Genomic DNA, 61,450 nt, shown 5'->3' on the forward strand with positions numbered 1-61,450 from the left:
CAAATAAAGATGCAGGGAAAAAAAAAAAAGCTACCAAACCAAGTCTTCAGTCCTTAGAAGTGCAAATCGAGGAAAAAAGTTTTCCTCCTGATTTCTAAGGGCAATGAAATGCATAAAATGCTCTGTGGTTCGGGAAGCAGTGGCATAACATTAAAGAAGTACTGACAAGAAATTTCAAAGTTAAGATAACTATGTAAAAAGATTTTTTTGTATACGGAGATATGTAAAAAGATCTTTTTGTATACGGAGGTATCTCCCAGGAAGTTTTAACTGTAACTGTTCAGTATAACACATTTTAAATCAATTTTAGTCTATGCACGGATGAGAAGCCTTAGTCTATGCACGGATGAGAAGCCTCAGAATGGATAACCTTTCAACATCGGCGCCAGCATGCTGTGCTGAGTGCCTCACCAAGCACCTCGCCCCACAGTTCCGATGTCAGGGCTCCTGTGATGTATCGAAGGCATTGGCTGCTGCACCTTGCGTACCACGTCACAGTTTTTGGACTCGCGTCATGTTGCCTGTGTGCAACCACGGTCAATCTTGACTCGCTCACTTGCTCTAGCGTGCACGTCCAGACCGGTTGTGGTGATGAAACAAGAACAGCGACGTCAAGAGTGCCATCCTGTCGTGGCAGCCGCCTTGGTGTTTGTTTAATCAAAACCGTAACTGATACAAATAAACAAGGCAATTATTTACACTGCGGTCGACCATTTAATGTGCCATTTTATGATTACGGGGCTGGTAGGCACCAGGTACATAGGGGCGAAGGGGGGTGGTTCAAACCCCCCCCCCACCCCCTTTTCCACTACCCAAAATTTCTTGCAGGCAACGCGTGTAAGCGAGTGCTAGTGTTCCTTTCGGCAAAAATTTTTCCTTCCCATAATACATAACACCTCCCCCCCTTCCCCCCCCCCCCCCCCCCAAAAAAAAAAAAACATTTCTGGCTATGGCCCTTGTAGGCACCCATAGCACTGGAGGAAAAAAACTTGACACTAAAATGTTGTGTCCCTACTTCCACACCACTTAAGTGCAGTCGCAGTGACCGTCCACACTAGTTTGTCAGCGTTCCCTTATAAGCTTATGGAGGTACAAGTGTCGGAGGCACTACAGTGACTCACATCCGGCACGAGTCCACCAGATCGCTTGACGGACATCAAAGGAGCACTAACAGCTCAATAATTTTCTGTCCCAACTACAAAGAACGTGCCCTTCATAGCTCCTATGGCTTTTGTACAGGGGCAAGCAACAACTTATCTGTTTAAAAGTTAATAATTAAAGCTGGAATTTCTTTCCCCCACTTTACTTCCCTTTTTCAATGACATTGAAAGGGACAAGTGCCCAGACTGAGCCAAACAGATGCGCATCAAGCTCCGCCCCAGCCAACTGCTCTCGTGCAGTGCTGCCACCTAGGGAAGGTGCAGAAAATATGCCAGGCTTATTAATAGCAAAGCTGCAGTAAAATCTCACAATTTGAGCACTGATGCACCTGTAAAAAGGTCAAATAGTCGTTGCACACATTGCACAAGGCACTTGAATTGTCTTGCCTGCTGATGCAATGGTTATTGACTGTGCGACTTGGTCAACAGCCGGCCAAGGCAGCAGACAAAGCAGTGGCAGAGAGACGGGCACTACGCTTTTGGCATGCCAAGTGAGCCAGTTTTTCACAACTCACCGTGACTGGTAATGGTTTCCAGGCTGTGTGGAGCCCATCTTTGTGCAGTTCTTTCAAGGGACAGAGAGGCGCTTTCAGAAGACCAAGCCTGAGAGGACGTCCTTTCTGAAGGTTTGCCCAGCAACCTTCGAATTTAATCAATGCCAGCCTCGCTCTGTACATCATCACTGCAACACAATTCATTCCACCCCTTGGGGGAGTTCACTCGCCTCATCCTAGTTCCACTCCATGAAGAACAGGTCAATCCCCCCCCTGAACCACAAGGGGGGGAGCGGTTAAAAATTATGGGACAAACACAAGAAGGCAAGCGGCAAAACTGAAGTTACTTCTAGATGGGACGACAACACAGATGGCCCGGGTGTGAAACTTGTTTGGCAAGTAGAAAGAAATGACGAATGCACGCGTGTGCGGGTGGGTCGGGTGATGGGGAGGCGACCGTCTTCACTTGAGGACGACGTCTTCCGTCCGCGCCTTCATCCTGTTGATGAACGCCTGGCCCTTGCTCTTGCGGAAGTTTTCGTACGGATCGTGAAGGCTGATGCCGACGCCCTTGTACAGGTCTTGCCTGTCTCGGACGTCGCCAGGGTGAATAGGGTCTTGGATGCCTTGTTCGGCTGCGCCGAGGCCAGCACCTCCCCACCCTGAAAACAGACAAGTACTATCAGCCTGACTAGCTGAGGAACTGATAAGCAAAAAAAACTGTGATTGATACCTGTCATAGAAATCGGTAAAACACAAAAGTGAAATGTGCAGCAAATCTGCAGCTGAACATGGTTTGCGGGTCGGCGGCTGTCTTGTGGGTTTGCTTGGTGAGCGACGTCCTGCTGGCGGGTCGCTTCGGCAAAGCTGTACTGGCGTCATTTCCGTGACGGATATGACGTCAGTGAAATCTTGGTGTATCCCGGCATAAAACACTTTCGCGTTAAAATATAAAGCCCGAAAACGAACAATGCTAAGTGTAACGTACTCTTTAGTACTCAAGGTTGAGCAGGTGTGCACCCTTTACAGGCCGCTTGCTTCGTTGTACTGGCGTCATTTCCGTGACAGATATGACTTCACTGAAATCTTTGTGTATCCGGGAATAAAACACTTTCGTGTTAAAAATCTCAGAACTTTTCCACAATACATGCTACCCAAAATAGCCGCAAAAAGCAATAGGACGACCATTGCTGTGATTCTAAAACAAAGCCGGCTCAGATATTCTGCACTTGATCATCCCTTCATCACTTTTGTCTCATACCATGTCAAGTGGGGTCTCCAATAAGTGCATACCCAGCTTTGAAAGCATTTTGAAACAGGAAACAAGGACTACCTGCTGTTGCTAGCACTTCAGGTTGAAGGATCCTCCTCCAAACTTCTCCGGCAGCTCATCTTGACCAACAGCAATGCACCGTTTTCATGAGGAAACTAGCGAGCCATCTCAATTGTTGAACATTTTTGTTTTAGGCTACTACACCCCAACTTTCATTTCTATGTGGCAAGTACTTTGTCTGAAAAGAAGTGTTGTAGCTTTCCAATTCTGCCAAAGAACTTTCTCTAAAGCTTCTCTTGTTTGGCTACTGTGAAGTTAAGGGGGCACATGGGTCTTTGATCAAGAACTTCATTTTTATGCTAATGATGATGGGAATTGAAGGACATACAAAGTTTTTCATTGTGATTGTAGATATAAAATTTGTTTTTGCTCGAAACGACTGTATTCAAATTTATTTAGGTTTTTCCATATATGTGATTTTGTGACAGCTTTTGTAAAAAAGCTGCTGGAGGGATGCAGCTGAACAAGGTACCAGTGAACAGTGTACAAATCAAGGAGTGCAATAAGACTAACATCGTCATTCTATCTGGTCTGTAGCCGAAGTTACGACCGTTTGAAGTTTGGGCTTGAAAGAACGGAACCACAAAAACCAGTTTTGCCTTCTAGGCCCAAACTTCAAAAGGTCGTAATGTCTGCTACAAACCAGATAGAATGATAATGTTAGTCTCATTACACTCCTTGATTTGTGCACTGTTCACTGGTACCTTGTTCAGCTGCATCCCTCCAGCAGCTTTTTTTACAAAAGCTGTCACAAAATCAAATATATATAAAAACCTAAATAAATTCGAGTACAGTCGTTTTACAGGAAAACAAATTTTATATCTACAATCGCAATGAAAAACTATATATGCTCCATAATTTCCATCATCATAACTGTAAAAACAGTTTTTTGCTTTAAGACGAATGTGCCCCCTTTAATGCACACAAACTTCACGAGGCCAGAAAAGGAGTCGCTCACCCATTTTTCGGAGTAGTTGGTGGCCCTTGTTGGACTCGTCCAACCTGGAATCCCTGGGCTCCCCGCTGTACGCTGAGCCACTGTAAACAGACAGCATATTTTTCAAGGGTTGCCCGAAGTTAGCATTACATTACACTCGCATAAAGGGCAACAAAAAATTAAAGCCGTTACACTCAACGTGAAATCTGTCGGAAGTGCAGAGCAGTGATTCGCCATAATGGGCTGTGGCGCCGTTATCCACTCACTCCTACCACCCAATGCAGTTCAAACTTCCCGCCTCCACAGTTCTCGCGTGCCCCCTGCCTGAAACTGCGCCAGCAGGAGTTCTGTTCTTCTTGTGCTTGCTTTTCCTCCTGCATGTGCCGGCGTTGCACTGCCCCATTTTTTCGCTTACTATCGTAAAAACCAAACCCAACAAGCATTCCTAACTAAATGAACGTGGGTCACTGCCGGTTAATTACGTATATTTTCCCTCAAATGTACCTGCAGTATTCTTTGCGCCTGTGGTTCACAAGTTTCAAATGGTTACAATGATTTAAACCGCTCGATTTTCGAAGCCTCTGCAGGACGCCCATTCGACGGTACACCGGGCCCTACTTGGGTCTGTTAACTTGCTACACCGCCCGATTACGGCAGTCGCTTGACATCGAGCGTTACAGCGAGCAACGACGACAAGGTGAGCCCCTAAAGTGCTCTGCACTTAAAACAAGCTGCATGTTGAAACAACACTTGATTACGATGGCAAAAGGCAGTACAAGGTTTCAGCAAATCGTTAGTAATGCCTGTGCCTGGTGCCAGCCCGACCGTGTGCTAAATTAAGACACACGCAAATTCATTCTTGCTGCACGCAGCGATTTTACTGCTCCTTCTCAGCCAGTGATGCTAGAATTCCCCATTCCTTCCTTCCTAACTTCCAAAAACAACTGTTTTTCATTGCTGGCATGTCCCTAAGGTTTCAACCTTTTCCAGATTCTTTGCACGATAGAAAATGCCTTCCACCCCAAATGCAATGGTGACCAGTTAACTCGGGAATTTTCGATGCAATATTGTCCATGGAAAGGCACCATGTGCATCACTATTCCCTGATCTTACAGACACAATGCAACACTATCCACCTCCTTGAATTCAGGTTGAAGGACGGCAATTTGTGGTGGGCTTTGTACTATGTATTACGGCTCAGTCAGTTTTGTGACATCGTGGGAATCACCTGAAAAAGCTTGTTCAGATTTTTAGTTGCGAGCATGGTACATTTAAGTTAACTGACTTCAACAAAGGTCCGTCTCCAGACAGCACTTGTGTGTGTCCTGTGTTTCCGAGCCATCACTCGTATCTAAAATTCCTAAGCTCAGCAGAATGCTCAAAGTTACTACTCAATAGATAAACCGAAAAATGTAGACCTCGCAATATCTGCTACAGCCAATTATGCTCATCTATTTCCATGCAAACACCTAAAAAAAAAATTACAGGGTTTTGTGTTATGAGGATATCTGAGTTTACACCATCATGACCAGCCTTTGCAGACGTTATGATGGCAATTTACAGCTCCTTTGGCGGTTAAAGGGACACTGAAGTGATTTGTAAACATTGCGGGATTACTTGCACAAATTGTAGTCTGGAGTCCCTAAGCCATGTTTCGACCATTTTCGGTGCGTTTACGCGATTTTATTCAGTTCAAAAATCAATGTGGAAGTGCTGTCGTTCCCTCTGCATCCTCCTCGCCAATTTCGTATGACGGCCACTCGAGATGAATTGGCTTAATTGCGCGACTCTCGCCGACCCTTCGAGAGCCAGCCGGCCGCTAGCGGGTCGTCGCGATTCATTTGCTCAGTTGAAACTAAGGCACGAAACAATTTGTGCCTGGAAGAATGTGCCTTTAGTTCGTTAGTTTGTAGACTGCATGAAGCTTAGTAGAGTCTGTGAAGTTCAAGTAGCTCCGCACAAGCACACATGCGGCACTTCGCTGACTCGCATGCTAGAAGAAAAATCTAAGGCCAATTAAAGGCGGGAGAAGAGTCAGTGAAGTTAAAGGGACCCTGCAACACTCTTTGAGCAGTGCAAGTAAACCTGCGCGACGTTTAGATTACACTGCCAGGAATACCCGAGCCAAATGTTACACGTGCACGTGAAGCGGTGAGCGCGCAAATCGCTGCGAAGGACGCGGAAAAACCAACCGCGCTCTCTTCAGTTCTCCTCATTATGCACCCCTGGCATGGCCTAAGCGACGTCATTGAGGCCATGGCTGCCCGATCAGCTGTCACTGGTTCTGTCATGCAGTTCTTGTACTATATCTGGAGGTTTACAAAATGCGGGGTCACCTACTCTCAGCCCCAGCAAGTGCGTAAAACCAAACCTTCGGGGAAAAAAAAAAAAAAGAAGAAGGAAAAAAAAAAAAAAGAAACGGGGGGACCGCGCCAGCCAGAGACGTGGAACGGAGTGCTTGCTCCAGCGCGCGTGCTCCTGCCAACCAGCGGCTCGTAAACAATCGTCGCGAAATCGGTGATAACGCTCGTTCTCCTCATGCGACGACATTTTAACATAGCCCAGAAAGAAGGCAGCTACCAGGCTAGCATAAGATGGCCGCCGCCGGCAGTCTGCTTCGAGTGTGGCGCGCGCGCGAAGTTCCCGCTGCCGATTTTACAAAGTCGATTTTAAGAATTTCCCCACCTAATTCAGCGGTGAAACTATAAGAGTCGGTGCTTGAAGGTATGGAGACTTCAAAAAAAATGTTTTTTTCCCAAAATGCATTTTTTTCGCGATTTTCGACCATTCTAAGACCCGCGTCCCCCTTAGTTCATTCAGGCAGGTTTGGCGCAACAGGGGCAGTTCGGCGCACAATAGCGCAGGTAAAAACGTTTGGCGCTCAATGGCGCAAATGGTGCAGCTGTTCCACCCCTGCCCGTGCTTCTTGAGGTAGATCCGCTGATTTTTGGTCATGAAGTGGGAGCCGAGACGAGGTGCACACGGCTGTATCGGCCCCCTAGCGGCGAATCCATTTCTGTGGCAAGAAAAAAAACGTTTCCCGGAACACCGAAACACAACTGATTTTTCCATGGTCCCGAAACTGTTAACGCAAATAGTTGATTCGGCAAGCTTATAAGCCCTGCCTAATTTACGTTTGCTTTTTGCCGGCCTCAGCCAATCGCAGAGCGGGCACTTATGACATAGGTTCTGTCATGGGAAATGAGCTTGTGGGTCGCACGGCCACTCCCTTTTGTTCCTAATTACAGTAGAATCTCGATGATACGAATCTCGCGGGACCGCGAAAAATATTCGTATCATCCGAAATTCGTATGAACCAACACAGACCAAAAAATTGAGCGCTGAAAAAAGTTTTCGTTTATTTCTTTTCTTACTTTCGCGTGAACAAATCCATGATTTTTTTTTCTGCTTTTTTTAAACCCCCCACATCACAAAGCAGTCCTTTCTGGAGCGCGTAACGCTTCGCCTAGCTTCGCGCTTGTCTCCTCACTCCCGGTGTCCAAGCTCGCTACACGCCGCAACAGTCAAGCGTGAACCGCATGGTGCGTTTTTGCACGCGATTCGCACGCCTCGGCTTTGCGCACGCTGTATTTTCAAGGCCGCATTGACGATTTCGCGCCCGCGGTATCTCCTACCTCGGTCAGAAAAAGACGCTGACGACTTGCGAAACGCTCGAGACAGCCCGCTGGCTCCGCCCGAGATGTTTAGGCTTAGCACTCCGGCAGATATTTTATGGGCGCTTTCACTAGCGGCGCGGATGGTGTTTTATAGTACTGTTTTCGCCACCGTTATCAGCTCCTTTACTGCACAAGAAACTTCGTGTCTGCCTTGAGCGGCATTTTAAAGAGCGGCTAGAAGCAGTCGCTCAAGCGGCCGTGCCACTTCGCGGCCGAAGCCACCGGCATGTTGTTGCCGCCGGCCGCGGCGCGCGCAGCGTGCGAGAGGTTTCGCGGCGCGCATGGGGCGTGCGGGGCGCGTTTTCGCGAGCAGAAAACAGCCCGGCCGTTTCTGGAGAAAGAAGAGTGACAAATGGGGAGAGAGAGCCGTCACTTGCTTGTTCAGCAGTCGGGCGCCTCGCCGGCTCGTTCGTATCATCCGCCGGGCCGCGCAGGTCCGTTCGTAACAGCCGAAATTTTTCCCATTGCAAACAATGCAATTTCGCCGGGACTTTTCAGAAATTCGTATCATCCCGAAATTCGTATCACCCAGAATCGTATCATCGAGATTCTACTTATATAGCTTATTAGAGCGAAGTGTACGTTAAAAAGTGGTGTCGGTACGATTCTAAAGAGGCAATCTTTCAAATGAACCGCACTTGTGTTTCGTCTGCATGGCCCCTCTAAACTCCCTGCCCACTCAGCAAGACACTTTAAAACCACACGGTACGGTGAGGTACAGAAGTACAGTGCTCACAAGAACGAAGGTGGCGTAGGGCTGCGCTCGGGAGAGCGGCGTCTCGAGGGCGAGTCTGAGCGTGACCGTGACCTCGACCGAGATCTCGATCGTGACCGGGAGAGCGACCTCGAGCGGCGGCTGCTGCGCCTGGGTGGGGACCGGGACTCTGACCGGCTGCGGCTGCGCTTCTTTTTTCTCGACGGCTCTTCATCTTGCCTCGAACTTGGAGGACTGCAGGCCAAAGGAAAAGAAAAAAAGAAAAGGGGGGGGGGGGGGGGAGAACCTTGTGTTAGAAGGAAGAACGGGGCTCGTGTGTCTTCCCCTACCCCATACTTTTGTGACAAACCTTGAAGTGGGATTTTCCATTTTCATTGGCTTGCTGTAAAGTAACAAGTTAACTGAGCTCAGAAAAAGCCCCAATTCTGGCCACCTACAAACCGTCACTCGTATCGGACCCGTTTTGCCCTCTCAATTTGCTGACAAACCTTGGAGCGGCATTTTCGGTTTTCATCGGCTCGCTGTAAAATAATGCGTTCAAAAAGATTAGTATTCCCGTTTCCAGCTGTCTACAAAAACTGGAACGTATTTCACCCCCAAAAAAATTTCGCGACGAACCTTGGATTGTCAAATCTCTTTTTCTTCAGAATGCTGAAAATTAACAAGATAACCAAGTTTGGATGCTTCAATTTCTAGGATTCTGTAAATCCTCCAATCAAATAAAAGAAAAAAACATATCAGTGCATTTTTTACAGCTTGCGATTTTTTTTTGTTATCTTGATGTCTTCAATCAGTGATGACACGCAAACGTATTTGTAAACATTAATCAAAATACTGCTGTGATACTACAGCTCATATGATCCCGAAGTAATGATAAGCCTTTAGGATGATATGATAACTTAACAAGTGCTTTCTGCATATCTGATTTATTTATTTATTTAGTGTACGCTGTGGTCAACAACGGAAGACCAAAGTACAGTCCTGGCAAACATGTGCATACATTACGCATTTCAATTAAGCACAGTATTTCGCCCCGACAACTGCAAGAACAACAACAGTGACTACCATTCGGAGCGAATGAGAGAATAAGATAAATGAAAAAACAAAAAACATACAGTTTGCTTGTAGACAGTGGCATTAAGTGCCACGAGACAACGAGGGGTTTTGCCCTTCTACGAGACATGCACCCGGCCCCTAAGCTTCTGAAAAAGAACACACTTTCATTTAGCACACAAAATGTTGAGTTTATTTACTCCCTGCTCAATAAGGGAGCAAATTGCCGCCCGCTCCTTGCTCCCTCCTTAAAAATCAGAAGGGCGGAAGTCCAGGTGGGACCCTGTAGACAGTTAAGTGCAAACTCTGAAAAGCGCCGGCGAAAAAAAAAAAAAAAAAAAAAAAAGAGGCTGAGTTGGAGATATCGGCCTCTCCGCCAACCAACTTCAAATGAGTCGGACACACAAACCTATAATGCCGCAGAACCACAAATGGTTTGGGATATCGTGTGTACTTTTGAACAAATGCACTAAATTAGCTCCTTTTACTGCCCCAATGCCAGATGAAATGCCCTTTGGTAGAGGGAACGTTGCAGTGCTTCACAAACTTAAAAAGAACAAATAAACAAAAGATGGCGAAGGTGATAGTGTATCAACTTTAAAAAAAGTAATGGATTAGCTAAATTTTCTCAACATTTGAAGGATAGCTTGCACATATGTTACTTGAGCAGTAAAGAAAGCTGAGCTAGTCGGTATGGTCGGACACTTCGAACAGCGCTCACACGATGGGGGACCGAGAAAGTAGGACAAAACAGGCGCTGACTATCAACTAAATCTATTTACAGAAAATAACATTTACATATGTAGGTGGCGCCACCTTATAATTCGAGCGACTGGGAAGTGGCGCGCCTACACTCTGTATAAATGTGATGGGCGTGGATTAAAGAGAGCTGTTTGTTGTTCCGCAAACTGAGCGCTGTAGCGTTGTTCTTTGGAGGCATCACTCCCGCAGTCGGTGACGGCTAGCGGTGTGGCGCCACTCGGGCTCTACTCTACAATATACCCACACATCTGGTCATGCACAATGACTGCGCACATCGATAAAAACAGCTGCAAGTTTCTTGGTCACCCTTACCCACTCACAACTCTGACTCCAGCAAACCAACCCCCTTATCTGACAGGGATAATGATGGGTGGCTTATGCAATCCTCTCCCAATCTCTTAATGTGGGAAAACTTCCACTAGTTCTCTTGTTGTTTGATTACTGTGTTCATACAGTTTCTTCGTGGCATTGAAGTATGGGGTGCACTTGTATTTCTTGCAATGAAGTAACAAGTGGCTCCAGGACCTACTTTCCAGGGACGAAAGATGCTCTCCGGATCTAGTATTCACACACCTCACCGACCGCCCAACATACACGCGATCACAATTCAACGGTATCTGATACACGACCCTTTTCTTCTTAAACTCTACAAACTAGGGGGTAGAGTTCATATTACATTTACTCGTGAAGCTTTCATTTTGGTTTTTGTTTCTGTACAAGCGCTCAACTGCGGGGCACACTCAGCTCAGTTTAGTTTCTGCAGAAAAAACAAAATATACGCGGCAATAGTAAGCCAATATATACGTACACGTGTATTCTGAAAAGTAGGGGGAAAAAAAAGTGAGTTGGAATACCTTACATGGTACACGCATTCGAAGATTGAACAGCTAGTAAATTACCCACAACATAACAGCATCACAAGAAAAGGGCCGCATAAACCTACTGCAAGTTTTTCACAGTTTCAAGATGGACCAACCCAGTGATGATGATGATAATAATAATGAAAACTGTACTCAGTTCCGCCCAGTGTGAAATCCGCTGAAACAGTGGAGCTGTGGCTCTCTCGAAAGTAAACACGTACTTGCCCAAGAACGGCAGCGAGGTCGCTGCACAAATTCTATGGTTCGCGCAAAGGAATCGGCAGCTAAACGTCAGCCTCCTGCGGCCAACGTTTCTCCCTCCCAGAGGAATCTGCCCCTCCAAGATCACTGTGCCATCTATCAGTGGGCCTGGAAACCGCCTTGCCAGAAATATAGCGACCCACTGATAGAAGCTGCCGGCGGGTCTAAAAACCTGCTCCTACCCTTGCACAAGACGGCCAAAAGGGCTCAACCTACAACAGCTCCGCTTGCAAATAGTTGAGGAGTATACTCTTTTTAAAGATCGCAGCCCCCGTGAGAAGAAGAATCAACCGCCACTGAGCGACCGCCTCAGAGCTCTAACACACACCTCAACAAACGCCAAGTTCCCACTCGGAGCTATCAAGCAACTGATAAGCTTCACTTCACTTTGCGTTATTATATTAACACTTTCCTGCCCCCGCCTATTCAGATCGATAGTAGTTTATCAATGCTTTCCCAAGCTCAAATTTTGACGTTTTCTCGTTTGAATTTGATGCTTCCCGGGTGCGCTCCGAGAGTTGGCGCTTCCCACGGAATAGTGGAGATATTTACCCCTACTTTTCTTTTGGTTTTTCGCGTGGCACTGATTTTTTACAGCACCGCCGGAGTCATACGACGGGCACTCTGAATCTGAAGATACGACGATGGCGTCGACATTGCGAATTGATCGCGCCGCAGAAAAGCCGCATTTCTAGGGATTTGGACGGGCCTACACGCGAATTTTTGGATGATATTCGCAGCGCTAAGTCCGAGGAAAACTTTTATCGATCGGATTTTAGTACAAAAAGCGGAACTGCAAAAACCAGCCATGAATTCGATATCCCTGTTCAACACAAGCTCTAGCAAATGCAAAGGTATCAAAACTGTAAATTGTGGCATTAAAAAAATTATAATAAAAAGAAAAGAAATGAGAAAGAGTGGCACTGGGTGTACCACCCAAGGTATCGACTGAGAAATTACACCAACTAAGGGTGCATAACCCTTGGGAGGAACTTGCGGAGGCACACAAGGTCAGCCAAACAGAACAGCTAAAGCACATGGAAACTGGTCGCGCTACCCTACGCCGTCTCGGGTACGCAGCAAACTTGGACACTCAAAGCGAGAAGAGCACACCCCTGTGCCTGAGGGATCGCAGTATGGTGGCCAATGTACAGCGCGACATGCACCCCGTACACCACACGGGACAAAGAGAGGCCTGGGTAAGGGCACTCAAAAATGCCTACGGCAACGACAGCGGAACACGGTACATTGACGCCACAAAGTATTCGAGCAGGGGCAACTGAGCATATGCAACATGCGTCCTTGACAGAAAGGGAAACAAGCTATGCTCGGGAACAGTCAAAATTGACAACACCGACACCGCTAAAGAGGCAGCGATTGCCCTGGCCACTTCAACACTTACTGAAACTCAAAATCGAATTATCGTACTAACGGACTCGCAAGCGGCCTGCAGAAATTACCAGAAGGGCCTCATTTCTGAAGTGGCGCTCAAAATACTCCTGAAAATGCAGGACCAAAAAGAAGATGATCAACCGAACATTTATACCGTGTGGACACCAGGACACGAGCTTCTGGAGGGTAACATGGTGGCTGATGCCGCCGCCCGAGGCCATTCCCACCCATACCTCAGCAAAAATAGCGCAGCTCACTCAAACTCACTCACAAATTTATTTTCGGATCACCACTCACTCAAACTCGGACTCATTGCTGAGCAGCACATCTGCACTCACTCAAACTCAAACTCACAGTGAGTGCAAAACTCAGAACTCACTCGGACTCAAAACTCAAAATGTACTCAGCAGTACAACCTCAAAATGTACTGAAAACTCAAAATGCACTCAGAACTCAAAATGCACTCAGAACTCAAAATGTACTCAAACTCAAAATGTACTCGGAACTCAAAATGCACTCAGAACTCAAAATGTACTCAGAACTCACTCGGTCTCAGGCGTACTCAAAGTCAGTCGGGCTCAAACTCACCATGCAACACCAGCCTCGCGCTCACTCAAACTCAAACTCACGCGTGAGTTTGAGTCCAAGTGAGTCTGAGTGAGTGGACTCATGAGTGAGTCCGCCAACCTCTGTTCCCACCGGGCAATGACTAATACCCTCACCACCATCGCAGAAGATCAGACTCCTCCCCCGTTGCTGTTCCCACCTATTCGACGACACCACAGGGACATCTTGGAACACTACAGATTAGCTCAAAGAAAATACCCACCTCCTCATCCGCAACTCACCATGGACGAAGCAATTCAACTAATAAGACTTCAAACGAACACTTTCCCTCACGCCACGCAACTGCATATGATTTACCCCAGTCTCTACAGTTTTGACTGCAAATTCTGCGGGACGCCCAACACTATCTACCACATGGTATAAGAGTGCAGGGGTTTCAAGAAACTCCCAGAAGCCCTGGCGCCATCTACAGAGCAGTGGGAGGTCCTGGAAAACCAGCACGGCCTGGTGACCCGGGCCAGACAAGCAGCTGAAGGCCATGGCATCCCGGGCTAGGGATGCCACCCACCCTGGTTGATCAACATCAGAGCATCGAAGATCATCTATTGCTCCATTTTTTTTTGCGCAACAAACGTTTATTTCTCTCTCTCTTTGGACATTCAAGAAATTTTTGAAGCTAGAAATTTCATATTTGCAGGAGTTTTGCACTGCTAAAATGTGTACAGAATGCGTATCTTCAATTTTTTTGCGTGCTTTTTCTGCGGAAGCGGCACTGGTGTTTTTACTTATTTTTCGTGCTTGTCGCAAAATTCTTCTGCACAACTTTTTTTTTTCTTTTTTCCCCACATAAATATCCTCGCTTGAGCCAATTACCATTGCAAAGAAAATTTACCCTCCTATATTTTGGTGCTAAACACTATATCTTACATATTTTCTGGGACTGGGAAAAAATTATTTGCTAGACTACCAAAAATCACTGCTTTACCAACCGTGGGCAGGAAAGTGTTAAAGACCACCATGTAACAGATAGGGATTGCAAGCACAGGTCCTCAAATGGAACAGCAAAAAAAGGGGGCAACAACTTGCCTCTTGCTCTCGCGGTACTTCCGGCGGTTGGGGTCCTCCCGCAGGGGCAGCTGGTTGTCCCCTTCCTTGGCCTTGGCCTTGGCCTGCTGCTGCTGCTGCTGCTCCTCCTGGCGCTCGTTGCGGCGCCGATCCCCTCCTTCCCCTCCCCTGTCCCGCTCCCCTTCCCCCTCCTCCCCCTCCCCCTCTTCCCCGGAGGGCCTCTTGGTGCGCACGTGCTGGCTCTTGGCCTTGAAGAACTCGTACAGGCCCAGCTGCTCCCAGCCCTCGCTGCGAGTGGGGGAGGCTGAGCATCAATGGTGCTAGCACTACACTTCAAAGGGGGGGTCAAGAAAAATACCACTGTGATGTGTGATTAAGTTCCTGTTCACGTCAAAGATGGCGTACTATGCTAAGCTGGGTAACTCCCACCGCCATCGTGATCGGGAACCACAGCTGGGCTATAGATGGTATTCACGGAAAAGTTTAGCTGTCAATTTCTTCGCTTGGCAACACTGTAAACGGCCACGGAGGTGGCCGAATTGCCACAGACATGGCGCGGCTTGTGCCACTGCGCCTGGCCGGGGGAAAAAAGAAAAAAAGAAAAAGAAACACCGGCGTGCGTCGTCTGCTCCGTTTTAACCCGATTCTCAACGGTGGTGTCAACAGAGGTGTTATTAATCGCACTCACATTAGAGTCGAGGCATTACTTTGCGTTTGGTGGGGTGGAGTTTGGAACGTCCAACACGCATCACGTGCTTAGTACGGACAAGTACCGCCATCCCGCGGAGCCCGACGTAACTAGTGACGGCGCACTCACACGGTTTCCCGCATGAGTGCTTCGCCAGTGAGTACAACCTATATATGGCGTGTATAACCAATCTCTTTTTACGTGGGTACGACTGGCGTGTTTGTGTCCCACTGTTTACACGGCTTGGCATTTGTCAGATACAACCAGTACCACCAGTCCTAATCACTGTGCGCACACAGAAAAGGGGAACACTCCCCTGAACTCCTGTTCTTAGCCCTCTTCACCTCTTATTAAGTCATAGGAGGGAGGGAGATTTCGTATTGAGATAACGAAGACGCTCCCGTACTCTGGTCACCGCGTTCACAATTTTTATGAGGTTGCAAACAGCCTGCAACGCGAGTGGGGCTCCAGGAAGGACGGCGCGTGGAGAAATGCAGTGTTACGGTGAAAGACCAATGGATACTAAGCGCCATCACAGCGATAAAACCAAAGTGCCCAAATGGAGTTCCCAAGCAGCAAAGCGGCTAACACCCCTGCCATTGCATGCCTCCATGAACGCTTTGTACCAGGATTTGCCGGACGGTGAACTTCACCACCAGATTGTGAAAATCTGGTGAAATTTGGGGGCTACTGGTGTTTCGGTGCCAGCACGGCTACACCACACAGTGTCTGGTGGAACGTGGTGAAAAAAGTATGTTTCTGCTTTGAACCATGTCTTTTTTTTTCCCCGAATGGAAGCTTTTCCAGTAACTAAACCCGAATAGTCACTCAAATTACTGGAGTGCGTGTGTGTTTTAGTGCGTTTGATAAATATTATTCGTTTTCACACCCCCTGGAAAGTAATGAAAACTCAAATGTCACATTTCATTCTTATAACAAAGCACACCGAGTAACATCCTTCGAAATTCTTCATGCAGGAGATCCCACTAGTGCTTCTGCTCTTACATATTCCGCACTAACTTGTTTTGTATACCATGTTGATTGCACAATTACAAGTAAAATATTAAACGTTCACCCATTAATTTCAGAGAAATATACACCGCACCAGGATTTTTGTTTGAACATTAAGATAGACAAAAAGTACAGTGAGCATTGTGTTGGATTCGCGGAATCTTTTTGTGCGAGCGTGCCGACAGAAAATGGAGTAACAGCTATTTTAACTAGCACGGTGACAGATATGACTAATAAATTTTGTTTCCCATCACTCAAACCTGTTTTGTAATCAAGGTTGCCCTTTCCATGATGGGATGAATAACACCATCTTAGAGACTACGCTTCGGCAAATTGCATGCGTAGAAGAGATGCAGGAGCCAAAAATAAGTTATAATGGCCACAATTCTCTGCTAGTGAAATCTGGTGAAAATTTGACAGGCGGCTGGTGTCGCAACCCCTTTCCAATCTGGCAACACTGCTTGTACTGCTGTAATCATACGGGCAGAGAGAATGCGTGTTTTCCACATAGCGAAAACAAGGCCAAACAGGCCCAAAAGAAGCTTAGCAACTATCGGGAAGAATTCAGCTATCTAAGCCTAGTACGATGCAAGTACTGACCTATACTCTCATAAGTAAGTACACATGACCCTCAACTGACAAAAGCTACCATAAAGTTCCGAAAGAACACCCACCAAGAATGCCCATCAAGCGGGGAAAAAAAAAAAATCCCACAGGGGGATAGGCAAACCTTTGGGTCACGTGCAAAAAACTACAAAAAAGTGGCCACACCACCAACCAAAACTGTGGCGATATCAAGTAAGACAGCCAAACAGGTTGGACCTCTTTGTTCAAAAGTGAGACATTGTCAGCGTTCACGGCTGTGGGACGTTTTCACGGAGGGAGCTCCCCGGGCTTTCGAAGGCGTCAAAGCTAGCGTAACTTTAGGGAGTGTGCAACCTCTGGCATCTTAGTAAATTGTATGCTTCATTTCTAAAGGCGTGTGGGCGATGTTTCGAAGGAGGGCATTCTCTCGAAACTTTAGGGTAATTGTATGAGCAACAACGGCCCCACAGTCAAGAATGCAGTGACGTCTTGTCTCCGCTGCACATATATAAGCAATGCTGTATTCACATCAGACCACTGCCCCCTTGCGATGATTGGGGGGTGAGGCATGACGCACCTGTTGCGTGGCCGCTCGTGGGAGGGTGGGCTGTAGAACATCTCCACAGCTTGCATCAGGGCTTCGCTAGGCGGCGCTGGAGGAGGCAGGCGCAGGTCCTTGGGGTTCAGCGGCCGGTAGTCACTGTCCTCAAGCTGCGGAAGGAATAGTGTTTCTCACATCTTTAAACCTTTGAAAGTTTAAGTAAAGTTTACCGACAAAAGATGCACCCTGACACCTTGTTTCCAAAATCAACATTCGCATTCAGTGCTGCTTCCTGCACAAGACTGACGAAAACACTAATAGGGGGTCCATTAAAAACCACAACAATAAGCAATTTTTGGAGGTCCTCTAAAAAAGCAACATTCACTGTAATGTGAACCTAACTGTTCGCAGCTTGCTGTGAATCTTCAATCCTTGTCCACATTACACTACAACTTTACTGCTAACTCACGCGCCGGTTGTTCAGAAAAGTACTGAAGTGAAGCATGCTATGGAAGGCAATATCCCAAGAGCTAGTGTAATGCACTGCTCTTCAACAAGGTCTCCAAACCCAAAGAAGCCCACTTAGGCACTTGAAAAGTGTCTCTAAAGTGTCTCCTCCACAAAACCCACTACCATTTCCTTACTGCCAAGCCTACACAGTGACAACAAAAGGATGGCTTCACTGTATGCTACGTGTGTTCCATTTGCGCTCCTCCACAAGGTGGGCGCTAAAGTATCTCGTGCGACATCCCAAGCACTGCAGGGAATCCAGAGAGGACACACAAGTGATGAGCTTACGGCTGATGTACGACCAACTTTAGTGCCTAAGAGCAAACTGCTTCAACAGTGGGGTTCTTCAACTATCAGTTTTGAATTGACTGAAAACTCCCTAAGAAGCAATCTGACATTCCTTTTCACACATATTCCTATGGCATGGAGAAACTTCGGACCACCTGTGGATCAGCCGTGTTAATGAGCCATGCAGACAAAATGCAAGTTTGGTTTATTCGAAAGATTGCCATATTAGAATAACACTAACACCACTTTTAACGTAATTTTTGCTCAAATAAGCTCTATAATTAGAAAAAAAGGGAATGGTCATGCGACCCACTAGCTCATTTCCCACACTAGAACCTATGATGTATTATGGGCAGCTGTGCGATTGGCTGAGGCCGGCAAAAGCAAACGCAAGTTAGGTGGTGTTTATAAGCTTGCAGAACAAGCTATTTTCACTTAAATTTAGTGCACATTCTTTTCACAGCAGTAAGAACGGTGGGGGTAAACAATAAAAGTTGACTGACTGATTTATTGTAGGGTTTAAAGCTCCGACGCAACGCAGGCAATGAGGCGTGCTGTAGAGGAGGGCTCCGGATTAATTTTGACTACCTGGGGGGGTTGCGCCGAAATTTCGTACACACGGCCGTTTTTGCTTTTCGCCTCCATAAGAAAAGCGGCCACCGCAGCCGGGAATCGAACCCGCGTCCTCTTGCAAGCAATGCAAGTTACGAACGAACACGTAAACATAGAAGCACTAGTGTGTATGTTGCGAAATATGCCAGTTATAGCTGCATAGCTGTCCAGCGTGCTGAGCTTACACTGGCCGAGTGGCATAAGCGACATTGTCTTCTGTGACTCTGTCTGTCAAGCATACCCAATGTTTCACGAAACGAGTTAATTAATATACTCGATGATAAGAATTTTGCGGTATAGCGAAAAAGATTCCTATCATCCAAAAGTTGTACGAACCAACACAGACCACAAAATTAGGCACTAAAAAGTTTTGGTTTATTTCTTTTCATACTTTCGCGTGAAGAAATCTGTAATGTTTTTCTGCTTTTTTAAACCTCCATGTCGCCGAGCAGTCCTTCTGGAGTGCGTAAAACTTGATCGTCTCCTCATTTGCAGGGCCCAAGCTCAGTACACGCCGCAACAGTCAAGGCACGAACAGAATGACGCAAATGTGCACGCAATTTGCGCGCATTGGCGTTGCGCGTGCGATTTTTTTCACGCCTGTGTCGGCGATTCTGCGCCCACGGCAGCTTCTGCCTCGGTCAGAAAATGAACCGCCACGTAAGCGGCAGTGCGAGGAGCCTGATGACTTGCGCCAATGGGGAGGTGCACGCCTCATGGCGGCAGTTCTGAAACGCGCTTGAGACAGCGGGAGTGATTTCACTAGCGGCGCGGATGATGGTTTACAGTACCGTTTTTGCCCAGACTATCAGCTCCTTTATACCACACAACCAACTTCGTGTGTGCCTTGAGCGGCATTTTAAAAAGCAATCAGGAGAGGTTGCTCGAGCGCCCTGAACCACTTTGCGGCCGAAACCGCCGCCATGTTGCCGCCAACGGTCGTGCCACATGCAGCGTGCGGGTGGTTCCGCTGCAGCGTCAGGGTGTCTGTGGCATGCGTGGCACGTTTTCGCGAGCAGAAAACAACAGCCCGGCCGTCTTCGGATAAAGAGTGACAATGAGGGGAGAGAGAGTTCGTACGTCGCCACTGCTTGCTCGCTCGGCAGTCGGGGGCCTCACCAGCTCGTTCGTATCATCTGCCAGGCCACACAGCACCATTCGTAACAGCCAAAATTTTTTCCATTGCAAACAATACAATTTCGTCAGGACTTCACAGAAATTCGTATCACCCAGAATCGTATCATCGAAATTCCACTGTACATTAACCATAACAAACATTATTCAAGCACAAATCTGGTCAAAAACAAAGCGAGGGTGGACATCTAGGAGGGCTGACAGCAAGCAAGGTGTTCTGCTGTTCCCTGCAGCTGTAGTCTGCATACTTACATGCGTTTCAGTACTTTTCCTAGACACGTCATTGCAGATGCCACGAAATACACAGTTCAGCAGGAAAATAAAAATTACGGCTTCAATTGTACAATTTCTCAGTGAGTAAAGCAACGTCTGGTGAAGGACAAGCACTAACAACACTATAAAACACCAATTTGTCTGCATGGCACCTTTAGGTCTGAAACTGTAAATTGATTGGCTGATTGATTGCGGGGTTTAATAAGCCAAAGATACTTCAGGGCTACGAGGTGCACCATAGTGAAGGGCCCCGGATTAATATTGACCACCTGGGGATCTTTAATGTGCACTGAAATCTCAACACACGGCCGTTTTCACTTTTCGCCTCCATCTGAAAAGCAGCTATTGCAGCTAGGGATTGAACCCGCATCCTTGGACTCAGCAGCACAATGTCTAAGCCACACAACCACCACAGTGGATTGATTTGATTGATTTACTGTGGAGTTTAACGCGCCGATGCAACGCAGGCGGTAAGGTGCGCCATAGTGGAGGGCTCCGAATTAATTTTGACCACCTGGGGATCTCTAACGTGCGCCGAAATCTCGTACACACGGGCGTTTTTGCTTTTCGTCCCCATCAGAAAAGCGGCCGCTGTGGACGGGAATCGAACCCGCGTCCTTGTGCTCAGCAGCACAATGCCTTAGCCACCGAGCCACTGCGGCGGGTGTAACCCACCGCAGTGGGTTGAGGCAGTAAATCACAGAGCCCCAGTACGTCCCGTGTCAACAGCTCCCCCCACCATCGCTGCTGCTGCTTTTGCAAACTAGAGGCGGGTTCCCGTAGTTCCGCCCCAGCCGAGAATGAGGGAGAGTGCAAGTTAGGCCCCCTCACCTTGACCAGGGGCACGATGAGGCCGGCAGGCAGCTCGAAGTAGGGCATGGTGGGCACCAGGCACTCGAGGGCCTCCGGGGGGATCTCCGGAGGGGCCGGCGGGAAGCCTTGCGTGTTCAAAGGGAAGAGGAGGGGCCCGGCGGGGGGAGGAGGTTGGCGCACGTCAGGCAGGCGGCCGGGCCCTGCGGGGCAAGCCTCAGTGCCCTCGGCCCCACCTCCCTCGGCCACCCCCCCGACCCCGCCAACAGGCACAACAAGCCAGGCAGCACACTTCCAGTGCGACGCAAAGCGTTGATTAAACGCGTTGGTATGCCACGCCCCGCCCCTAAACCAACCTAAAAGATACCGAAGCATCTTTTTTTTTGAGAAAAGGATGGGTATAATCAGGCCAAGATAAGACATTTTTAAAGCAAAAAAGACAACATGTAGTCATGAAAAAAAATGTTGCACTGCTGGGGCTCGAACCCAGGCCGATTGCAGCAAAACTTGTGGTTCTATCCATTAGGCTACAGGTGTTCAACAGCGGGGTTCCTTCAGCAGCTGCTCAAAACATTATAAGGAGTGTTCACCAATAGGTGGCGATGGGTGCAAACAGGAAGTGGCGAGCTTATACCCACAGGGGAGTGGAATCTCGCCACCAGGAGAAGGGGAGTGCAACAGCCCCCTTCTTTCCGCCTAATTTGTACACCGTGTCTAGAGTGGCGTCCAACAACACTCGGAATTTTTACGACTAGGCTGGCACAGGGCCGAGTGTCTGCTGTGGCGGTGTAGAGGTTTCGTGATGGCTTCTTGACACAAAGGACAATGGTTCGAATCCGGCTCTTGCCTTTTTTTATATATACACTTTTTACATCATTAGTACATTAGTTTTCGGTGTTTTAAATGATTGCTTTCTGCTCGTTATGGTAGGTTAGGTTACTTCAGGTTACATTAGGGAGAGTGAAGTAGTGCACACGGGACATCTTTAATGCAAAACGGCGGAGGAGGTCACCCTAGTAGAGTGCTTATATAGTTTAGACCGCATATGACATCTGTCGCGGTAGCCGCTAAGATCTACACTACAAGCAGTACCGCACTATAAACAAAACATGCCCGAATTCGAGCACACCACAACGTACCCTTCAGTAATTCTTTGTTTCTCGTCACTCAAATAAACGCCACTTTAAAACAGAGACACCTTCATTATTTTGTGTTTTTTTTTTTGGCATCAGATGTGGCTGCATAGTCTTACCGCGAGCTTGGCTTCAACTTCCTTTGTGTTTGTGTTTTGAGACAGCATGCATGCGTTTTTTAGCGTCTAGAATAACCGATGCCATTGGGAGCGAAAAAGCTCAGCTTATCCTGGCGGGACAATGTGATAAAAACACAAGCCGGATTTTCTTTTTTCCACCCCACCTTGCATTCACGATGCCAAAGGCGGTTGCTATCAGCACAATGTACAAGTGGGGGAAACGTATGATGTCGCAACTCGCTATCTCCAGATGTTCGAAAAGGGAAAGGGTGGTTACTTATCTGCACAACGTACTAACAAATTAGAGTGGGGGGAGGCTAGCTATCTTTCAAGGTGCACCAAGACCAAGGGTACTTTTGGTTATCGCGTCAGCGCAAACTGAACACGAAAACTAAAGGGCGCCTATTTGTTTCTTTTCTGTATCTAAGTAAGCGAAGAACTGGGAAGTGCGCGCTGCATCGAATGACTTTTCTTTCTTGCGACCCTAAAACGATGCCCCAGCTGCGCTGGTTGATCAGCGGACCCGCCAAAACACTGCACTGAAAATGGTATTGTGCTCCAGGCAACTGCGTTTTAACACTTTCGTGACCGCACCTATTCCCATTGAGAGTATGCTATCGATGAATACAAATCCAAATTTCGGCGCTCTCTGAGCGCTTATGGACTGCTAACGGCATCAAATGGTAAAGGAGGAAGTATTTTATCAGTTTCGCTTTCGAGTTTCATTTTTCCGCCGCGGGGGTATTTTTCAATGTCCTTCGCCGGCAGGGAGACGAGCTCACGTGGTTTCAGTTATGGCGTCGCCGCCGCTGGCCAATGCTTCGCGCGAACGACGAATTTCGACAGATTCCAATGTATCTGAGCTTGAATCTGTGTATGATGGTAGCAGCACAGACACAAAAGATGACTTCGATTCGTCGGGCTTCAGTACGGTAGGCGAAAGTGTGTCAAGTCGCCCCGGACCACCACCAGGTGTGCGCCAGTCAGTTTCGTTTTCTTCTCTGGTCGCTCTATCGCGGGCGTGCGTTGTTGTAAACAGACCCGGCCCTGTTCTAAAAACCGCAGCTCTTATCTGCAGGGTGTCGACGTCTTTCGGCCAAGACCACTGGTGCCGGCTGCACTGAGAGTCGAGTTTTCACTGCAATAACGGCCCGGGGTTGACCACGGCGTAGCGCTCCGGAGCAGAGCGTGGCTGTCCGTGTTTATATTTATATTTTTGTATGTAAATAATGTTTGTACTTACACCACTCATATCTGCAATATTATTCTATAAGCTCTTTAGGTTCAAAGTGCATATTTCAAATTGTTTTCATGTCTACCGTGTGCAACATAGTATTGAGATTATCAATTTTTCTTTTTGTTACTTTTTTGTTTTCACAACATTTTTTGATAAGCTTCCTTATGCTTTTGTTGTTTAAAATTATTACTGTTGAAAAGCCCCACTCTTCTTCTATCATTTCATAGCTTACACTTTAGCATCCAATCATTTTCTGTGGCCACAAAAAAAAAATTCCCAAAATATACCCAAAAATATACCCCAAAACAGCCAGTAGGCACTGGTGTTTATATAATTGCATGTACGCAAGAACTTTTGTACTTACAGAGCTCATTTCTGCAGTATTCCTTTATAAGGTCCTTATGTTAAAATTTTATATTTCAAAATTTTTTAATGTGTACCCTGTGCAAAGTGGCATTGATGTTTTTACCATTTTCATTTTCTTTTTGTTACTTTTTTTAGTTTCGATAATTTTTTTTATAAAATTTGTCATAAATCTGTTGTTTTACATTATTCCTGTTAGAAAGCCCTATTCTTTCTCTATCATTTGGTATCTTACACTTCAGCATCAATAATTTTCTGTGGCAAGAAAAAATATTTCCTGGGACACCCAAAAACAGTAGATTTTGTTGCGGTCACGAAGGTGTTAAGCAGTATGCTTATTCATTGAATTCTGTGGGAGGCAAACCGGTGGTTACAAAAACCAGCGTTATATCTGGGCCCGCACTATAAGTGGTTACACTATAAATGGTCTACACTGCAGTACAGTTGGACGGCGCTCTAGACACAGCGTGACTTTTTCGCTTAAAGTTGGCCCAACAACCGGCCACGGGTTGACTGCTTGCCACAAATGACACTGCCAATACATTTCCTCCACACCAACAACCGGCCACTGGTTGGCTGCTTGCCACAAATGACACCGTCATCACATTTCCTCCACAGACTGACTAACATTTCTTTTCATAACCAGGCTCTGAGCCTGCCATTCAGAGCTCTCTCCTAGTTTTCCTTTATTCCTCCCTCGTAGGCTCCGACGAGTACCGTCAGAAGACGGACCTTACGGTGGTGCAGTGGTACGATGGCATCCTAAACTAAGTTGCAATTGGCCGCCCTTTCACAAGACGAACAGTTCAAGGTGCAAGAAACACTGTAACCAGCCTCATGTCACCCTTATTTTCAAGGCGCCTGTCAGTGGCTGCAATGAATTGGCACCCATTCCTATATCAAATACCCGAATAAAACTGCATGAATCTGAATAACACTGGCTCACAATGGTACTGAAGCAGACGCATTGAGGCAGTGACGTTACTCTGGCAAAAGCATGGCTACAAGACCAATTTTGCATTACGAGACATTACCTGGTGGTACAAGTGACCAGGCACCCTACGCGGCAGCAATGTTGTGCCATTGTGCACACAGTACTAACAAAGAAAAAGCCGTTCCACTCAATGTGAAAGCTGTCGGAAGTGCAGAGCAGTGATTCACCATAATCAGCTGTACCGCAGTTATCCACACACTGCTACCACCCAAAGCATTTCAAATTTCCCGCCTCCGCAGTGCTCGCGCGCCGCCTGCCTGAAACTGCGCCAGTGGGAGTTCTGTTCTTTTTGTGCTTGCTTTTCTTTCCGCACGTGGTGACATTGCACTGCCACTTTTTCCTGCTTACTATCACAAAAACAAACCCAGCAAGCGTTCCTAACTAAATGAATGCGGGCACTTCCGGTTAATTAAATATATTTCACCTCAAGCTTACTTGCAGTTTTCTTTGTGCTAAACAACAAGGAGATGTATGACAACCACCAGCAGTTCACGTGTTTCGAACGTTTATGACTATTTAAACCACCTGGTTTTCGAAGCCTCTGCGCAACGTCCTACGATGGGTACGCAGGGCTCTACCTGGGTCCGTTATCTCGCTACGCCGTCTGATTCTGGCAGTCGCTTGACATCAACCGTTGCAGCGAGCTACGACGACAATGTGAGCCGCTAAAGTGCTCTGCACTTAAAAGCCAAGCACACAATGGCATATACAGGTGCTAGCATATGTTGCCCTGCACTTGGCAATGTCATGATCCGTTTGCCACTGAGTTTTTAACTTCAGCGCTTGCCCACTAGCTATTTCCCCACTTCGAGCTTCGGCTTTCCAGAATTTTTTTTTTAAGTGCAGAGCCTTTTAGGTGCCCCGCTTATCGTCACAGCGTGTCCGGGGCCACGGAGTCACAGTGTCACACACCCAAACAGGCTTTGAAAAGAAAACCACCTCCCCTGGTTGGGATCGCCCCCGAGTCCCTCGCGTTACGAAGCTAATGTCCATCCCTTTGCGCCAGAGGCACACATTACTCATATGCAATGTGTTCGGGTTATCTTTACACTGCGCCGTTGCCACAAATGCTGTGTCTTCCAGTGTCTCTTTATAGGTCTTTTCAGGAGCTCTGGTGCCCTCTCTTGACTACTTTCGGTATCAACGTCAGGCTGATGCTGAAACTAGTCAAGAGAGGCCGCCACAGCCCCCCATGACGGGCTCCGCACTTCCCAGGAGCTTTTACGTTGAGTCAAACTGCTTTAATTTTTTTGAGATACACCCTACACGTGCATCAAAGCGCTGATCAAAATAACATCGACAAATACGAAAAGCAGTGCCAGACAGGACCACAAATTACAGCACCAACGTAGGGCATCCTCTTATCAGCAACTGGGCCACACATCCTCTGCATCAAACCAACTCCAGTGCAGGTAATTCTTTTTTCAGTTGCTCAGTTAACCACAGACAAGCAAAAGCCGTGCAGATCCCCAGAAGGGGTCACAACAGCATGTAGAACAACAACGCATGCAGCCATTAAAAGCGCTCCCAGTACCGGCGTTCGGGTGGCCTTCCCCGCACGGCGGCATACTCTCCGAGTCGATGTAAAAGTTCCCATAGTCCTGCCGTGATCTTGAATCTTTGAGAGAACGACGGGGGAGGGCAACGGGCAAGAAGACCCTTGTGAGAAAACGGGGGCCACACAAAGCAGCACACAGCAACAGCAGTGGCACCACAGTCCACCCCAAGGTGGCCTTTTTTTATACCACTCCAAAGCGCTTATACCCTTGTCACACGGGCACTCTCAATCCAGATTGAAGCGAAGCACAATTGACTTTTCGAGTGCGCTCGGTGCACCGGCTCTGCTACACGGCTCGTTTCAATCCCAATTGAGGAGTTGCGCCGGTTGCACTCCCGTACGCCAGATGGCGCAAGGAATGCGCTTCACGGCCAGCGTCTGGTAACTTTGAGTAGTCGTAGGTATACGTAACTATATAAATGCTCCCGCACGCTTGTTTGAGTCAAGTTATTTCATACAATTTCTGGCGTTAGTTTAAGTTCTGCGCCATTAGTCAGCGGGAATGAGAGTATCACCGCCTTCTACCGATCGTGCTTGGAAACCTCAATCGCACTTGGGAAACCAGGATTGAGTTCCAGCGGGATCCGGCTCGATCGCGATTGAAACTGCCGTGTAGCAGCGCCCGATCCGAATTGAGCTCGATCCGGATCGACTCAATCGTGATTGAAACTGCCCGTGTGACAGGGGTATTACATGTGTTAAGTAGAGCAGAAGGCACAAACGGCAGACAATGGACCCAAAAAGAAGGCTACTTTTAACGCCAGTCATTCCAAACTGTGCACTGCCCATTACATTTGCTAAAGAGCCAACTTGCTCACGTTGTCACACAGCTTAACTCAACTGCTAATCATTTTCATTGCCTGCGCAATACATGTAAGTGCACCTTTGATAATTTAATGCGCATTTTTCTTACTTGTCAGTGCCTTTGAGCAGAGGTGCCTCTGCTGTTGCTCTGCTCCATTGCAACAACAGAAAAGCAAACAAGAAAAGCAGCTACAGTGGAATCTTGATGATATGAACAATTATGGCTGATACGAACTTAAGAACATGAATTCTGCATTGCGTCCAATGGGGTCAATTTCAGCTGTTACTAATGCATTCAGAGTCACAATAGATATAAAAATCTGTGCATGCTTCTACTGCAGTAATAAGGTCTCGAAAAACAACTGACCTTGGTCCGATTTGAGCATTTAAAAACAAATTGTTGCACATTCTAGCGCTAAAACAACTTTACGGTAATTCCGAAATTGCGTTCACTCACCCCGGTAGTTAATTAGCAACAGAAGTTTTAAAGCTTGCATGAGGCTGCACTTCTGTAGTGCAATGAAGCTTGCCAAGGTTATCTTTTCATTCTGGTAGACATGCAAAGTGTAATGTTTTAAGAAAAAGAATTTGCAACTCACTCTACGGCTGCCACTTCTGTAGCCATTCGGCCGTTGCAAAACAGCAGCTGAATGGCTTCTTGGAAATGCTGCCGTAGAGCAAGTTATAAACTTCTTAAAACATTACATTTTGCAAATCCGCCAGAAGGAAAAAATAACCTTAGCAAGCTTCACTGTGCTCACCAACTCAAAAGTACGCTAATTTGAAATCCGGAAATGATCGTATTGTAGTATTGATGTATTTGCTTACGACACGACGATATCCCGGCAGTTTCGGTCGCTGATTCTTCTGCCAGCTCGTTACCTGTAATTTGATTGCCTTCAACACAGCTTAGTGTGACTTTTGGGCAGTGAGAGAAGGCTTGCGACAAAGACAGCGTAACTCTGCATATTATAAACCAAAATTGCATTTTAGACTAGCAATGGCAGTGGCACTTGCTAAACACTAGATGGATTGCTGTCAAAGTTGAGCAGGTCTGGCACATGAAAAGCTGTGCGTAGTTGATATCACAGGTAAAAAAAAAGAAGACAGTGCACGAAAAACTTGCCTCACATGGCGAAGTGTGTTTGTTTATTGTGCGGCTCACATAGTACATGAACAAATTATTGTGCCTTTTCTAACCCTTTCAACGATCTCAAGAAAAAACAACGAATGTAAAAAAATGTGCATATTTTATTCATTTTTGTGTTTGTTTAGTTTGTTTTTGATGGTGCTGATTTCGGACGACAGAGATATTTTTTGGTGCCCCGAAAGATTTGTATCATCGAGATTCCACTGTGCGAGAAGAAGCCCCTCAACAGAACAGGCATACTCACTCATGTCATAGTCGTCGTAGTATGCCCTGTCGTTGTCCATGTGGTCATAATCTGCGGTGTTTTTAAACAGAGAGTCAACCATTTTATGGGGGTGGCAAACGGTTCCCTTGAGCTCAACAGTTCGGAAAACTGGAGAGACCACCTAACCTACCAAAATGCCCAGAGGCTGCATTTTATGCAACCTTCATAACACATTTATCCCCCTTGAAAAATAGCCAATTCCCACAAGCTATTACCGTATTTCCGCGCGTATACCCCGCATGAAATCTGAAAATGCGAAAGAAATGTGGATGACACACGGGTTTTTTTCTTCAGTGCGGCTTCATGGAAATGCGCGTTGTGCTCTGAAGCTCCTACGCAGTAACACTAAGCCTTCCATGGCAGCGATTGCGCAAAACATACAAGGACAAGGAAGGCCCTGTTGCGTACAACAGCGAGGACTGCAGCTCAAGTGATAACTCTAGCGAGAGCAATGACACTGAGTGAATTGCGACTTTTGCCTTGCAGTCACTGTATTCTACTTGCTAAATTACACGCTTTTTTCTGTCTACATAGTATGTGATGTGTTGCTGGAGCAGTAGCTTTGGTGCAGCCTTTCCTGTATAAAATGTGCGGGCAATACGCAAGGATTCATTTTTTTCTTTTCCAGCGGGCTGAAAGTGAAGGTGCGAATCATGTGCAGGGGCGGGTGATGCGCGTGAAAATACGGTAATAAAGTCCAGTGGTTAGCCAAAGGAGGTATAGTTAACTCTTTGCCTATTGCATCCACTGGGCGTCGCTAGTCCACTAACAACAGATTGAATAGGTCCTTGCACCATCGGGTCTGTAGTTTCAATGCTGCAAGTTGCTTTCCTGTGCCGTACGCTTTTTTTTTTTTTTGTACAAAGAAAGGCTTTAAAGGGGCCATTATACAAAATACAAGTTAAGTTAATTAAAAAAACTGCTTTGTCCTGATAGCAACACCACCAATTTTTTTGCAAACTTCGAACAAATAATCGAGATAATAAGTGCTTTGTCCTGATAGCAATGCCACCAATTTTTTTGCAAACTTCGAACAAATAATCGAGATGATAAAGAAAACATATGAAGCAGCGGTGACTCCTTAACGATTTTCCAGCGATTTCTCTACGACGTCACAGAACTTTGTTTGTGCAATCGGTGACTGCAAACCTAATCCACTACCAAGAACCATGACAGGGCGATTGTAGTAGAGTCCCCTAGTTCTGTTTGGTCATAACACTTAAAGGCTAACGTACAGTTCCCACAGTGGCAACCAAGCTTTTAAATATGGCCCATATTATGTCCCTCCTGCTGGTATTACGTCACCGCAGCATTTTTCAACATTTCTTGCATTTTCTCCGTTTAAAAACGTCTTTAATGGTGGAGGGAGCCGAGTGGATTACGAAAGGCTAGCTTTTTCAAACTGAACAAAGCTGCATTTTGTCTTCGTGGCTCCTTTAAGAGACCCAAGGGAGCCGCGGAAAAGCTGTTCCACCCTCGAGATAGCCGAACGAACTCCTCACCGTGCATCGCTCGCGGTGGCATGCCACCATACTGGGGTGGCCCTCCGTGGTGCATGTAGCCCGGTGGTGGCGGGTGGTTGTAGCCGGGTGGCATGCCGTAGTGGGGCGGCGGCTGGGGCCCAAAGGGTGGCATTGGGGGTGGCCCGTTGCCCATGTAGCCACCGCCCATGTGGCCGCCACCCATGTGTCCACCGCCCTGGTAGTGCATGGGGCCGCCGTAGCCCTGGTTCATGCCTCCTGCGGCGCACACACAAGGACACGGAACTGCAAGGCGGCATATACGGAGTTCGTGCTCGTGAAGAAAACTCCAAGGTTTTTCAAGGACTTTCAAGGCTCTCTGCACAAGTTTTCAAAGGACCACACTGCCTACTAGAAATACGAATAAGACTGAGATTCAGGGCAAGACGGAGGGGCTTGAAATGACGGGAAATCGTCAGAGAAAGCCAAAATTGCTGTAGCCAACATTTCAGGAAGTGAGCTTGTTGTCAAACAAATGCCCTTGTTGAAAGGATGGCTACAGCGACATTTCTGTCTCCGACGGTTTATCACAATTGCGTTAGAAATACATGGATAAGCACACTTTTAATGTTACAAGATCTAGCTTTTATTTGCTAAAAAAGTTAACCAAACATCATTCCTTCAGTCCTTACGTAAACTCATGTTGCTTCTATACTTATTAAAAAGTGAAATTCAAGGATTTTCAAGGGTTTGTAAAAATTCCAGGACTTCCAAGGCATTGAAAACAAGGCTTTGAAATTCAAGGGTTTTCAAGGACCACCACAAACCCTACATCATATACCAGGCTTGTTTGACAGGTAGACTCGTCATAGGCTCGAGCTTTTCATATACGGTGAACCAGCATTGTGCCAAGACCGGTGAACGGTGCTGCACAGCACTGCATCATTCTCCGTGCTTATCGACAATTTTGTATTTAAACAACTAATTTTCACTATAATTATAATGAAAACAAATAGTATGAGCCAATAACTGAAGAGAATTTGCGAACTTGTAATTATGCCACTCTGACCAGGTCACTTTTTTCTGCAGTGGCATATAAAGCTAGCTCCCTTTAACACTTTCGTGACCGCACCAATTCCCATCGATAGTATGTTATCGATGAATACAAACTCAAAATTTGGCACTCTCCGAGCGCTTCTGGACAGCTGACACCATCTAGAGGGTAAAAGAGGAAGTATTTTATCAGTTTCGCGGTAGCATTTCGGCTGGCGTACCCGCAAATTTTCCCGCCCTTTTTTTCGCGGGGCTACCATGGTTGCCAGACTAGGACTGCCCTCTGTTGATTACCGTAAAAACCCGCGTATAATACGGACCCGCGTATAATACGAGGTGTAATTCGGGGACCGCAAAATCAGAAAAAAAATTTTCATCCGCATATAATACGAGGTAAAGAGCACAGAAAACATTTATTTGCACTGCAGTTACCATTCAGTCATTGTCAGTTTTCACTGGCACTGTCTCCCGACGTCCGTTCAGTCATCGTCAGGTTCGCTGCCGCTGTTTCCTGAAGTCGCCTTGTGGGAAATGAATTCCCACAGAAAGTGATCCTCAGTGCCATCAAGGGCGTTCGAGATGCCGCATTTTTTAAAAGAGCGACTGACGAGCTCCTCTGAAATGCTGGCCCACGCATCCGCGATCCAGCCACAAAGCACCGCTGGAGAAACCCGCTCCAGCCATTCGGTAGCTGTCACTTACGGGTCTCCTGACCTCATCCACACTCTTGGTAGCAGGACCTGATGCAGTCTTTGAAAGGCTTCTTGATTCAAACGTCTAGCGGTTGCAGCTGCTGGGATGTCATTCCTCCTGGCATGACAATGAGTTCGGTGCGGGGTTCGCGCAACAACTTCTTCACGGAATCGGCCAGGTGGCAGCGAAAGGCGTCCAACACGAGCACTGACGGGAATCCCCAACAGGCCGCCGACACCACACAGACTTTATCCAGTCAAGCACCAGATGCTTTCTCCACCCACGAATGCTGCCTTAGGTGACGCCGAACTGCCGTCGTGCGGCGCAATTCCTTATGGTCTCGGCACATAAAATACCTTTTCTTTTAATTGCAGCCAAATACTGTTTTCGTGCACCTGACATCGTGATAGACTTGCGGTGAACGTGCCGAGTATAGTTATTCTAGTTCACTATAGTGCCGAGGTCCTTCGCGTAGTCAAAACAATCAAAATGGCGCGGGCTGAGAGAAGCAGCAGCCAGCTAACGCCACCGAAAGATGGCGCACGCTCCGCTGAATCCGAAAGTGCAAATTTTCGGCTGAAAACTTTGGGATCCACATATAATACGAGGCACAAATTTTACATAGTAAAATTTAGAAAAAAACCTCGTATTATACGCGGGTTTTTACGGTAGCTGGAATCAACCATAAAGGCCGCGGATCTGTCAGCCCACTCTGGTTACAAACCCCTGCGCGTTCGCCGCGCGGGCTCGGGCTGGAGCCCGGGTTTATTTTTTTGCTTCGTCCCCACGGGAGGTACTACAAACGTATGGGGCCCGTAATTAAAGGCCGCGGATCTGTCCGCCCGCTCTGGTTACAAACCCCTGCTCACTCGCGCCGTGGGCTCGGGCTCGAGCCTGTTTTTTTTTTCGCTTCGTCCCCACGGGAGCTACTACAAGCGCATGGGGCCCGTAAAGGCAGTCCGTAACGGGGAGAGCAGTAATGGTCTGGCAACCATGGGGACGAAGCAAAAAAATAAACCCGGGCTCGAGCCCGAGCCCACGGCGCGAGCGCGCAGGGGTTTGTATACCCAGAGCGGGCTGACAGATCCGCGGCCTTTACGGATGATGCGAGCTAATCAACAGAGGGCAGTCCTGGTCTGGCAACCATGGTAGCCCCGCGAAAAAATGACGGGAAAATTTGCGGGTACGCCAGCCGAAATGCTACCAGTTTCGCTTTTGAGTTTCTTTTTCTCCGCCACGGGGGAATTTTTAAAGCTTCTTCGCAGTTGCACGCGTGTGGTATCGGTTACGGCATCCATGCCGCTCGCCGATGCTCCACGGGAACGGCGAATTTCGACGGATACCGATGAATCTGAGCTGTGATCTCTGGATGATGGTAGCAGCACAGACACAAAAGACAATTTCAATTCGTCAGGCTTCAGTATCGACAGCAAAAGTGCATTAAACCGCCCCACAACATCAGCAGGTATCCGCCGTTAAAGGGACACACAACCGATTTTTGTCGAGTATATATTCTCTATCCCAAATGAAAGGGCATCACTTAAAGTCCCTTGACGAGAAACGGTTTTGCTGATAACGCCCTAGAACTTTTTAAATCGAAATTTTTAGATCTACGAGCTGTATGTGTCCCTCCCAAAAATAATGCTGGCAACCATGACATAGAGTAGCTCGGCAACATACTTTTGTCTGTATGCGAAATGAAAAACGATATTTAAGAACTTGTCCCCAGCTAAAAAAGTTTGAATCGCAGGCTTTCCTGTTCTTTTATGTGTGTTTTTAATGCAACGGTCTATTTTGCACAAATGTGCCATCTGTTAAGGTAGACGATAGGTAGAATCTGGCTTCACGTTGTGGAGGTGGGAAGTTAGATTCTCCCCGGGGGCGAAGTTATCTTTTTTTTAAAGCTGTCGTTGGCATATTCGGAAACTGAAATCAAATATTTTGGCAGAACAAACGCCCCTGACTCAGGCAGAATCGTCAAAGCTCCTTCACTGGGTCTGTTTACTGAACGCTGCCGTTGGTTCTGGGCATGGAGGCTCTTAGCCACACTGAGAGCACCCCAGCGACGGTGGGCGGCGCGTTTTTAAAATTTTCAAAATAATGTTTAGAAATAAATATACGATTTAACCTTGCACAGATACTTGTGTTAAAAAGTTTTCAATACTTAAATCTAGCTGATGATGGTCGTGTGTACCTCTGTTTCCTTCCCTTCAAGGCGGACACTGCTACGTTATTGCGGCACACTTGCCGAAATTAGCGATATCGGCAAGCATGCGTTAAATATTGATAAGGAAGAAACTCTCACTAAATGCACATTATGTACTCACAAGACAAAAAAAAAAGGTGCTCAGGTTGCTGCGTCGGCAGCCATGTCTGATGTGCTGCACTGTGATAATGGCAGCCACTTTTTGGTGAACTGTCGTCACTTCGCAGCAAACTCCTTCCAGCACGTTCCTTAATTCATGAAAACTCTGCATTTTGCGTCATTTTGCGAAGCTGCTGACGGCTTTATTATTTTTTATTTATTATTTTTAGTATGTTCATGGGACCTATCATAAAAAATTTTAACCACAGCTTGCATGGGCTTTCTGTGCTCAAAAATCTTTCGCGAAAAATTTTCCCCGCAATGAATGCGCCCCTAAATTTGCATCAAATTTTTTGAAAAAAAAAAAAAGTGCAATCATTACGCAAGTAACTACGGTATTTCAATTTTTTTGTTTACCCTGTGCAAAGTAGCATTGATGTTTTCATCACTTTTTTTTTTCTTTTTGTCACTTTTGTTTTGGTAATTTTTTGTAATAAACCTGTTGTTTGAAATTAATACTGTCAGAAAGACCTATCCTTCCTCTATCATTTCATACCTTACACTTCAGCGTCAATCATTTTCTGTGGCAGGAAAGAAATATTTCCTGGACTACCCAAAAAAAACCATTCTTCCACGGTAACGAAAGTGTTAAGACAGCCATGCCTTTGCAAATTTGTTAGCCTGCAATCACTGTTTTTTGTTCACACGTTTGCTTTAATTGCTGTCGCTGCATTTGATGGTGTTGCTTGTAAACATGCACCACTTGCACCCTGTCACCGTGTTTGCATGCTTCATTTTTTTTTTTCCTTCCCCTGTGATGCATACCCACTTTCTCTGCTTTTTCTTACTGTATTTGGTTGTACCCTAATTAACCCCTACCCCCGTCTAATGCTCACAACAACCCCTACAGCATGTAAACAAACATAAAATTACAATGTGCTCTCTTAAAGTTTACTGTTCCACTCTCCAGTTTAAAAACAGCCACACCACTGGTTACACTCTTATATGCACCCAATAGCTACCATGCTGAAAAGAAAGATGATGGCACTTCAGTAAACTCTCAAGGATACCTGGGTTTTCATGCAGGCAATGTTTAAAATATGCTAGCGTCTAAAGCGGACACTTGAAAAAGGCACCAAATTATGTTGTTGAAACTGGCCATGCAGGTACAGTGCAACCCCGACAATGCGACTTTCAAGGGACCGCGCGGCGAACGCGTCGTATCATAGGGATACAAGTAAATGCCGGCATAGGAGACGGTCTCACATGACAGGTGGGTTACGAACTTATTTGAACTTATTTGAGCCACCGGACCAGACGAAATAAACTCCAAAATCTTGGGAAAATGTTAAGGTTCCTGTCAGTGCCATTCTTGCTTTGCTCTTCGCTCAATCATTATCGTCCAGCTGTATTCCCATTAAATGAAAACTAGGGAAGACTGTTCCTACCTTTAAAAGTGGCAACAGATCATCACCGCTGAACTACCGCCCCATCTCAATAACATCCGTTCCATCAAAAATTACGGAATGTATAATTTTCACGCATATCATAAATCACCTCGAGTGCAATAACTTCCTTTCCATCTCACAGCATGGGTTTCGTAAAGGACTATTGCACGAAACCCAACTTGCCGCCTTCACCCATGATTTACACGTTAATCTCGACAGCAGTATCCAAACAGATGTAATTTTCCTCGATTTCGAAAAATCATTCGACAAGGTACCTTATCGCCGTCCAATGTACAAGCTATCGCTGCTAAATCTAGATTCATTAGCATTCAACTGGATAGAACACTTCCTCAGAACAAGAAAGCAATTCGTAGTAGTAAATGCCGCTCAATCAAACACAACCCCTGTTCTTTCCGGCATGCCACAAGGTACGGTACTTGGCTCGCTGCTGTTTGTTATTTATATTAACGATCTGCCTTCCGAAATTACTAACAACATACGTCTCTTTGCAGATAATTGTGTGCTGTATGCCAAAATTACTTGTAACCAAGACCAACTTACCTTACAAGCTGACCTAATTACTATTGTAAACTGGTGTAAAAGCTGGCAAATGTCACTAAACGTTTCCAAGTGCAAATTAATGTCTTTCCCACGACGCGCGAGTCCGTTAACTTTTAATTACACTCTGGCAGGCTTCTTTTTACAATCCACAGGCTTATAAGTACTTAGGTGTTCACATCACGAATGACCTCTCCTGGACCGTCCACATAAACAAGTTAATCGCCAGCGCTAGTAGATCTCTTGGGTATCTGCAGCGTACAACGAAACTTGCTCCTTTTCACTTAAAACTACTGGCCTATAAAACTTTAATCCGCCCAAAATTAGAGTATGCAGCCGCCATATGGGATCCGCATCAGAAGTACCTAACCGATAACATAGAGGCAACTCAAAACCGCGCCGCTAGATTCACTTTCTCGAACTACTCATAATTTACTGGTGTCACAGACCTGAAATCACGCGTAGCCCTTCCTCCCCTCAGGCCACCGTCGGAAGCTTGCGAGGCTGGCATTATTTCACCGGTTTTATCATTATTTATCACCCAACACTTACATCGTGCTGAAACCGCATGTATCAAGCCGAAGCAATAATGAACTACAAGTAACATACCCTTGCCCCCATACTAACACATTTGCGCAGTCATTTTTTATTCGCACTACAAAGGAATGGAACAATCTTCCCGATCACGTGGCCCAAATGCGAAACCTTGACCAGTTCAAGTCGTTGTTTACAGCGGCCGGGATTGTGTGATTTATTGGTGCTGTTTCTTTGTTTGATGCCCTTTGCTTTTATGATTGTTATTTCCAGCTTATTCTTTTTCTTCTTTGTTTTTTCATCGTATTTGTTGTTTCAGCCTTAGCGCTAATGCATTGCCTATTGATATTATTTTCGTGTGTCCGCTGAACACATTTAATCAGGGTATGCACGTCCCTTCCGACTCATATAAACAGTACTGCTATCTAATTCCCTAACGTATTATGCCACTTACCAGGGCTGAATGAAAACCATGTTCAATTTACTGCAAACTTTCTCGTCCATTTTTTTCGAACCGACGTTTGTGGTTTTTTTTTTTTTATCATGAAGCACATGTCACCATTCTATTCTTGTACCAAGCGTATTTTTTGTGCCACCCCTCATGTAATGCCTCCACTGCGGAGGCCCTTGAGGTATTAAAATAAATAAATAAAAAAATTTAGCGCATTCTCGCGTAATTTCCAGACCTTTAGCTAAAATCCCAAGTTTCTAAAAAAAAAAAAATTAATGCGACTTGCACTCCAGGTGCAAGGCTGGAGAAACAGCAGAGCTGGCAGCCTCTCTCCCTTCAGCGGAGACCTGGCTGTTGCAAGTCGCATGGATTTCTGAACTTGCTGCTGAAAGTATTCCATGACTAGCATCTCTCCCAAAGTGGACCGTGTTAGCACACACTAGAACCCACGGCAACCGGCCTCCTGAACTCGGCGTCTGTAGTGCGAACTCTGCGTCTGTGCTCCTCACTTCAGGCATGGACGCATGTGAACTGGTGAAGAGAACAGCACGCGAGAGATCACGCCGCAAACGCTGTGCAGAGTGTTGTCGAAGGTTGAGCTGGCCGATGCCGGGTGCTCCTTACAAGGTGCATGCTGACATGTGCTCGGTATTTTTTTCTGGTGATGCTGGACGGTGGAACTAAAAGCTTAAAGGGACCCTGCAACACTCTTTGCACTGTGCAAGTAAAACTGTGCGACATTTAGAATGCACTGCCAGGAATACCCGAGCCAAATATTACATGTTCACGTGAACTGGTGAGCGCGCAAATCGCCGTGAAAGATGCGGAAAAACCAACCGCGCTTCTTTCCTCATTATGCGCCCCCGGCATGGCCTAAATGATGTCATTCCGGCCACAGCTGTCCTATTGGCGGTCTCTGGTCAGCTTCGCGGCTTATCTCGCGCATTTCCTGTGACGATCCATCGTCATCGTCGCTGTGCACGACAATCTCTTCTATGCCTGAACCTTTACGCACAGTTTTGGCGTTCCTTATGCGTTCCGAGTGCGCACAGAGTTTGAGTGACAAACTCAACACTTCCCTTTCAACCAGACCCCTCGACAACAAACGTTTATTGCTTCAAAAACACCCTACAAGCCTGAGCGCACGCTTGCGAGCAGGCACCAATGCCTGCTTTTTTTTGTGGCACCAGACCGGAAATAGACCCGGCCACGTTGCAGAGAAAAGGAGAAAATTCCACAGTCTGTGATATACCAAAGGCCACCGAGGAGAACGCTGCTAGACACCCCCCTCTCCGGAAGAGAGCGCGCAGCTTTCATCGCGTTGTCCGCGCGAGTTGAGAGGGAACAATTATGTGCGATTTCTTATCACGCGTAGTTTCGGTGATAGTGAACGGATTTTCGTAATTCTTGCGGGAGGAGATTGCTGGGACAATCCACTTTACCCCAAAATGCATTCTGAGTAGCTGATGGTAAGTGCTGCAGGGTTTCTAAAAAGAAATGCCTATTTCGTGCCCCTCTCCCCTCTACAGCGTCTGCGCTAGTCCACCATCCCTGCGCCTCACGCACGCGAGATAAGCTAGGAAGGCTGACGTGGCCAGGTAAATTAAGAGGGGAAAAGGTGAGAGCGTGAAACTGCCAAGGCCAAGCGAAACGAACAATACTATGAAGCGGCAATAGAAAAAAGGTGGGAAAGAAAGGAACGGAGTGACAACGCAGCCTTGAAACACAGTGCGGCTCTTCGATTTACTGTCTTGAACTCGCTGCAGATAGTCCGCGGGTAGTCCAAGGATTCCCCACGCCATAAAGATGTCTGGGAAAAACGAATGCTGGACTGCTCCTCGGAGAGTCCGCAGAGTCCGAGAGTAAAGCAAAGAGCCCTTGGATAATAATGAGAGAGCAGAGGGAGGGGGGGAGAGAGCGTTGTGAAAGGAAGAAACTTAGACTGAGCGGTCGCGGAAAGCGGGTGTTCGGTCATCGCCATGGGGTTGCATCGTATGTGTTTTCGCGGTCATCGGCTCGATGAGAGCTTCAAATACGCAGTCCGCCGACCACCTGGACTTTGACTTCTCACAGTTGGCGTGTTAGCATTCTGCTGCCGCGTGGGGCTGCCGAAAGTTAACTCCTGCCTGCCCGTACTCGCCTGCTTGCTTGTGTTCTGTTCAGCTAGTGGTCTGGCCCACCTGAGGACCTTGGCACATCAAGCAGCGTCACTTGTGGGTTAAGAATAAAGAAAGGTCGAGACGAGGCGCCCAAGCGATGTGAAAGATGGAAAAAATGCCAATTTATCCCCACCAGGGTCCGTCATACGAGGCGGACCACAGGCACCTGAGCGTTACAGGGTTTTGATTGCATTGTTTATATGGGGAGTTTGCAGGGACCGCGGTGACCTGTCGCAAGAAGCAGGTCGCCGTAAGACCGGAAGATGTATCACTGGGATTCCGCCGTATTTTTATTGGCTTTTCTTTAACCCTAAGATTTGGGGCTTAACTCCTTCACTGCCCCGTTCGTTCAAATAGACTTTAGAACTGACTGAATACGAGCTAGCTAAGAACAATACTCAAGGAGCGTGTGGATTGTGATTTAGGGAAGCAAAGAAGCCCACGTACCTGGCCTCATGTCCCTCGCCATCATCTGGTCGTGCATCTGGTTGTGCATTGGGTCGTGCATGGGGTCCCGCATTGGATCCCGCATTGGATCTCGCATGGGGTCCCTCATGGGATCCCTCATGGGATCCCTCATGGGATCTCGCATTGGGTCCCTCATTGGATCTCGCATGGGGTCTCGCATGGGGTCCCTCATGGGGTCCTGCATTGGATCTCGCATGGGGTCCCGCATTGGATCTCTCATGGGGTCCCGCATTGGATCTCGCATGGGGTCCCGCATCTGGTCGTGCATCTGGTCGTGCATCATCCGGGCTTGGCTATCGGGGTTGCCCATTGGGCCCTGCTGTGGGCCCATGCTGTTGCTGCCGCCGCCGTTGTTGTTTGGCAGCGACCCTGGCCCCTGGTTCTGCGACGTGGCATCTGTCTCTGGTTCATTGCCGCTGTTGGCCGTCGCTGCCTCCTGGTCTTGCGTTTCATTCTCTCCGCTGCTGCCGCCACTGGCCTCGGAATTGGTGCCGCCTGCTGCCTCTGCAGGGAGTTGCTGGTTCCCAGTTTCCTGTGGCGGCAACGGGCAATGAGGCACTATTAAAGCAGACACATAATTTGACAATGTTTCAAGGACGCACACGAGCGCTAACTTTAAAGGGGCACTGACACAAAAATTTTGCATCTTGTTTTTTTTGTTGCGATAAGTAGCTAGTGACCTACTTATAACCTGTAGAAACCTCATTTGCTTCAGCGTGCGACGGTTGTTTAATTAGAGGCATTTTCAATGCGGCCAGTCGCAGTTTCGGTTTCAGCGAGTGCCGCGAAACGATGGATTTTGTGGATTTTGTGTGAACAAAGCTGACCACGTGACCGTCGGAGGGATATCACAGAGCAGAGCCGCCGTAGCACTGTCGAATCCGCATCGACGGCAGTTTCTGCGAATGCCCCCACGTACCGATCTCGTGAGGCGCTTAATTAAAAAGTGACTGTGGATGTGACACAGGCGCTGCGAGTGCAAATGCTATCGCGGCTAAAGAACGACGCGCGACGCTCGAGACGGTGGGTGGCAAGACGCGCGCTGAGAGCAGCCGGCCGGCCTGCCTACAGGTCCGCCTACAGATGTGTTCGGCTTAGCACTGCGGCGGATATTCGAGTGCCGCTTTCGTAAGCGGTGCAGATGACAATTTTTAATGCAACCCGCCATCGCATCATTAACTCCTTTCTCATGTAAGCCACCATGGTCGGGACTTGGGGACAATTTCGTGCAGCGGTAACAATCTTATCACTCGAGCTACCTGCGCCGGCCTGGGCCACTTCGCGGCTATGACACCATATCGCGGCCGTGGCTGCCGCCTGCACAGCGACCGTGCGGCTAGCTCAGTGGGCTTTTCGTGTCTCCGACGCGTTGTCGCGTCCAATGGTAATAACCAGTAATAGAAACAGAATGCCTGGAATCGCTGTAGAACTTTGGTCGCGGCCAGCTGCCCGATGAGCTGACGAATTCACGACGCCTCCGCTGCCTCCGCCGCCAACGATCGGGTCGTTCGTTCTCGAGAGCAGAAGCTCCGCCCTCCAGCCCTCCGAATGGAGCGGCGAGCCGGGCGGGCCGGCAAAAACGCCGGCAGTGCGGAAGCGGCAAACACAAACTCGTGACGTGTTTCGATGTTGTTTATTTACACACTATCCTCGGGATGTCGATTGCGCGTGGTCCTCTGCTGGCTGCTCGGTTGCGTTTCGCACACTTTAAAATTGATTTTAAATATGTTCTAGGCTGTATTCGCCGCTGATATTTTGCAGATGATGTATATGTGTTCCCACCAATCTATCTCTGAAGTTATCTCGCCTTCAAAATTTTGTGTCAGTGCCCCTTTAAGCACAGGTATCTTTGTTTCCAGACACCTGTGGTTTTAGGGTTAAGTCTGAAGGGGATGAACACGCCTTGAACGCTACTGGAGACTTGAAACATTCACGTATAGCACCATTTTTACAATACTGGCAAGCTACAGTTGTGGACAACACAACCTTCAATGACAGAACAACGTTCAAAAGATGCCGCTGCCCAGACACCACCCACAGAACGTGAACAAAACACGCAAGAGCAAGAGTACATGCCTCTGCTTCTGCATGCACAAATGAATTGCCCTCCTTAGTTATCTATGCAATGGGGCTTCTTGTGGCCCCTGCTCCCACGGCCCACCTGTTGTGCTTGTTGTTGTTGTTGTGCCCCCGGAAGCTGCTGAGCAGCTGTGCCACCGACGGCCTGCGTGACAGTTGTGCCAGGCTGGGGACCTGTGGTGCTTGCGGCAGCTGGCTGGGTCATGACCCCAGCCATTGTAGGGGTCATGACCCCACCCATCACTGGTGCCTGTTGTGGCAGGACCGCTGGCCCTGGCAGGGCCGCCACACCCGACAATCCTGCCTGTGCCGCCATTGCGGGAGGGAGGATCTGCACGATCGCGAAAGCCACGGAAAACGCGGACGAGGCGACATCAGCAAAGCTGACTTCAGCAAGAAATGCAGTCGTTTCCAGTCCTTAGCCATGTTTACACGCTAATGAACTATTACTACTACCCTCACAATATCTACACCGCACCTCGCTGAATGGGACCCATGAGTTTTGTATTAAACTTCCAGCCCTCACACTGAACTCATGGGCCACGCGTGCACCTGATATCTTCAGCGTCTTAGCATGCGATTTCCCGCACAACGTAGCTGGCCAGGCAGCCTGGTTACAGCCGACCTCACCACCTTCAAATGCCACCTATGTTAACTACCGCCAACGACTCAGATGCTCAAAAATCCTTCCAAGGAGGATTTAATGAACATAGGTACCAGATAAAAAGCGCTTGGTGTCCACACCAGTAGGCAAAAATAAAAAAGAAAGGCCTCTCACCTAAGGCTAAACTCGAGATAAAAGTGCAAGTTATTTCTGACCAGCTCGCATCAAAAACAACATATTGAGTAACAAAAGGCTCACGGCAAGTCTCAGAAGAGGGTGCTACAGGACATTTTGGCGAAAGAATACCAAGTATGAGGTACAAAGAGCGTCTAAGTGCAATTCACGACACCTCTGCTCGAGGAAATCCACAGTTTAAGAGTATGATTACGGCTAGAGTGGCTGGTGGACACGTCACTTAGAGGCAAGGTTCCTTTTTGTTCTGCATGCATTTCGTAAGTGGGGCAGGGTATGGAAAACGAAATGTGGTAGCCCGCTTATTTGCGTTTAACAGTTCTAGTCCCTCTCTCTCTCTCTCTTTCTCCAAGAAGTAGTGCTACCTCACTCCCACTCACCCCGTACTGCAGTGCTTGCATCCGAGCGGTGAGGTGTGTCACAAAATCCTGATGTTGTTTTTGCAGCTGCGTGTACTTCACTTGCACCGCACTCGTCACCGATGTGATGACGGCCGCATGCTCCGTAATCAGGCTCGCCTAAAGGAGGGGGGCAAAGACCACAAATGATAAACTCAGTGCCTGTTTAAGTGTCATTGGTGGCATAAAACAACAGGCGGTGCATTTCAATGCAATGCTTGCCTTGAAACATTTTATTTAATATTTTACAGTAACAAATAGGCAATAATTTTTTTATTCGGAATATGTCGCACACACACTCATCCTAGACAGACTAACTCCTGTCATGCATCGAAAGTGATTTAGTTGAAATCTTAATCATCGTCAGCCCATGTTCATTGACAAAGGCCTCTTGGACAGACTTCCGACCCCTCCTGTCTTGCGCTACCTGAATCCCTTCCTTTTCCCCCAGAATTTTATCTCATCCCTTCGATGAGATGTCCACCTTTCCCTGCTCTTAGACCAGTTTCTTGGTGGCCGCCATGTTACTGAGATGGTCCGCCTGCCAAGAGTCTTCTGCATGCTCGAGTTCATAAAAACGCATCCCAGGGCCACTATTCTAACCTGCAACACATGTGCTAGTGTACTAGTCAGTAACCCTTTTCTACTACAATGTAATGAATAATGAAACATTGCAACGCAACAGCCAATGTTTCGAGTGCAGTCATATCAAATGTTCGTAAATGTTTGTTCAAACTACGCATTCGCTGCACTGAACTTCATCACGCAGTATGCTTCTCTAGATGGTTCCTGAAGAGGTATCTGTCATTTCACCGTAGTCTCACACTCCGCACAACTCACCACCTGCTTAGCGTGCCAGCGTTCCCCGCACGGACCCCACAATCTCAATGATGCTTGCGTACACTGGCAACGCTGTTCTTCCGAGTGCCGTACTCATAATAACACTTTTAAAATGTGCTGCAAACCTTCTGCTTTTGCATAGTTCACTAACATTAGGTAGAAACAAAAGCCCTGCAAACAAGACTATTCCCCTGTTGGCTATCACTGTTTATTTTCCCATCATACTAGCACCTGCCCTGTGGTCGGACAGTGACATTGGTGTTTTGAGTCACATGGAGTGCAAATATCGAAAGAGGCACAACTAGCAGTCGACTCTGCAGAGCAGACATCAGCAGAAAAAGAACCCAAGAGAAAATGGTAGCTGGTCCCAGCTGGTTTATGGTTAAATTCCCAGCTCAAACCAGCTGGTCTTAGCTGGTCCCAGCTGGGACTTTAGCTATACGCCTCGAGCGCGGCCTGTAGGGGCGCCACTGAAATCCCCCTAGCGGCCCGTTTCGAAAGCAGGCGCGGGAGTCCGCGCCCCGCTCCCCAGTGCCGCCGCTGCTTTTGCGGCACGTTCACGACTGAGATTTACCGTTTGTGGGCGTTTGAAATTCATATTTGTGTGGAGCAGTCACTCTGTTCGCAAATGGGGTGTGTTTACGAGAGTGTAAATGTTTCCGACGCGATCTTAGTGTGGTATTTTCGGTCTGTATAAGCGCCAGGTGTGTGTCACAGGCCAGCGTCGCGGAACCGGCGTATGATGGAGCCTATTGTAGTTACACTGACCTGACTTTACTAGCCGTGTCTCTGTAACCACCGGTTCCTCAGATGTTCATGCTACGGCTATACACTACGATTTAGATCGGTTTTGTGCGCTTACATAATCAGCGGAGCACTCATACCTGAGCACACCAGTTGCGTTTGCCAATATTATACCTGGTATTGATCACCACCATTTACAAGCCAGTCTGTGTTAATTTCGGGAATATTCAACAAAAGTACGATGGACAATACATAATTATACTCGGGGATCAGCACACGACAGAGTCGTCTTGTCGTGAGGTGCGCGCCCGCAGACCTTCATTTGCTACATATATCCTCGGCGAGCAGCGCGGAGACGGGCTTACAATATAATCCGCGTCCGCGACTAAATGCTTCTTCGAAATATTGTCATATGGCACAGGGAGCCTGCAGAATAAACCAGAAACTGAAATCAGAGGGCCTTATCACATACCACACTCTTCCAACGACACCTTTCATCGCTTGTTGAACAGCCTACCCTGTATACTTCCAAAAATGCGTCCGCCGTACGACCAGCTCTTCGTTGTAGTAGAAAAGCAAAAGGAAAGTGAACGCGAGATTTGTGTGTGGGATTACTAAAACGTTCATTGCTTGATTCCGCTCCGCATTTGTACACGGCGTCCCCCCCCCCCGATTTCTCGCGAAATAGCAGTGCATTTGTCGTATAGTTGGTCTAGTGAAACCTACCTGGCTTAAGTTTAGACGAACGTCTTTAGCATGCCAGAAGCTGCACTGTTTTTTTTTTTCATTTCCGTTAGAGCTATTATGTTTCTAAATTCCGCATTGGCACAGCATTTATTTTTCTGTGGTTTCATTTCCGTGGTTCTTGCTATATGGCGTGTGTGGGCACATATTTAACGACGCACAGGCTTGGAATATACTTTACATTTTCGCATGGTTTATATTCTTATAAAAGGCATAAGTTATTGTCCAGGATTGGGTAATCACATCCCCGAAACATATTTTTCTGCGGCGTATATATGCGACACGACGCCGCATTCATTGTCCACGCTGCAAAATGAAGCCAACCTCTGATTGTGCCAGTATTAGGTCTAAACGAGGCGTCAGTAGAATTCATTTGTGCCTGATTTTTTGGAGGTGACATGGGTGATATGTTGCTGCCGTCGCCGACGCCCGGAAGAGCGGCGACGAAGCGCGCAGAACCGCGTCCCCAGGTAGCTCTTGCAGGCGATCGCGTACTCTACGAAGACGCAGCTGCTTTTTAAGTGACCTAAACGTACTCTTTGCCTTAGTCGTTACCATAACAAGTTTTTTTTTTTTAGAGCGCGGAAAGGCGAAAAGAAGCGAAATAGAACCAAAACACTACACGAACCCCTATCAGTCACGCAGCGCAAATCCCGTCAACGCCGCGGAGAAGCGGCGGCAGGCGGCGCAGCGATCGCGAAGCTCGAGGCGTATAAACCAACTGGGACCAGCTACATTTTCTCCTGGGAAAGATATTCCGCGGTCAGTGCTATTCAAGTTTAGTTTACAGCACTGTTTCCAATGCACAGTGGAATCGCAGTGATACTATCCCAGTTGGCAAGAATTCAAAATAATCCCTAATTTAATTCTATTAAGCTGACAAGAACGGAAGCTTGGGCGAGTTGTTAATACATTGCATCGGCGGGAAGTGCAAACTAGCACGGGGACAAGATAAGAAAACAAAAACATAGGCGAGACAAAGACGAGTTTCAGTTGACAGTTGCACTTCGTCTCGTCTGTTTTTGTTTTCTTATCTTCTCCCCGTGCTAGTTTGCACTTCCCGCCGATGCAATCTATGAAGCTGAACTTCGGCTGTTACAAAGGGATCTGTGGTTGCTAAATTCCATTTCGATGCGAATATTTTTCGCTACCTGAGAGATATTTTAATGGCAAAGCCACAGAAATTTCAGGGAAGAAATAATACGGGTGCCAGGGGAAATAAAGGTAGCAGCTACCAGTGCAAAATTTTACACACACGCATGACACATTTGATCCCATGTACGTGAAAACAAGTGCAAAGCAAATGGCCGGGAAAACCGGGGTCACTTACTTGATAGTTTGCCAGGGAAATAGCCGGGTTCTTGAGTTGCTGTACCAACAAAAACAAGGGTTACTTCCATTCTTTTCAAAGCTGCCGTTGGTAAGAAAAAACTGACAGAATGAAAAACTTTTCTTCAAATGCATGCAAGACAAAAAGGGTGCCTGTGTGCTTTGCTTGTGTCCTTGAGGTCCATTTTTAATCATCTTTAAGGGTTCTGCTTATTTCATTATGTTAAACTGCTTTTATATAAAAACAAATAAAAATTCATTAATAACTGTAAAACCTTTTCAAATATGGTTAACTGTTTTTTTTTCTCCCCCTTTATACCTCCTCTGCACCTTCTGGTTGATCTTATCTTGCACTAAACGAAGAGTGCTTTTTTTCAACTGTTAGCATAATTAGGTACTACTAATTAGAATATTTTAGAAGCCTTTAAATGGCAGTATTCCTAGAAAAAATATTAGAGGGATGTTATCTTTGCAGTTATTCTAATGTTTCCCCATGCCTAAAATCTCTTATCAAATGACTCAGTAGCAAGTTAACTACATGTATCCAAATCAAAACATCAATCTCTCAGTTTACTGCTTACAAAACCACAGGTCGTACAGAGCCACATGTCCCGCAGACGACAGATAACGCAAACATAGCCTGACATCCCAAAGTCCACACACACACCGAACACGATCGAGCCAATCAAAATAAAAATAACTTGTATCCGCAATACAAATGAGATGTCCAGGTATGCGTACCTCAAGAATCAAAGGTGGAAAGTAGTTGTTGGTTTCCCAAAGCTTCAGCAGCTGAAAACATGAAGCAGACTGTGGCTGTGATTGCGATCACCCGATCCTGCATTTTCTTGGACTCCGAGAAACTTGTCTACAATGTTCATGCAAGTATATCTCCAAATGCCAGACGCAGTGTGTCTGTACCTCACCGCACGTCAGCCTTATTTATCAAGTAACGTAAGAACCGCACACGAATCCACACCTGTGGAACGATTGCAAGACTGATGACGTAACTTAGGGCAGCGATACCTCCTGGCTGGTTCAAAGCGATGCAAAACACACACACATGCACACAATGACACAAAGCAGCCACATCGTAGTTGTCCCAGGAATAAAATTGTCCTTGCAAAAGCATTTTACAACAAGAAATGTGGTTATTCACTCTTTTGTTCAACACCAGGGATCAAAAAGCCATCGCACACAACAGGCCCGTCTGCTTTTTCCTCTGATGCAAGAAAACGGCAAAAACTATGCAGTTGGTCTCCTCTTCACAGATAAAATATTGCTGTAGATAAAATATTGACAGTAAAATTGACAGTAAAATTGACAGATAAAATATTGACAGTAGCTGCCATTTTGTTTTCGCAAAAGAAAAAGTTTGTAGCAATGCTTGCGACAGTAACAATGCTTGCGAATTTCTGCCATTCCCCTTTTTTTTGATTGATTGACGATCGATCGATTGCAGGGTTTAACGCGCCGACGCAACGCAGGAGATGAAGCATGCCGCAGTGGAGGGCTCCGGATTAATTTTGACCCCCTGGGGATCTTTAACGTGCGCCGAAATCTTGTACACATGGGTGTTTTTGTTTTTCACCTCCATCCCCTTTCTTTTGATCACTCAAAAAGGCACACACGTTACAACTGAGTGAATGTGGTACAGGCATTAGAGGGGAGGCAGTAGCCAATTTCCTTTCGCCCGTTCCTTGTTTTTAGCCTTGTTGCGTTGCAGGCAAACCTGGCTCCCAAATGGAAGATACTAAACAAGTTGCTGGAAAGACACGATCACTGAAACCTCAGGGATAGTACAAGTTCTAGCGTTTAGCTTCAGACAGACCACCCGACACCAGTGCTCGGGAAAGGAAGATGCAAAGATATAAAAAAGAACATGGGGAGGAGTGTTGGTGGTTGGTAAAATGGGGGCGGGAGACAAGAAGACTCTGTCGAAGAGGGCTCACTTTGGCCAGTTTCTGTCCCTTCTCCTCGTCCACCCCAATGCTCGTTGTGCAAAAGATTGGAACGACAACCGTTTCCAACGCCTGCTTCAGGCCGTCAGCGTTTTTCCGCACGCTGCAAAAGAGGTCCAGGAGCATGACATTTTTCCTGCGCATTCACACATCCCAGAAAACAATGAGAACTGGCAAGAAAATGGGCGAGCAAAAAATCGCTCAAAGGGAAGAGCCAAAGACTGAGCGAGAGGAGGGAAAGTCCAGAGAACTGGCTAATTTACCAGTGATGCAAGACATCATTGATCAAGTATACAATGTGCAGTTTCATGTCAAAAGGGGCTCCCGGAACCGTGACCCTGAGGGGGAGAGGGTGACAGAAAGAAAAACACACAGTTAGGCCACTGAAAGCAACGACAAACAATGGTACGAGATCATCTTTGCAATACGGAGTTGCATGCATTCTCATGAAACAAAATGAACACGACTGTCAACAGAAATCTTCACTGATACGTTTGCTGGAGCCCTAAAACTTGAGCTGAAGTATTGTGCCTTGTGCACTTACAACTCTCTCAGTCGGCCAAACCAGCTTTTACGCTAAAACCTCCGTAGGTACTTGCGTCACTTGCTAAACTGAATTAACTACCATAAAAAAAAAAGAGAAACGAAACCAAAAGGGTGGCTGGGAAGACAGTGGCAAGATATGTGAAGAGTTGTAGAGTGGCAACATATGCACGCCTTTAACCTTACTTTAACACATTGTACCGACTCTATTGGCAGTGCTGGCGCTCTTTTCTATCTCATACTGTTCATGCGTTGCAGACAGCAAAAACATTGTACGCTCATTTGAATTTAGAACAAAAAAAGGAGAGATGCGCTGTAAATGTGCACTCATCGTCAAGCACACAGCAAGAAGCGTACGACAGGCTACGACAGGCGGCGACAGAGAGACACCAATTCCTGAACGCTGCAGAGGACTGCAGCACTGTGAAGGAAACAGAATGCAAGGTGGTCTTAGCTTTGCTTACTTCTTGAGGAGATACTGGCATATTAGCTCATTACGCTGGGGGGTGGTTGAGTGAGAAAAAATCCAGCCCTTTCCTGCCTGCAAAATGAAGGACTCAATGCTTTGAGACAAGGTCGGCGGGCAACGCATCTCGCGGAAACAAGATCAAGCCGTTACGATGCAACAAGAAACACTCTTCTGCAAACAGGGTTTGTCACTTTTGGGAACCCGGACACAACTGTGAGAAAATCCTGCACGGGCTTTGGCTAAAGCTTCGGGGTCCTAAAGCCAGACAGATGTCAGAAATACGAAATCCTGTAACCATCGTGTCTTCCTTGCTTCAGTTTTACAGCATTTTATTTACCACTCTCAAGTTCTTAGTCTGAGCTATATTGGGGCGATATTTACATTGGGGCGATGCCTACAAGTTATATCACCCCAATTTATCCTTGTCGGAAGTAAATTTTTGGTTGAATGTTCATGCAGTATGATAAGCTGTCCATCTGCTTGAACAACATGGTACCATCAGGTAAAGAAATATTTCCAATGTAAAAAAACATCACTAAAAAGAAGTATATAAATTTATTTCCCCTGACACCCAAAAATTACAACCCTGCAGGCAGAAGTGTACAAAAAGTGACCACCTGCCACTACCAAGTCTATTTAACAGATGAAACATTCTTAGAGATGCTATCTTTTAGTTCACAAAATCGATGCTTCCAAAACAATGAACACAAAGTCGATCAAAAATCTGCAACACTGAGTAGTAGGTCATGACATTAAATTTTAAATCGTGCAACTGCTCTTGTTAACAACAAAAAAGCCATAACAATGGGTAACGATCAATTAATTAGTGATAAAAAACAATCTCGATAGCTCGGTGTCTAGCGTCATGCACACATCTATGAGCCCGGTTGGAAATTCCCGCAACAGTCCTAATTGTCCCGCAACAAAGTTTCAGAGCAGATAAGGAGAATAAATCAACACAGACAAGATGATAATATTTATCTAACGGGTACTGATGTTGGAACAAGAGGCACGGTTACAAAAAAGAGAAAAAAAGATACGGCAGTATTTAAGCGGCAGTGTCCACACGGGTGATGACGCACAGCCTCCAAGAGGAAGAGGAGGGGGGGCTCACCGAGATCGCATCCTTGGTGCACGACTCGATGATAGGCTGAAGGACCTTATCCAATTCTGCGATCTCAATGTCGCAGCCCTTGGCCTGAGCCATCAGCTTGTCATCTTGGGCCTTGCGAATGGCCTCGTCTAATTGCACCTGCAAGGACGAACCGCTGCAAGGTGAGTTGCGAGGAGGACGACGACGAGACGATCACCATCATCACTATTAGACGCATTCCCGTTGGGGCAGGGGAACCTGTTGTACGAATTACGCCCCTTCCCCCAGAGGCAACAAGGATTCAAATGTGACCCCAGCCACATGGAAAAAAGAGAGAGGGCAGCACATCTGCACGGCTGTCCTGTCTCTTCTAGCCATGGAAAGCATGACGCTTTATGTGGAGCACAGAAGAGTTGGAAACAATGTGTAACGGCACACAACGTCTAAAGTGCACGATTTGCGGGGGTCCTATAACCATCCTGAGCACAACAGAAAAACCACCACAGAGTTTGTTTGGGCAAATCCTTCTTTAACCACTCCTTAAAGCTCCTACCTGGGAGACTACTAGTATGCTTGGTGGGTGTTCTGTAAGCAGGCTTGGTCACGGCGCCTTAAAATCAGCTAGCGCGGGAGTGTGCTGTAGACCCCAATAACAGCACAGAATTAGCAAGAAAATTTGCGCATTATTTGTCTTGTAAGGGGACATGCAAACATCCACAGGTTGGGGGTTAGAGCACAACATGTACGGAAATGAGAACATAGGTGTGCACAGCAGTCGTGACAGAGAAGGTCGGAAGACATCAGTATCGCAACAGAAGTCGTCATCATCATCATCATCAATAGTCCATTTAGGTCCACCGCAGGACGAAGGCCTCTCCCACTCACTGACCTCCACCCACTCCCGTCCTGCGCTGCCTGAGTTCAATCCCCGCTTCCAAATGTCCTCATTTAGTCCCTTCAACATGCTAATGGCCTTCCTCTTCTTTTAGTACTGTATCTCGGTATCCATTCTGTCACCCCTGTGGTACACCTATTGTTGGTTCGTCTCACTACATGGCCAGCCCAAGCCATCCCAAGCTGAACACTTTCACGACTCAGAAGCTCACATTTAAAGCTAGGGGATGTTGTTCAACAAATCAGAACAGCCCATTTGACCACATAACAGACTTCACAGAGAAGGTGTTTCGCCTTCACCTATGCTGGCAAAAACAGGCAAGCACGCCATAGTTACTGGTGGCTCAATAAACAGGATACTCCAAAAAGCATATCTCAGGCAGGACAAGTGTAAATAAACAAGCTGAGGGGTGCTGCACATGGTGTGCGCCACTTCGAGCCACTTTTTAGTACGATTATGACACTTGGGCTAATTCCGCCATCTTTTGGTCCGTGGTACCTAAGCATTTCCCCGCACTATGGTGCAAACTTGACCTTCAAACTGGGGAAAGCAGGACGGTTGGTAAAGCGGTTTCGGTTGGCCAGCACAAAACTGTCACACAGCCGGGAGAGTGTGAATCCCACCCCACTGACAGACAGTGGAGCTCGGTTCTGCCCAGGTCTTCTAGCAATCATCATCATCAGCTTGTCTACACCCACTGCAGGGCAAAGGCCTCTCCCATGATCTCCAATTAATCCGGTGCTGTGCTAACTGCAACCAATTTATCTCGGCAAGCTTCTTGATCTCATCTGCCCACCTCACTTTCTGCCGCCCGCTGCCCTGCTTGCCTTCTCTAGGGATCTACTCTGTTACCCTTAATGGCCAACGGTTACCTTGCCTTCGCATTACATGCCCTGCCCACGTCCATTTCTTCTTCTTAATTCCTCCTAATATGTCCTTAACGTGCGTTTGTTTCCTGACCCACTCCGCTCTCTTCTTGTCCCTTAACGTTACACCCACCATCTTCCGTTCCGTCACTCGCTGAGTCGTTCTCAATTTAAGGTTGAACCCTCTTAGTGAGCCTCCAAGTTTCTGCGTCGTTGGTGAGTACCAGTAAGATGCAGCTGTCATACATTTTCCTCTTCAGGGACAATGGTAGGCTGCTATTAATTATCTGAGAATGCTTGCCGAATGCGCTCCATCCCATTCTTATCCTTCTAATTATCTCTGCCTCATGGTTGGGATCCGGGGTCACCACTTGGCCTAAGTAGATATACTCGCTTAACCACTACTACTGCTTCCTACCAGCCAGCCTCTCACAATAACGGGAGTAGTGCAGTGCGGCCCCTGCCCGCGTCTCACCTGCTGCTGCTGCAGGAGGACCTGGTGCTGTGCGGCCAGGTTGAGCTCGCTCTGCCGAATCTGCTCCTGAATTTCCTGCACCTGCTGCTGCAGCTGGGCCAGTGCCACGTTCGACTGCGCCTGCCACGGCACGGGCCCCGGCGGCGGCAGAGGCGGGGGCGGCGGTTGCGGGGCCGCCGCACCTCCCCCGGGCGTCCCCACCACCTGGGGCACGGACGTCTCCTCTTTGGCCTTCATCGCTGCAACCACAGGACAGGGGGCAATGTTCACAGTGTGTCTCGCCAGCTTACGGAGCATGCTAGTTTACAGGGTCAGATCATACAGTGCCCACAACATAACCAAAGCTGGTTCAGATGCCCCCCCTCCCCTTCCCCCCACTTTTAATCAGTTTTAACTGCAGAGCACTTTAAGGGCTCGCCTTGTCGTTGTAGCTTGCGCCACGGCGTACCCTTGTCACGGCGTCCCGCACAAGCTTAGAAAAAGAAGCCGTTTATATAGTCATATCCGCTCCAAACGCGTGAACCGGTGGCACTTGTCATACATCTCCCCAAAGTTTAGCACAAAGAAAACTGCAGGTACATTTGAGGCAAGATCTGTGTATATATAACTGGCAGCCCCCACGTTCATTTAGTTAGGAACGCTCGTTGGGTTGGTTTTTACAATAGTAAGCCAAAAAAAGTGGCAGTAAGAGAAAAATATGGCGCATTCCAAACTGCGCAGAAAGGCGCCGGAACGTGCGGAATGAAAAGCAAGCGCACACACACACACACACGCAAACGCACAAAAAAAACTTCCGCTCACATTGTTTCGGGCGGGTGGCACACAAGCACTGCGAAGGCGGGAAATTGGAAATGCGTTGGACAAAACTCCGTTGATTTCAACAGGAGAGGAGCAAGACAGGGCAGCGAAGAGCGTGATGGGTGGTAGCAGTGACCGGATAACGGCGCTACAGCCCATTTCGGCGAATCACTGCTCTGCACTTCCGACAGCTTTCACATTGAGTGGGACGGCTAATTTTTTGCAGCGTTCTTAGCCGATTCCCCCTCCTGAGGGGTTCAGGAGAAAGGAGACCTTTTCCTCCCTTTCCCTTCACCCTGAGTGTGATCTCTTTCTCCTCCATGTTGCCCTTCTCCCGATACACCCCTAATCCCGTATGGGTGCTGTTGCAACCAGAACTACTTTGGGATAGAAGAGACATGATCAGTCCTTTGTATACCTCTTTTGTTATTCCATTTACCGCCCCGGCGATTGTGTGCGCATGCTTAGATATGACCTCGAGCCTCCCTCCACACGGCATACACGTACACATGGTGTGGAGAGAGTTTAGGTCATTCTGCAAGCACTCACACACACATACCGAGCAAACCAAGCCTAACCTCATGGCTATATTTGTAACAGAACTGCTTTCATCATTATAAGCTGGGCCTTAGACACACACCCACATGCACACACACATGCTATAAAACTTCAATGTACTGAAGCTGAAAAATTTGATGCATTTAACATGCACGCATTATGTCCCCAGTGTGCTCACATACGCACAATATTGCACACATTTATTGTGTTAAGGATGAGCGTCAGAAGTGTTTTTACGGATGAAAAGGAAAGGCTCACGAAGGTCAGAACAGGGATAAAACAGCGCATTAAGATGTGACAGCCGAAAAGGAAGGACGGAAACATCAGCGCTAGCTGGATGAAATGTACGGAGTTGCAATTAAAATAACAATAACAAAACACGCACAAGATAAAAAGGCAGTACACCCAACTCGCTGTTTTAAATTATCTATGTATGTCATGCTGGCACCCCTACGTACGAAGAGAAAAACCTTTACTGTTTCAGTGCATTCTAATCATAAATGTAGCTAGAAAACTAATGGTACACCTGAAGAAAAATATATGAAGCCTCACAAAGGACAAAAAATATGCTTTGTAGACAAGTTTCCATTCTTTCATCCAAGCCCCTTTTTATACAGAATAGGCTGAACAGTGCCACTGTGGAACCGTGAGAGTAAATGCAAGTACAACTGCTACTTAGCCTGAATCCAATAAAGCCAGGAGGACCAAAGTGATGAGATCATTTAAAAAAGCACTACACCATAAAATAGAATGTAAAAGGCAGCAAAAATGTATCAGTTTCCAACCCTCCATACTCTAAAAAAGAAGCAAAAGACCAAAAAGTTCAACAAAAGTAAAGAGAAACGTTCAAATGTTTGATTATTGGCAAGATATGCTCAGCTCATTGAAGGACTCTGGTACAAGTAAAACCTGCAAACGAACCACACCTCTTCTAAAATTTTTCCCATCTAAAAACCCACACACACAAGGAAACAGATCTTATCTGGTACTAGAACAACTGCAGGGGAGCACACTTACATGATAAAGGTACCATTAGAGAAGGTACAGGAAGCAGGTTTGTACACAACACACATACAGAAGAGAACACAAGGAATGGTGGTGGTGGTGGTGATGATGATGTTGCTGCTCAGTGAATGCCGCATACCCAATCAGGGGATTGGCCAGTTGTTACGGTAAGAAAATATTTACTCTCAGCTGGCTGCAGAAGACAGCTTGAGGATAATTTAAAGACCGCATGAATGGAATCGCAAAGCCAGAATAGACCAAAAAAATGGAAGGGGTGGGGGATATTGAGGAGAATGCAGTAAAAAGGGGTTCAATTTGGTAAAATAATGACAGACCTCTTTTCGCAAGAAAATCAAAGCCTCTTCCTTAGGAGGAAGATGGTTAAGACATGGAGCTTTCTCCCCTTGCAACCTGAGTCAAAGTCCAAAGTCCAAACTGCTTTGACCGTATCGGAATGGCCCATCGGATAGACGTCGTCTTCATAACGTGAGGGATTCCAGTTCGATTTTGACTATGGGAAGTGTTTGTTCTTTAGGCCATTTTTTTATTAGGTTCAATGCGCCAAAACAACGCAGGCGATGAGGTGCGCTGTAGTGGAGGGCTCTGGATTAATTTTGACCACCTGGGGATCTTTAACGTATGCCGAAATCTGCTCTTGAGGCTCGTGATGCGACTTCACTTATCATCATCCCCATCTTTTTGTGAAACCCACTGTGAAAAGTTGGCTTTCCTGCAATGCGTTCTGCGCAACGAAGGACAGCATCAGAACGGCTTACAAAATAGGTTCACTTTACTAACATACCCACAGACGGGGATTGGCCAGGAACACAGTTAATCAGCTAAAAAGTGTTCACTTTTAGTTTGTTCTGTCTCAAAGGAGTGACAAGTATCCATATATGGGCGATTGGTTATGGCTTGGGGTTCCATAACCCCGCTAACAGGCCGTACAGCTCTTTCTTGCCTTTTATTTGTTCCTGAAGGTGATAATTACGCACTATACACCATGTTGCTTCACGGGCTGTATAAATTAACCACGAACTAAACGAACTTCAAGTGAAGCGCTCAGAACATAACCGCTTATTGACTTGCAGTGTTTTCATTTATTTAATAACCTCAAGGCTTAGTAGACGTTTAAGCAAAAACTAAAACTTGACCGTGTACATGCTTTCCGTAGTAGATTACAGAAGTGTAACCACCGCTTGAATTTTCAGCATATCTTGTGATTCCAATGTGCCAACAGAAAAATATTAGGTTGCTCCAGTCACGGACACACCGTGCATTTTTTTAAAGAACGTAACACTAAATTCAGCCGACTATTTCGCACTGAAATGTCAAAGACTGGGTAAGACCACAAACAACAGACGCTTCGAAAACAAACGGCGAGACTGTTTTTTAAAATTAGGTTTGTAAGTTTGTCGCTTACACCATGCAACAAGTGCCAGGGACTTGTTATTTAGTTTTAACGTGTCCAGTGATGCTTCTTCTGTAGTAACAGCGATAAGGAAGTAGAACATACCACCAGCACTTGTGTTGCCGCTGGTCGATTCTAGGTTGGGCTCGCACAAATACGGACTGGCTTTAATGTGAGGTGATGCGAATTCGGTGATGACATGCCAGCTTAGAAAAGGATAAGAGTACAAAGAAATGGAACACAAACAGAGTAAAAGTTCACTCAGGAATTTGAGTTCAGACCTGATGGAACACTATTGTTCCATCAGGCGTGAAAGCTTTCAGCTGCGCTTTACTTCAACCATGTCTGTTGGCGATTTGTGATGTTTGAATGGTAGTCAAGCATTTTTACAGGTGGATGAGAATTACGAAACTCGGACAACCTCCCTTACTACGCAGCCCTTCCCGCGAGTGCGTGGTTAAATGCGAGAGAAATTGCAGGTGAGCCTGAAAGGAAGATACAGCGCCTTGCCTGTGGTGTGACATGCGACAAACGCGAGGTGTCCATCACTTACACGTTTGTTGTGATGCTACCTGGTGCTTGTAGTAGGCATAGTACTCGCCGCCGAAGAGAAAGGAGAACTTCGGGTTGTCTTTCTGTTTCTGCTTCGTCATCTGTTCGAACTCGGGGCCATTTCGGGCGACAAACTGGGCGAGTTTGTCAATGATGTTCCGCAACTCCTGCTCTGAAACCGAATGGAAGGGGGGGAGGGGGTCGCTACAAGCCAACGTCTACAAGCGCTCGTGCACTGCAAGAAACGCCGGCCGAACCGAACGCTTCCACAAACTCTTACATGCACGACACACAAGCGATCCGGCTACTTCAGGACGTGTCTACGTTCGGTTGGATGATCGTGCACCGACAGAAATACGACGGCCGACGGCTCCGCAGCATATAATCAAGTGTTTAGTGTAGTAAACGTTGAACAAGCGTGTATGGCACGGCGCGGGAACGGCTTCGGTACCAGGGGGAGCGAATCACATATGCGAACAAAAGACAGCTGCATTTGAAGGCAGCTTAACGAAATTAAAACACAGTGTACGAACGGCATGCGCAGTTTATTACCTAAGGTTACCCCAAGGAACGCGCTACGGCGCGCGAAACGACCGCTGCCTCCGTCTTCTGCTAGACAACATAGCGCGATTAACGCACCCAAACCTATACATGCACGAGGATCACAATTTAAGGCTTCCAAGAAACTAAAAGCGGTGAGAACTGAACGTCATGCTGGCTTCGTGCGTACACAAAAGCTGCTCCTTTAGCTAGCAGTACCAAAGATCGCCGTGCCGCAGTACGAGGCGTGCGTCGGGTCTCATGGCGTCGGCTTTGCGAGGCGATTACGCCGCACTCGTTCTAGACACGCTGGAGGCGTAAAGACTGAACTGCTTACCTGGAGGGGCGATGGGCATGTCCATCATGTCTGGCATATAACGGGACCACGAGAATATTTACAACTTCCACCGATCACATCGCACAAACTATTCAACAACACGCAAACTCTCGGCACCGACGTTGCTGCTACCTGGTGTGCGGACACCAAAGCACTGAAGAAACCGAAACGACTTAACATCGTTTGTAGCTCAACATATATTAACATAAGTCGTTTTATTTTAAATAATTACGTGCTACTTGTTTAAATGTTGGGTTCACAATCTCAGATATTCTGGCAGCCAAATAGATGGCGGTTGTGACGCTACTTCTATCAACTGTGCGGAGCGTGTGCAACCTTGGTGTGTGGATGAGAAAATTCTCCCTGAAACTCTGGGGCAGACAAAGCAGACTCGTTCCGTGGCTCCAACAAAGACGTATTGGACGTTCTTATTTAATATTCAAGTGGAGTTTGCATTAGCTTACTTGCCGAAACCATATTTATCCACGTGCTCTAATGACGATAATGATGATGCCCTTGAAGCGTATGGCCGTAGTACCCCTACCCACTCGGGGAGGATTTTCCAGGGATAAAGTGTTGACTGCACCCCTGTTGAAGCTCATAGATTGAATTATACAGATTGAACCCTCCTGAGGATTTCTCTGGGATTTCCTTCTCGGGCGCAGCTGTCGCTCGCCGTTCGCAGCTGCTGCGCGCGCACTAGCGGCACTCTGCATAACGCTACAATGAGATCCAATCAGCGTCGCCACTCGTGTCACGCCACATCGCATGTGCGGTCGCCCGCTCTCGTCGGGCAGTACACCTTCTAGCGCGGCATGGGTAGGCCGCGCGTACGTGGTTCTTTCCGCGGAAGGGCGGGCAGCCCTAGAAGAACGTAAACGTTCTTGATTATCACAAAAGAATGACATCTACAATAACGTATACCAAGGATTTGAGCCCGAGTAAAGCTCAGTGAAATGAAAGGGTTTCGTTTTAAATGATAAATAGTTTTGCGTATTCATTTCAGTCGCGCCGTTCTTATTTTGGCAGAAGTGTTTTCGTTTTGCGGCCACGTGCTGCGTTTCGATTTTGGTCCTTTCGTTTCGAACGTCCTTGCCAGTACTATAGTGCCTAGAATATACTAGGCACGCTATACCAGCACCACGTCGCAAAACACGTTTAACGTCGGGAAACGCGCTGCCCGCGCGGCGGAGTGCAGGTAGCGCCGCCGCGCGGTCCAAAGCTGCCAAAGCCCTGTGAATAAACCCCCCTCCATGCAATTAGCCCACTGAAAGACACTCGTATGACCTTTTCTTTCCTCCATACTGTTATGGCTCGACAGTAACGTGAAAGAGAGGGGAATCAGGGTATATGAAGTGGCAATACGCGTAGCAGCGGCATCAATTGCTATGAGCCTTACTCGTAAAGGTCCTCCCCCCGCGCAAGGTCCTCATTCATCCAACCACACATTTTGCAGGATTCGTAGCCCCATTGTTTTGTTCGATACTTTGGAGGAGACTTGGACGTCTTCTGCCGCTGCGCGCAGTTCTGCTTAGACAGGCAAACAGCAACGTTTCCCTTTTCTCCGCCCATCAATGGACGGCGGTCCCACTTTTTCCGCCGAAAATTCCTGCAAACTACTCCTTGGTTCCCCGCCACACCGTGACGAGTAATCTTCTTTCCTGCATTGAAGTCGGGCGTGGTTTTCCTCTTGGGACAAGGAGGATAAACAACTTTATTGTAGGCTAACTTTGCATGAAGCTAGTTGGACAGGCATGAATTAGGCACTGCGCTGCTTGGGAGAATTGAAAGGATTCGGTGGGCGAAGCTGCTCTTCCGGCGGACAACAGCCCTGCCGACCAATTAGCCTCCGCGTGGCGACATCGTCGACATGTCGCGACGCATTTGAGCGTCGGACAAGACGTGGTAGTTGGGAGAATAATATGGAACCACACAAAAGGACGACGCACGCGTTTGACGTCCCGCGCTAGCTTACCATCGCTTTGGAGGCTGCAGCCCTCCGCAAACATCATGACTGAGGCGCTTCGTTCTTTGTAAGCGCCGATACGTCGAAGTGGCATTGAGACGCGAATGTTTCCAATACTAGCAACAAGTTCTAAGGATATGTGCCTTCGTTTACAGGCGACGTAAAGCTCATAGCAGGGAGCACGGCGCCTGCGGTAACATTCCCGCCTCCCTGGCACGCCACTGGCGCACACGAACTTTCCCGGTGGGGGCGTCGCTCCCTCCGAAGAAGCTCGGGGGGGTGCACGCGCCCCGCTGACCCCACGTACTTCACGCCTATGTACGATTATTTGTTCGAAGTTCGCGATAAACTTTTTATCATTGATATCGAGACCCGGCAGGCGTTTTGGTGAACCTGACTTGTATTTTGACTTCATGGCCCCTTTAAGGCGACAGCAAGAGTGGCGATGCATTGAAGAGAGACAGCTGACGTAATTTGTTTAAGTTTGTTTCTTAAATTGTTAAATTTACGTCCCATAAATTCGCTTTGTCGTCTACCGTCTTCTAGTTTAATAAGAAAGCTTCGTCGGCTTTGCTGCGTCTTTGTCGGCCCATTCGGCTGCATTTTTCACTCCCTGCTTCTGCACTGGACTGGTGTAGACGTGTTGCGCTATAGGACGCGTCGTGCTATGGAACGCTTTTTTTTTTACTGAATGAGAATCAAGTGTTTTATTCCGGGATACACAAAGATTTCACCGACGTCATATCCGCCATGGAAATGACGCCAGCGCAACGAAGCAAGCGGCCTGTAAAGGGTGCACCCCTGCACACAGGGTCTTCTTGCGGGGAAGCAACCTTTAGTACTAAAGAGAACGCTATGCTTTGGGTTGTTCGTTTTCGGGTGTTATATTTTAACACAGCAGTGTTTTATGCCGGGATACACCAAGATTCCAGTGACGCCATATCCGTCACGGAAATGACGCCAGTACACCGTTGTTGAAGCGACCCGACAGCAGGACGTCTCTCGCCAAGCACACCCGCAAGACAGCCGCCGACCCGCAAATCATGCCCAGCTGCAGATTTCGCTGCACAGATCACTTTCGTGTTTTTACCGATAGCTATGACAGAGGAATCGGCAGTATTTTTTTTTTTGTGTGTGCTATGATTTGTTCAAGGATGTTGAAGGTAGACTGAACGATGAGACGTATAAGGCTCTCGCCTTCATAAACATCAGTGGTAAAGGAGAACGTCCAGAAGGGTCTGCGGCATAACGACATATGTATGATACACCGGAGGAAGTCTCCGTAAATTATGCTTGTTGGGCTTCTCTCGAACATGCATCTTTTCTAGAAAATTACAAGGCTTAAACGATACAAATGCACCCCTTGGTATTCACCCACTGGGCACGGAGTTAGAGCAGAACAGGGGGGGGGACAGCGCCTCCTAGGGCGACCAGATAAGGACGCCAGCGCTTGGCGCACGTTAGGTTAGTGGACTCTGTTACGCGAGAAGAGAAATCGCGGCCGCTGCAAATGCTCTTGCGCTTTTCCCATGGTTGCGACAGCACATCTGGACCGCAAAATAACGCTCCAC

General features: G+C 47.2%; 1 protein-coding gene across 11 annotated transcripts; it reads right to left on the reverse strand.

Annotated features, from left to right (window-relative positions):
- Positions 1-1,774: 1,774 nt before the first annotated feature.
- Positions 1,775-58,072, reverse strand: Scaf6 (SR-related CTD associated factor 6). 11 transcript variants are annotated; one of them, XM_077693964.1, is made up of 22 exons: positions 57,914-58,072; positions 57,038-57,208; positions 52,713-52,951; positions 50,498-50,635; positions 49,379-49,455; positions 48,635-48,709; positions 48,363-48,474; positions 47,152-47,202; positions 46,412-46,450; positions 42,736-42,873; positions 41,642-41,890; positions 39,460-40,012; positions 29,854-30,090; positions 28,331-28,381; positions 27,765-27,818; positions 26,109-26,192; positions 20,750-20,931; positions 17,138-17,271; positions 14,298-14,564; positions 8,338-8,550; positions 3,946-4,025; positions 1,775-2,316 (listed from the first exon to the last, which is right to left on the reverse strand). In XM_077693964.1, exons 1-22 carry the CDS (start codon positions 57,948-57,950, stop codon positions 2,117-2,119), a joined length of 3,381 nt encoding a protein of 1,126 aa, XP_077550090.1. In that variant the 5' UTR covers positions 57,951-58,072; the 3' UTR covers positions 1,775-2,116. The 11 variants fall into 11 exon arrangements, with proteins under 11 accessions (XP_077550090.1, XP_077550089.1, XP_077550088.1 ...); XM_077693963.1 differs by having other exon boundaries at positions 47,152-47,220; XM_077693962.1 differs by having other exon boundaries at positions 48,363-48,507.
- Between the last annotated feature and the right edge of the window lie 3,378 nt (positions 58,073-61,450).

This window comes from Haemaphysalis longicornis, unplaced genomic scaffold (genome assembly GCF_048455015.1).
Source record: "Haemaphysalis longicornis isolate Haplotype H1 unplaced genomic scaffold, Haemaphysalis longicornis Haplotype H1 scaffold_12, whole genome shotgun sequence".
Classification (NCBI taxonomy): Eukaryota; Metazoa; Arthropoda; class Arachnida; order Ixodida; family Ixodidae; genus Haemaphysalis; species Haemaphysalis longicornis.

Coding starts and splice junctions, on each gene's coding strand:
- Scaf6 (XM_077693961.1), bottom strand. CDS start 57,950: ATGCCAGACATGATGGACATGCCCATCGCCCCTCCAG. Junction 26,193..27,764: donor TGCCGGGATATCGTCGTGTC/GTAAGCAAATAC, acceptor GTTCTCTCAAAG/ATTCAAGATCACGGCAGGAC. Junction 8,551..14,297: donor AAGTACCGCGAGAGCAAGAG/GCAAGTTGTTGC, acceptor TTTGGCCTGCAG/TCCTCCAAGTTCGAGGCAAG.